The sequence below is a fragment of the Loxodonta africana genome, chromosome 9 (genome assembly GCF_030014295.1).
Source record: "Loxodonta africana isolate mLoxAfr1 chromosome 9, mLoxAfr1.hap2, whole genome shotgun sequence".
Classification (NCBI taxonomy): Eukaryota; Metazoa; Chordata; class Mammalia; order Proboscidea; family Elephantidae; genus Loxodonta; species Loxodonta africana.
In genome coordinates, this window is record NC_087350.1 from 17,839,509 (window position 1) to 17,911,597 (window position 72,089).

A 72,089-nucleotide genomic window follows, 5' to 3' on the forward strand; every position below is an offset into this window, starting at 1 on the left:
ACATAGAATTGGGTTTGTAAGCAACCCTGATGCTTTTACAACAAGGATTTTGCTTACACTTACATTTTTTATTTACAATGCTGTTGTTAGGTGCTGTCATGTTGGTTCTGACTCATAGCTACGCTATGTACAACAGAACCAAACACTGCTTGGTCCTGCACCATCCTCACAACCGTTGCTATGCTTGAGCCCATTGTAGTAGCCACTGTGTCAATCCATCTCATTGAGGGTCTTCCTCTTTTTCGCTGACCCTCTAGCTTACAAAGCATGAGGTCCTCCTCCAGGAACTGGTCCCTCTTGATAACATGTCCAAAGTGCGTGAGATGAAGTCTCATTAGCCTCACTTCCAAGGAGCATTCGGTTGTACTTCTTTCAAGACAGACTTGGTTCTTCTGGTAGTCCATGGTATATTCAATATTCTTCATCAACACCATAATTCAATATTTAAAATAATTATATAATAAACAAAGTCTATCTTGGCCACTGCAATTCAACATACGTTAAAAAAAAAAAAACCAGCATGACACATCATTCGTATTATGCATACTTTGCTTATACTGTGCTATTTTTGGAACATTTTTGCTGAACTCAAATGCATCTCGATATATTAAGATCAAGAAATATTTTTCACCTTTGAAGTGAATAATTATATGTGAACTCACATTTAATTCATTACATCTTTTCAGATTGTCTTAACAGATTACTGGCAGCTTTTGTGCCAGTATTTGCACTTCAAAAAATCTAACCTGATAATATTTATAGAATTTTTCTAAAATTTTAACTTTACTTCATTTGGTTAATGAAAAATACAAGCATTTGCTTTTTCAAGACACAGTCAAGCAAAGCCATTCCTGCCAACAAACACATTCCACATCTTGGAGATGTGAATGCTGAGAGGGAACTGTGGTGGCCAGATATGTACACCAGTGTGTGGCCAGCAGCTTCTTAGGAATCTGGTTGCAGCATTTGGACTAAGGTTTCAGTGACCACTCTTCTGATTAATGGGTGGTGACAGACAGTTGGGTTCTTGGTGGCAGAAACAGCAGTGGCTACTTGACCTCAAGATTAAGTTATGGTATGGTTTGTTTCCTTGAACCTAGTAGTACTAACGCCAGACTTTTATACTGACAAATTTTTCAATAATTTTATAATCACCCATCTGGCTTCATTAAGACTCTTTTTGCTCAAAATACATTGAACACTGTTTCTTTCACTGAGCACTAACTGAAGCAGTACTACCTCCCAGAATGGGTTACAGGCAACATACTCTTAATGCCAGCAATTTAAATTGTTCATCTGCCTTGTTTGTTTGTTTTTGTTTCTTTTTGTGTGTGTGGTAAATATATAAGAAACATAACATTTGTCATTTCAACATTCTTCACATGTACAATTCAATGTCTCCCCACACCAACTCTGATCATAAACTCCATGTTGTTTTTAGGTGACTGAGTTGATTCAGCCTCATAGCGACTCCACGTACAACAGAACGAAACGTTAATTTTATCTCTTTCGTGTTGTTGTGCCAGAATTCAGAATGGTGTCTATGACGCAACAGGTTTTCATGAATGAATGTATTTACTGACCACTTTCTCTGCATTCGAGTTCTATAGGTAAAAGTGTACAATGATGATTAATTTAATATAGCTTCGCGAGCATTTCTGAGCTTATTGTTGGTATCTGGATAAAGAATGACAAAGAATTATATTAAAAAATATAGCCAAACATGTCATTATGTATATGGAAGTCCAAGATAATGGTAAAAATTTGTCAAAACACTAAGAGAATTCAGCAAAAAACAATGTTAATCTGTAAACCCTAATAGCTTTCCTCTACACTTCTACAATTGGGAGCTCCGGGTCAAGCCCTTTTATATTCACCAGGCTAGGACTTGGGGCGCCAGAAGGCTCAAGGGTCGTGTGGCTCCTGTGGCTGTAAAGGGACAGAGTGGTGGTTCCAGGTTGAACAATTATAAAATATAAGCTACCGTCCTAAATAGTTCAGTTGTCATGCCTTGAAAAATCAGTTAATTTCCCTACATAATTCTAATTTTTTCACACTTAGCAAATGTAAAGGTAAATTTGCTTAATATTTCTAATATGAAATCTATATTCGGGTTTCCCTGATTATCTCTAATTATCTAATGAATAAATGTGATTACAACCGTGTGAGGTCGAGGACCATGCCTTGCATTTGGTGGTAGCGTTCAAGTTTAACCCACAGAGAAAACCTTGACAGGAGGGGCCTTTAAGAACCTCTTTCTCCAACGTTATGAAAATACCGAAACGCCACAACAGTCACTTCTAAGAGAGAACGTGAAGGTTTATGGGAAATGCAGTCTTGCTTGTTCTAACTCACCGCGCAGCACGCTGGGAACGGAATTCTGGGCTCCTTCTGAGCATGTGGAGCCGTAGCCCTGCTTCCTCAGTCCGGACTCAGTTCTTTTTTTTCTCCGCGCTCATCCGTGTCTACTCTGAAGTACAGGATTCGCACTTGTCGTGAGAGCGCATGGGGACCCGCCGGGAGGGGGAACTGGGTCCAGGAAGGGGGAGCGGAGAGCCGCTGGGACCCCCGCACAGCCCCTCGCCCTTGCGCAGCCGGTGGCGGGGGAGGGCCCCCCCGACCCGGCCAGCTCCCGGGGCGCAGGTCGGGAGAGTGCTGGTCAGTACTCGGGGCGGCCGCGCTTGCCGGGCTTGTGCCCGGCCCAGCCTTAGCACCGACGGTGGAAAAGCCCTTGGCGAGGCGGGAGGAGAATGTGGGTTTATAACTTTGGCGATGAACTTGTCATAAAGCGCGGGCGGTGTTTCTGCGGTGAAAGCTTGAAAGACCCGGGTAGATTCCTGGTCAGACGCCTGTAACCAAGGGCAATAAATGACCTGGCTACTCATTTGAAAATTAGAATATTAATAACGATTGCTTCGTGGCGTTGTTTTGAAAGTTCGGCAAGTCATTAACCGTAAAACATTTAGAGAATTGCAGGATACTAAGCCCTAAGTAAGTGACGAATGCTGTTATATTTAGAAGACACTTTTTGAAGTTTTCGTTGGGTGACTCATGTAAACCTCACAACCACTCTCGGAGGTCGGTTTTAACATACGCATTAGAAAAACAAACACAGAGGGTCAAATTGGTGGAGTTGCACTCTCTTGTCACAAGCTAGTGGTGAGAAAGCTCGGATTCAATAGCCAGTGTGCGTCACTCCCAGTCTCAAGCTGTTTCTAATGTCACACCTGCTGACAGCCAGCATTGCTGCCTTCCCAGCACTTAAGACTGACCTGGCTTCACATCCCCAGTGATATAATTGGAAACAAATGTACATGGAATCCTACCATGTGGCAATTGGATTCTGGGATTTCTAGTGTCTCTTCGGGTCCCTTGGTTCAGACTGAAGGTCCTGGGCCCTCCTGAGCTGACAGGCGGTCTTTTAAGTCTGATGTTGCAGTGAATCCCAAGAGTCAGGTTTTTGGCCCTAAAATGAATTTGTTTCCCAGGTGCCAGATCCCCTGGAACAGAGCAGCCCTTGTAAAGCAGGAGGCCTCTGGGTATAGGAATCTCACCTGGAAAGAATGCCCCTCTGACCTTTACCTTATCTCCAGAGGTTCAGAGCAAGAGGCAGAAGAGCCAAGAAAGGAGCAGGTCCTAGATTCCCTGACCAGAAGCAGTTCTTGATCTCCCTGCCCAGAATGAGCCAGACTTGGTGATGTCGCCACCACAGACTGTGTGGCAGTGGAGGATTTGGGCCAGCTTTGAGATGAATGAGGTGAGCTGGATGGCCCAGGAGCAGGCTACCCAGGAAAAGCTGCTTCCTTCGAGAGCTTTGCAGGGCCAGGTCTGGGGATGAGGCTCCTAAAGGACTCCCAGTCCCTTCATTTTCACTCTGTAAATTCTGTGCTGCGCTCACATGTGTTCATCAACACGTGCGACCCCAGTGATGTTATCCTGACCTCACAGATCCCCGAATGATGGTTCATGAAGGGTTCCAAGGTCATCTACTTCTGACTCATTTAAAAGCTTTAAAGAAATGGGACCTGAGAGTGTCAGTGAATTGTCCACGGCCACCTAGTCTGTGACAGCCAGGAGTCACAGGTCAGTAACCAAAAGCCCCTGATCAAAGAATTTTAAATTCTTTGTAACACACCCATATCCTCACTCAAGTTAAGCAGTGTTACCAGGAACATAGTTAAATGTTGCAGCCTGAGTATTTTTCTGCTATATTAATTGTAATGGAAGAATGTCTTATTCTTTGTTTTCCTTAATTTTATTACTCCTCTTGTTTTCCTTTTAATTGATTTAAGAATCAAAGTATTGCTAAACAATAGAAAAAAGTTTATATTTAACTAACGAAAAGATGCATGTTCAAGTCTACATGATCACTTCAGAGTCTCACGCGGACAGGTGTTGCTGTCTGTACCTGGTCCTTTTCAAGGGCTAAACAGCCATATCCCCACAGGGAGGCTGCTCCCCAGATGGGGTGCCAAGATTTTGAGAGGTGAATCTAGTGACCCTAGTCATCCATCTTTCTGTCTCCACAGCTGGATGTTCAGTTTTCTACACTCACCCAAGAGCCACAGAAAATGAGCACCTCTCAGGTGAGCTCTTTATTCACTCCCCACTTCGCAGCGTGATGGATTTGTGAGGCTTGTAAAGGTCCATGCATTGAATAGAGAAGGAGAAACAGAAATAGATCAAGTTGATCTGGAGGGAAGATACACGGTTTCCCCATTAACTCTAAAGTTTACTGTCTGCTTTTGGTAGGTAACCTTTGTCAGGGTAAGTAACTTTCTTCCAGTTACCAGTTGGCTTAGATTTCAGTTTAGTCATGGATGTGTACTGAGTTAGAGTGAATACGTCTTCAGTATTTATTGGAACAACAATAAAGCTTATTTTCTTTAATCCTTAAAACTTGTGAATAGCTTAATGGTTTTCTTATGTTTATTTAGTCTTGAATTCCTGTAAAGACCCTACGGGGTAACAAGTGTGGTAGATTACTTTTTTTTAATTGTGATAAATGTATTTATATAATAAAACATGTCATTTTAACATTTTTGATGTGTACAGTTCAGTGACATGAATTACATTCGTCATGTTGTACAACCATCACCACTATCCGTTTCCAGATTTTTCTTTCACCCTTAGCAGAAGCTCAGTGCCTCCTAAGCAATGAGTCCCCCTTTTCCCATCTCTTCCATTAGTAAACACTAGTAAATTTTGTTCTCTATACATTTGCCTGTTCTAGATATTTCATATAAGTGAAATCATACAGTGTTTGTCCTTTTGTGATTGACTTATTTCACTCAACATTATGTTTTCAAGGTCCATCCATATTATAGCATTTATCAGAACTTCATTTCTCTTTTTGGCTGCGGAATCTTCCATTGTGTACATAAAAAAAACCCCAAACCCAGTGCCATCAAGTCGATTCCAACTCATAGTGACCCTATAGGACAGAGCAGAACTGCCCCATAGAGTTTCCAAGGAGCACCTGGCGGATTCAAATTGCCGACCCTTTGGTTAGCAGCCATAACCCTTAACCACTACGCCACCAGGGTGTCCATTATGTATATATGCTACATTTAATTTATCCATTCATCTGTTGATAAATTTAGGTTGTTTCCACTTTTTGACTATTGTGAATAGGACTGTAATGATCACTGGTATGCAAGTATACCATGGGAGAAAGATGTGGCAGCCTGCTTCCGTAAAGATTTACAGCCTTGGAAAACCTATAGGGCAGTTCTACTCTGTTCTGTAGGGTCACTGTGGTTTTGATTTGTGTTTCCCTAATGATATTGAGAATCTTTTCATGTGCCTGTTGGCCATTTGTATATCTTCTTTGCTGAAATGTCTATTCAAGTCGTTTGCCTATGTTTTGATTGGGTTGTCTTTTTTTTTTGTTAAGTTGGAGTTTTTTATATATTCTACAAATTAAACCCTTACCTAATATATGGATTCCCAAAATTTCTTACCAATCTGTAGGTTGTCTCTAACTTTCTTGATAAAGTTTCTTGATGAACAAATAGTTTTTTGTTATTCTTGATACATCCAGTTTATCTAATTTGTCTTGTTTTTGCTAATGCTTTTGGTCTCTCATCTAAAAATCCTTATTAAAAACTACATCCTGAAGCATTAGCCCTATGCTTTTTTCAAAGAGTTTTTTAGTTGTATTTCTTATGAGTTAATTTTCATGTATGTCGTGAGGTATGGGTCCAACTTCATTATTTCACATGTAATATCCTGTTGTTCAGCATCATACATTAAAGAGACTATTCTTTCCCCATTGAATGGCTTTCCCATCCTGGTTAAAAATCAGTAGAGTGGATTTATGGGTTTATTTCTAGAATCTCAATTCTATTCCATTGGTCTATATGTCTATCATTATTGCAGTACCAGACTATTGTTTTTGTTTTTTTTATTTTTATTGTGCTTTAAGTGAAAGTTTACAAATCAAGTCGGTCTCTCACACAAAAACTTATATACACCTTGCTACATACTCCCAGTTGCACTCCTCCTAATGAGACAGCCCGCTCCCTCCACACTCTCATTTTGTGTCCATTTTGCCAGCTTCTACCCCCTCTACCCTCTCATCTCCCCTCCAGGCAGGAGATGCCAACATAGCCTCAAGTGTCCACCTGATCCAAGAAGCTCACTCCTCACCAGCATCCCTCTCCATCCAGTTGTCCAGTCCAATCCCTGTCTGAAGAGTTGGCTTTGGGAATGGTTCCTGTCCTGGGCCAACAGAAGGTCTGGGGCCATGACCACCAGGGTCCTTCTAGTCTCAGTCAGACCATTAAGTCTGGTCTTTTTATGAGAATTTGGGGTCTGCATCCCACTGTTTTCCTGCTCCCTCAGGGGTTCTCTGTTGTGTTCCCTGTCAGGGCAGTCATTGGTTGTGGCTCGGCACCATCTAGTTCTTCTGGTCTCAGGCTGATGTAGCCTCTGGTTCATGTGGCCCTTTCTGTCTCTTGGGCTTATAAACGCCTTGTGTCCTTGGTGTTCTTCGTTCTCCTTTAGTCCAGGTGGGCTGAGGCCAAAAACAATCACGTCTTAGATGGCCACTTGCTAGTGTTTAAGACCCCAGACGCCACTCTCCAGACTGGGATGCAGAGTGTTTTCTTAACAGATTTTATTATCCCAATTGACTTAGATGTCCCCTGAAAGTGTGGTCCCTAAACCCCGCCCCTGCTACACTAGCCTTCGAAGCATTTAGTTTATTCAGGAAACTTCTTTGCTTTTGGTTTAGTCCAGTTGTGCTGACCTCACCTGTATTGTGTTCTCTTTCCCTTCACCTTAAGTAGTTCTTATCTACTATCTAATTAATGAATACGCTTCTCCCATCTTCCTCCCTCCCCCCTCTCGTAACCATCAAATAATATTTTCTTCTCTGTTTAAACTATTTCTCGAGTTTTTATAATAGTGGTCTTATACAAGATTTGTCCTTTTGCAACTGACTAATTTCACTTAGCATAATGCCTTCCAGATTCCTCCATGTCATGAAATGTTTCACAGATTCATCACTGTTCTTTATCGATGTGTAGTATTCCATTGTGTGAATATACCATAATTTATTTATCCATTCATCTGTTGATGGGCGCCTTGGTTGCTTCGATCTTTTTGCTGTTGTAAACAGTGCTGCAGTGAACATGGGTGTGCATGTATCTGTTCCTGTAAAGGCTCTTATTTCTCTAGGATATATTCCAAGGAGTGGGATTGCTAGATCTCTATTTCTGCCTTTTAAAAAAAAAAAAATTTTTTTTTTTAAGGGAGTGCCAAATCAATTTCCAAAGTGGTTGTACCATTTTACATTCCCACCAGCCATGTATAAGTGTTCCAGTCTCTCCACAACCTGTCCAACGTTTATTATTTTGTGTTTTTTGGATTAATGCCAGCCTCGTTGGAGTGTGATGGAATCTCATTGTAGTTTTGATCTGCATTTCTCTAATGGCTAATGATCATGAGCATTTCCTCATCTCTCTGTTACCTACCTGAATGTCTTCTTTAGTGAAATGTCTGTTCATATCTTTTGCCCATTTTTTAATTGCGTTATTTGTCTTTTTGTAGTTGAGTATTTGCAGAATCATGTAGATTTTAGAGATCAGCTGCTGATAGGAAATGTCATAGCTAAAAACTTTTTCCTAGTCTGTAGGTAGTCTTTTTACTCTTTTGGTGAAGCCTTTGGATGAGCATAGGTGTTTGATATTTAGGAGCTCCCAGTTATCTAGTTTTTCTTCTACATTCTTTGCAATGTTTTGTATTCTGTTTATGCAATGTATTAGGGCTCCTAACGTTGTCCCTATTTTTTCTTCCATGATTTTTATCATTTAAGATTTTATATTTAGGTCTTTGATCCATTTTGAGCTTATTTTTGTGCATGGTGTGAGGTATGGGTTTTGTTTCAATTTTTTACAAATGGATATCCAGTTATGCCAGCACCATTTGTTAAAAAGACCGTCTTTTCCCCATTTAACTGCTTTGGGGCCTTTGTCAAATATCAACTGCTCATATGTGGATGGATTTATGTCTGGATTCTCAATTCTGTCCCATCGGTCTATGTATCTGTTGTTGTACCAGTACCAGGCTGTTTTGACTGTGGTGGCAGTGTAATAGGTTCTAAAATCAGGTGGAGTGAGTCCTCTCATTTTGTCCTTCTTTTTCAGTAATGCTTTACTTATCCAGGGCCTCTTTCTGATTTTTTTCTCCATTTCATTAAAAAATGTCATTGGAATTTGGATTGGAATTGCATTAAATGTATAGATTGCTTTTGGTAGAATAGGCATTTTTATAATGTAAGTCTTCCTATCGATGAGCAAGGTATGTTTTTCCACTTATGTAGGTCTCTCTTAGTTTCTTGCAGAAGTGTTTTGTAGGTTTCTTTGTATGAGTCTTTTACATCTCTGGTAAGATTTATTCCTAAGTATTTTATCTTCTTGGGGGCTACTGTAAATGTGGTGGTTTCCTCTTTGATGTTCTTTTTGTTAGTGTAGAGGAATACAACTGGTTTTTGTATGTTTATCTTGTATCCTGATACTCTGCTGAACTCTTCTATTACTTTCAGTAGTTTTCTGGAGGATTCCTTAGGGTTTTCTGTGTATAAGGTCATGTCATCTGCAAATAGAGATACTTCTACTTCTTCCTTGCCAATCTGGAAGCCCTTTATTTCTGTATCTAGCCTAGCTGCTCTGGCTAGGACCTCCAGCACAATGTTGAATAAGGGTGGTAAAAAAGGGCACCCTTGTTTGATTCTGGATCTCAAGGGGAATGCCTTGAGAGCACTTTTCTTTCTTTTGTGCACTTTTCTCAGTGCTGATAGTTTGTTTTAAGTATCCTGCAGCCCTGTCATTGGGTGCATTAATATTTAATATGGTTAAATGGCTCTTAATGTCTCTTAATATGGCTCTCTCCATTTAGGCCGATGTTGGCTATCGGCTTTGTATAAATGCCCTTTATTATGTTGAGAAATTTTCCTTCTATTCCTACTTTGCTGAGAGATTTTATTTTGAATGGGTGTTGAACTTGGTCAAATGGCTCTCCTGCAGCAATTGATAAAATCATGTGATTCTTGTCTTTTGTTTTATTTATCTGATGGATTATATTAATTGTTTTTCTAATGTTGAACCATCCCTGGATACCTTGTATGAATCCCACTTGGTCATGGTGAATTATTTTTTTAATATGTTGTTGAATTCTATTGGTTAGAATTTTGTTGAGGATTTTTGCATCTAAGTTCATGCAAACCTGGTTTTGGTATCGTGGATATGCTGGCTTCATAGAATGAGTTTGAGAGTATTCCGTCCTTTTCTATGCTCTGAAATACCTTTAGTAGTAGTAGTGTTAACTCTTCTCTGAAAGTTTGTCAGAACTCTGCACTGAAGCCATTTGGGCCAGGGTTTTTTTTTGTTGGGAGTTTTTTTTATTACCTTTTCAATCTCTTATTTGTTATGGGTCTGTGTAATTGTTCTACCTCTGTGTTAGTTTAGGTAGGTAGTATGTTTCTAGGAATTCATCCATTTCTTCTAGGTTTTCAAATTTGTTAGAGTACAATTTTTCATGGTAATCTGATATGATTCTTTTAATTTCAGTTGGGTCTGTTGTAATATCGCCCATCTCATTTCTTATTCGGTTTATTTGCTTCCTCTCCCGTTTTCCTTTTGTCAGTCTGGCCAATGGTTTATCAATTTTGTTGATTGTTTCAGAGAACCAGGTTTTGGTCTTGTTAATTCTTTCAATTGTTTTTCTGTTTTCTATTTCATTTAATTCTGCTCTAATTTTTATTATTTGTTTTCTTCTGGTGTCTGAAGGTTTCTTTTGTTGCTCTCTTTCTATTGTTCAAGTTGTAGGGATAATTCATTGATTTTGGCCCTTTCTTCTTTTTGTATGTGTGCATTTATTGATAGAAATTGACCTCTGAGCGCTGCTTTCGCTGTCCCAAAGGTTCTGATAGGAAGTGTTTTCGTTCTCATTGGATTCAATGAATTTCTTTATTCCATCCTTAATGTCTTCTATAACCCAGTCTTTTTCAGCATGGTATTGTGTAGTTTTCAAGTGTTTGATTTCTTTTCTCTGCTTTTTCTCTTATTGATTTCCGCTTTTATGGCCTTATGGTCAGAGAAGATGTTTTGTAATATTTCAGTGTTTTGGATTCTGCTAAGGCTTGCTTTATGACCTAATATGTGGTCTATTCTAGAGAATGTTCCATGTGCATTGGAAAAGAAAGTATACTTGGCTGCTGTTGAGTGGAGTGTTCTGTACATGTCTCTGAGGTCAAGTTGGTTTATTGTGGCATTTAGATCTTCCGTGTCTTTATTGAGCTTCTTTCTGGATGTCCTGTCCTTCACTGAAAGTGGTGTTTTGATGTCTCCTACTATTATTGTGGAGCTGTCTATCTCACTTTTCAATGCTGATAGAGTTTGTTTTATGTATCTTGCAGCCCTGTCATTGGGTGCTTGAATATTTAATATGGTTATATCCTCTTGGTATATTGTCCCTTTAATCATTGTATAGTGTCCTCCCTTTTCCTTTATGATGGATTTAACTTTAAAGTCTATTTTGTCAGAAATTAATATTGCCACTCCTGCTCTTTTTTGATTATTGTTTGCTTGATGTATTTTTTCCCCATCTTTTCAGTTCTAGTTTTTTTTTTTGAGTCTCTAAGTCTAAGGTGTGCCTGTTGTATGCAGCATATATACGGATCCTGTTTTTTAATCCATTCTGCCACTCTCTGCCTCTTTATTTGTGCATTTATTCCATTTACGTTCTGCATAGTTATGGATAAGTGTGACTTTAGTGCTATTATTTTGATGTCATTTTTGTGTGTTGTTGACAGTTTCTTCTTCCCATGTAATTTTATGTGCTGAGTAGATTATTTTCATATATTGTCCTTTCCTCATATTCGTTGTTGTTGATTTTGTTTCTGCTGAGTCTCTATTTTTTTCTTGTATTTTATTTTGATGTGTAGCATAGTTTGTCTCCTTTGTGCTTACATTATTATTTACCCCTACTTTTCTAAAGTTTAACCTAACTTTTATTTCTTTGTATCGCCTTTTCTTCCTCTCCATATGGAAGATCTATGACTACATTTCTTAGTCTGTCTTTATTGTTTTAATGTTGTCTTCTTTTACATAATAATATCTCTGTTTCTCTGTTTTGAGAGTTTTTTATCTTGATTTATTTTTGTGTTTTCTCTGTCTGGATTGACTTCTGATTGCTCTGCCCAGTGTTCTAGTCTTGGGTTGATACTTGACATTATTGATTTTCTAACCAAATAACTCCCTTTAGTATTTCCTATAGTTTTGGTTTGGTTTTTACGAATTCCCTAAAATTCTGTTTATCTGGAAATGTCCTAATTTCGCCTTAATATCTGAGAGACAGTTTTGCTGGGTATATGATTCTTGGCTGGCAGTTTTTTTTCTTCAATTTTTTTATGTAAGTCATCCCATTGCCTTCTTACCTGCATGGTTTCTTCCGAGTAGTCCGAGCTTATTCTTATTGACCCTCCTTTGTAGGTGACTTTTCATTTATCCCTAGCTGCTCTTAAAATTCTCTCTTTATCTTTGGTTTTGGCAAGTTTGATTATAATATGTCTTGGTGACTTTCTTTTAAAATCTACCTTATGTGGAGTTCGATGAGCATCTTGGATAGATATCTTCTACGATATCAGGGACGTTTTCTGCCAAGAAATCTTCAACAATTCTCTCTGTATTTTCTTTTCTCTCTCCCTGTTCTGGTACTCCAAACACTCATAGATTATTTCTCTTGATAGAGTCCCACATGATTCTTAAGGTTTCTTCATTTTTTTTAATTCTTTTATCTGATTTTTCTTCAGATATGTTAGTTCCAAGTGCTTTATCATCAAGTTCAGAAATTCTGCCTTCCACTTGCTCAAGTCTGCTCTCAGACTTTCTATTGAGATGTCTACTTCTGTAATTTTATTGTTAATCTTCTGAATTTCTGATTACTGTCTGTGTATGGATTTTTCCATTTTATTAAATTATTCATTACGTTCCTGAAAAATCTTTTTAATTTCTTTATCTTTTAAATTTCTAAGCTTTTAATTGCTTTATCTGTGTGTTCCTTGGCTTGTTCTGCGTATTGCCTCATTTCCTTCCTGATGTCTTGAAGGGTTCTGTATATTAATCTTTAGTACTCTGCCTCTGTAATTCCATTAAGGCACTTTCATCTAGAAGATCCCTTGATTCTTTGTTTTGAGAGCATGTTGAGGCGACCATGGTCTGTTTCTTTATGTGACATGATATTGACTGTTGTCTCTGAGCCATCTGTAAGTTATTATATTAGTTTATTTTATGTTTGCTTACTGTGTCATAGCTTCTTGCTTTGTTTTGTTTTGATATGTCCAGATGGGTTGCTTGAGTGAGCTAGCTTGATTATTTTTGCCTTTAGAGCTCTGACATCCTGTCTCCGGATGGCTAGATCTTTTATCAGGTGTCAGCCTAGGAGTCCATTCACTTTTCTTGTATGAATTCAGCTCAAGTGTCCAGGTAGCTGGTCATCCAGTGTGTGGTATAGGCTCTGTCCTACAGTCTTAGTGGGTCAGGGGTGATTGGTGTAGGTACTGGTATCTGGTTGCATCAAGGGGTCACACTCCGAACAAGGCAGGGGCCTGAGAATCATCCCCCACGTGTCTCTGAGGAAAGCATGTCACTGTTCCCTGGAGTGTAGAGGTGGGTGGGTTCTGTGGATGGACCATGGGCACCCAGTGTTTTTGGTTGTAAGGACTGGGAGGTACCAGTTATCCTTGGACCCCTGTCATGGGTGGCTCGGTGACCTGAGTGGAGCCACCACTGCTTAGGCCCGTGATGTGGGTAGGTGAGGACTCTGTTTAATAGGCAAAGCAATGCCAAACATCAAATACCCACCTTTCCACCACACAGCTGAAACAGTTGTAGTCTGCCAGCAAGGGCCTATTCTTCTGAAATAGGCCCACATAGGTCCGTGCAGAGGAGAAATGTACTCAAAGTCCACAGACCATTTATGCCTGGTCAGGAGCCGCTTCTGTTCTGAGCTCTCCCCCAGTTGCAAATTTTTTCCTTCTCCAAGGCCGGGAGGATGGGTCTAGGCACTCAGCAGGGCCTGTCTCACACCCAGGGAAATCAGCTGCTGAAGCTGGCTTGGGGGTGGGGGAGGGCATAGCAAAATATAGGCACATACTTAGCTTTTGCCAAGAGCACCATTCTTCTCTGGTTCCAGAGGTGCGAGTAGGCTTTGTGGCTGGCTGCTTCTCCCTGAGGATACTGTAGCCAAATGCTCATACCAGTCTGCTGCTGCAGCTCCTGGGAATGGTGCCTGAGGGCTCCCCGTGATTCAGGTCTGGTAACTCCTCTCCGTTTCTGAACCGTCTCTTCCTCCCCCTGCCCCTCAGTTCATTTTCTGAGCTTGCCTTTGATGTTCAGGGCTCCTAGCTTGTCATTGTTTCACTTGTTTTTTTCAGGTGTTTGTTGTAAGAGGGCTTGCTGGAAGCGTCTGTCTCTTCCGCCATCTTGGCTCCGCCTCCTACTCTTTCTCTAAAACACAAGACTGGTCAGTCCTGTGTCATACCTCCAGGGCATACATGTATCTTCATTGGTCACCTTGACAGAGTGATTTGTACACCTTAGAGAGTGCCCAGGACAGTCCATTGGCATATTGGAAAATATTAGAAGAAACCTATTTATTATAAGTTTAACAAAAAAAGACAGGAGATTAAGCTTTATCATTAGTTGTAAGGACATAAATATCAAAACAAATCTAAATCTCCACTTGTTGCTACAAACTGTCAGGATTAATCAGATCAATTGATTATCAATTCTGTTCCACTTCTGTTCTTCAGCGCTTGTTCCTCTGACTCTAAGCACCAGGAGCTAGGTCAGAGCTCACAAGTTAAAGGACACAGTCCTCCAGACTGCCAGGTAGGCCCAAGACTTCAGGCTTTCACCGTCTCTCAGGTTCAGTAATTTGCTGGAACAAATCACAGTACTTATGGAAAGCACTGTGCCTATGATTACAGTTTTGTTACCACGTGCATCAGTGTCTTCAGCGACCAGGAAGCCCGTGAAGCTTCCATGTCCAGACCCTTTATTGGGGGTTTCATTATGTAATGGAAATTCCAGCCCCTCTCCCCCGAGGTTGACTGATATCAGGAGGTGATCCTGAGGTATCATGCAGTAGATCTTTCTGGCCTGCCAGCCCCATCCCAGAGTCACCTTATCACCCCACTGACATAACCTGTTAAGTTAGATGTGGTCCAGAGTCCTTATAGATGACACTTAAACTCCGAGTGTTTTTAGGGATAGTCTCTCAGATATTGGGGTCAAAGACTAGATTCTTTGGGTAAGGTTAAATTCTAAACCCCACAGTAGGGTATTCACTGATAATATATGTAAATATTTTATGATATAAATACAAAGAATTAGGGCATGAGAGTAATATTTCTGCTAATTGCATGAGTACCCCTAAAATATTAGGGTTATAATAGTCATCCTTTATATTTTGTTTTTAACTCTCAACAGTGAACGTAACAGCGATTAGTTTCCAAAATTATTTTCAGTGTCACCTGTGTCTGAACTCTTCAGATTGATCACAGATGTGCTGTTACAGGCATCAGTGTCATTCAAGGACGTGGCTGTGGAGCTGACCCAGGAGGAGTGGCAGCACATGGGCCCCGCTCAGAGGACCCTGTACAGAGACGTGATGCTGGAGAACTACAGCCACCTCGTCTCAGTGGGTGAGCAGACCTTACCATTTAACTGTGTACAGAATGCAATTTTCTTTGCTCTTTTGTTCTCTGCTGCTACTTTTATGTGTCATTTCCTGCCCTCTTAAAGTTTGTGTTAGTTTCTTAGGGGTGCGGTACAATTACCACATACTAGGTGGCTTAAGGAAACCCTGGTGGTATAGTGGTTAAGTGCTATGGCTGCTAACCAAGAGGTTGGCAGTTCGAATCTGCCAGGTGCTCCTTGGAAACTCTATGGGGCAGTTCTACTCTGTCATATAGAGTCGCTATGAGTTGGAATCGACTCCATGGCAGTGGGTTTGGGTTTTTTTTAGGTTGCTTAAAATAACAAATACATTCTTACTGTTCTGGGAGCTAGGAATCTGTACTGAAGATCTTGGCAGGACCATGCTCCCTCTGAAGGCTCTATGGAAGAATCCATCCTTGCCTTTTCCTAAACTCTGCTGCTTGCCAGCAGTCGTTGGTGTTCCTGGGTTTTGTAGGTACATCACTCCAGTTTCTGCCTTTCTTCACATGGCCTTCTTTCCTGTGTGTTTGTCAGTTTCTCTGCAAACCTACCTCTACTTAAATAGATACCCTCAACTGGATTTAGAGCCCATTCTAACTCATTAGTGTCACTTCTTGATTACATCTGCAAGACCCTATTTCCTAATGAGGTCACATTCATAGCTTTTGAGGACTTGAACATGTCTTTCTGGGGAACACAATTCAACCCACTACACTACATTTTTGGGAGATAGAATTCTTTTAAATATTTGTGGGCTTTTTTGGAGTACAGTTAGGTTACTTGGAATTAGCTTGATCATTTTAAGGTCTGCTTTTTAAAAAGCTTTTGTTATATTGGATTCAAAAAAGTTTCTTTTAGTCTAGGACTAATTTAGCCCCTATCCTAACGCAGTGCCACCAGGTTATTTACTGCATCTTCAGTGTATTAAGGGATCTTTCACCTCTAGCTGATGGGATCACAACATCCTGCCTCTGTATGCTTTGGTGATTTATCAGCTTACTCCTTTCCAGTGGTTTTTCTGCCAACCTTGGGTAGTTTCCTTATACGGTTGAAGAAGTCAGTACTCAGTGGAAGATTCAGAGATCTTTCTGCAGGTGTCCATGACTCTCTCTTTGTACAGCTCTTTTCTCTCCAGTTTTGCCCCTCAAAATTTAGTTGCGTTGGCTCTCTTTTGGTTTCCACCTTCTCTGCTGTGGCCTGGAAACTTCTGACTGTAAGCTGTGGCAGTCATAGGACTCACCTACTATTTTCCCTTTCTTAGGAATTCCTGTCCTGCTGTTGTTTAATTTTGTTTGGTTTCCTAGTTTGACATGTAAAGATAAATTGGTCCCTGATACTCTCACGATCATGGCCAGAAGTGGAAGTCCCATATAATCCCTTTTGTAAAACCCAGTACATCTGAACCATGATTAGAATTTGATGTCATTTAGGCTTGAGATTAGGGATTTAAGGAGATTTATTCCTTTTGTCACCTCCCCACCAGATGGGTCAAATTAACACATTTACTGAGCAGCATCTGATGTTTTACCTTCCTCCGCATTCAGAATCATTGAAGGTACATGTGACTGATTCACATCCTAAATTATTTCCTACCTGCAGGGTATTGCTTTACAAAACCAGAAGTGATTTTCAAGCTGGAACAAGGAAGAGATCCTTTCTTATCAGATGAAGAATTTTTAAACAGGAGCTATGCAGGTAAGTTATTGAAAGCTAACAGAAGGTATCAAGGAGAAATTGAAACCAAAGTGATCAGTTAATGGTAGGTTCTTTTAGCACCCTTTCTCTTTGGAAATTTAAAAAGAACAGATCCAATACAGTGTGCAAAGTGAAGGCACAACATAGCCAATACAATGTAAGCCTGTTTATTTTCTGATCTTTAAAAGCTGATTTTCCAGAAATATAAATTGCAATTGGTAAATCAAGTTACAGAATTATATTTAATAGTAACAAGCTAAAACTATGACTATGAAAGCAGCTCAAATAGGTGGCTAAAAGATAGCAAGAGAGAGAAAAAATTACTTAATCATTGGTTATGTAATGGAATTACTCAATGTTGTAAAAATGAATAGACAAATAATGAAATATATATTTATAATTATAAAAGTAATTAAAGCAAAAATACAACCTTCTTAATTATTAGAAGACAAATTTTCTGAGCAGAGCAGTGAAAACACTACTGTTACAAAGCTCAGCAAATCTCAGAGTAAAGTAAGATATAACAACTAGTGACAATGGGTTGAAATTGCTCCTGGTGGCACAGTGGTTAAAGCTGCTAGCCAAAAGGTCAGTAGCCCACCAGCTGCTCAGTGGGAAAAAGATGTGGCAGTCTGCTTCCATAAAGATTTACAGCCTTGGAAACCCTGTGGGACAGTTCTGCCCTATCCTGTAGGGTTGCTATGAGTTGGAATCAACTTGATGGCAATGAGGTTTTTTTTTTCCAATTAGGAGAAAATACGGTCATATTATGCTGAAGAGATACCTAAAAAATAATACGCAAAGTTTAAGATATATAATAGTAAGACAGTTTGCATGCAAATAATTCATGGTTTATCTATTAAATAAGAATGAATTCAGGCCAAAAATAATTAAATCATATGGAAGTTATTTGAATAGCATTAAAAAATATCATGTAAAAAGGACAAAATTAAAGTTTTGAATATCTTTGCACCAAAGAAGTTATCGTCAAGATTCCTAAGTGAAAAATTGTAAAAGCTATAAGGAGAAAAAGAAGCATGTTAAAGTATCCTACCTTAATATATCTGTCTGATTTTCTACCAAATATAATGGATGAAGGAGACCTGGTGGTGCAGTCATTAAAGTGCTTGACTGCTAACCGAAAGGTTGGCAGTTCAAACCCACCAGTCACTCCGCAGGAGAAATATCTGACAGTCTGGTTCCATAAAGATTTACAGCCTTTCTTATTGGGACTAGGCAACGTTTGAACTGGTTCTTGAATTAATAGTAGCATTCATATACATGGACGATTGCAGTGTTGGTAGAGTTTAGGGAAGTATTCAGCAAAAGCATTGACAAGTATTTTGCAACCAGATATTGGAAGGTCTTTAAATTCATCAGCCAAAACACTCAATAATTTATGTAAATTAACTATTAATATTGAGAAGGTATTGATTTATAACATTAAAATCTATAAATAAAATCATGTTTTATTCTTCCTGCCAAAAAAAAAAAGATTTACAGCCTTGGAAATCCTATGGGGCAGTTCTCTTCTGTCCTATAGGGTTGCTATAAGTTGGAATCGACTTGATGGTGTGAGTTTTGATCGTGGATGACACTCTAGAACAAGAGTTGGCAAACTGTATCGCTTAGACCATAATCAGCCTGCTACCTGTTTTTTTTTCCCATCCTCTTTTATTTATTTTGAAAAATACACACTAAAATATTTGCCAGCACAACTTCTGCATTTACAACTTAATGACACTGATTACATTTTTTCCATGTTGTTGCACCATTATCACTATCCTATTTTTTTTTTATTCCAAAACATTCCACCACAATTCAATGTCCCCCTGTCTTAGGCTGGATTCTCTAGAGAAGCAAAATTAGTGAAGCATATAAATATCTATATAGAGAGATTTATGTCAAGGAAATGGCTCATGCAGTTGTAGAGGCTGGAATGTCCCAAGTCCATGGGTCAGGCTGGAGGCTTCTCCTGATTCGTGTAGCCACAGGGGCTGGCAAACCCAAGATCAGCAGATCAGACAGCAAGGCTCTTGGCTCGCAGGCAGCGAAGACTGATGAATCCCAAGATCAGCAGGCAAGACGGCAGGTAAGCTGCTATCTCAAGTCCCAAGAACTGGAGATCAGTTGAACAGGAGCCAGCTGTAGATTCCAGAGTGAGCAAAAGCCTTCAAGCCTTACCAGAGTGTCCACCTTCATTCTTGAAGGCTCTGGGGATAAGTAGCCATGTCGGAATTGGATTGATGCAGTTTTCCATTGACTTTCATCACAGGGCATGGTAGTACTAAGAGATGCCCTAAGGGATATCCTGTATTCCAGACATATTCTTCTTTACCTCCATTATGTAACATCAGTCTGATTTCCCCTTGGTAGTCAGGGTCAGTCACACCAGCCAATATGGTAATTCCCTTCTTTGCCTGATGATCCAGAAGCATGAAGAGCCCATAGGGGTCAGTGGCATTCTTTACTTCCAGTTCAATGGAATCTGTTTTGTCTCCAGTTGGGAGCATTCCTTCCTTTGGAACTATGACCTCTAGATCCACAGAACGTAGGGATGCTGCGAAAGAAATCAAAAATGTTGTGAGTGGGTCACTAGGGGTAATAGTGAGTGGTGCCACTCCCATCTCTACCCTTTGATTCCTGGAACCATGAATTCTGACTATGGGAAAAACTGCACCATATATTGGATGCTGGTTTAGAGCATACACAGCCTCCTGGAGAACGTTGCCCCAACCCTGCAAAGTGTTGCCACCTAGCTGACACCATAGTTGTGTCTTTAGACAGTCATTTCATCATTCTATCAAGCCAGCCCTGGTGGTGTAGTGGTTAAGTGCTACAGCTGTTAACCAAGAGGTTGGCAGTTTGAATCCACCAGGCACTTCTTGGAAACTCTACCAGGCAGCTCTACCGTGTCCTATAGGGTCACTATGAGTCAGAATTGACTTGACAGCAGTGGGTTTGGTTTGATTGGGTATCAAGCCAGCTGCTTCAGGATGATGGGGAACATGGTAAGATCAGTGAATTCCATGAGCATGGACCCATTGCTGTAATTCATATGCTGTGAAGTGAGTCCCTTGATCTGAGACAATGCTGTGTGGGATACCGTGACCGTGGATAAGGCATTCTGTAAGTCCACAGTTGATAGTTTTGGCAGAAGCATTGTGTGCAGGAAAGGCAAATCCATATCCAGAGTAAGTGTCTGTTCTAGTAAGGACAAAATGCTGCCCTTCCATGATGGCAGTGGTCCAGTGTAATCAACCTGCCACCAGGTTGCTGGCTGATTACCTCCAGGGATGGTGCTGTATCAGGGACTTAAATTTGGTCTCCACTGCCGGCAGATTGGGCACACAGCAGTCACTGTAGCCAAGTCATCCTTGGTGAGTGGAAGTCCATGTTGCTGAGACATGCATAACCTCCATCCCTGCCACCCTGGCCACTTTGTTCATTGACCCATTGGGCAGTGATGGGAGTGGCTAGGGAGAGAGAATGACTGGTTTCCACAGAACGCATCATCCTATCCACTTGATTGTTAAAATCCTCCTCTGCCAAGGTCACCCTTTGGTGAGCATTCACAGGAGATACAAATATCTTCACTTCTTTGGCCCATTCAGAGATGTCTATCCACATATCTCTTCCCCTTATCTCCCTTGTCTCCAGTTTTCCAATCACATTCCTTCCAACTCCCTGATCATCCAGCCAAACCATTGGCCACAGCCCATTTCCTAGCATTGCAGGAAAGGCAAATCCATATCCAGAGTGTCTATTCTAGTAAGAACAAAATGCTGCCCCTCCATGATGGAAGTGGTCCAATGTAATCAACCTGCCACCAGGTTGCTGGCTGATTACCTCGAGGGATAGTGCTGGGTCAGGGACTTAAAATCGCACATCTGGCCATTTTCCTTCCAAGCAAAGTGAATAACCAGGTGCACTGCTCAAAGTTCTGCCCATTGGGAGGATTTTCCTTCATCACTGTGCTTCAAGGAGGTCCCAGAAAGGGGCTGTAGTGCTGCCTCTGCCCACTTTCAAGTAGTGCCTGTGTATTGCACAGAACCATCTGTAAACCAGGCATGAGTTTTCTCTTCCTCAGTCAGCTGGTCATAAGGAACTTCCCATGAGGCCATAGGTGCAGACTGGGAGATAGAAGGTAGTGTGACAGAAGTGGAGACCATAGACCTTTGGACCACTTCCTTATGCGACTTATTTGTGCCTTCAGGTCCTGCCCAGGCCTGATCTCATATATACCACTTCCATTTAGTGATGGTGTGCTGCTGTGCATGTCCAGTTTTATGGCTCTGTGGGTCTGACAATGCCTGGTTCGTGATGGGCAGCTCAGGCTGCATGGTGACTTGGTGGCCCGTGATTAACCATTGTCTCTATTCAGGCCCGGTAACAAGCCAAAAGCTGTTTCTCAAATGGAGAGTAGTTATCTGCAGAGGATAGCAGGGCTTTGCCCAAAAATCCTAAGGGTCTGCACTGTGATTCACCAACAGGGGCCTGCCAAAGACTCCAAACATCTCTATCTGCCACTGACACTTAAGGCACTATTGGATCAGCCAGATCGTTTGGCCCAGGTGACAGAGCGGCTTGCACAGCAACCTGAACCTGTTGGGCCCCACTCAAAACTGGCAGTTTTTCAAGTCAGTTGATAAATAGGCCAGAGTAGCACAACCCAAATGAGGGATATGTTGCCTCCAAAATCCAAAGAGGCACACTAGGTGTGCCTCCTTTTTAGTTATGGGGGGAGCCAGATGCAATACCTTATCTTTCACTTTAGAAGGAATATCTCGACATGCCCTACACCATTGAACCCCTAGAAATTTCACTGAGGTAGAAGATGCCTGAATTTTTGTGGGATTTATTTCCCACCCTATAGTACACAAATGTTTTACCAATAAGTCCAGAGTCATTGACACTTCTTTCTTACTAGGTCCAGTCAGCATAATGTCATCAATGTAATGGACCAGTGTGACATCTAGTGGAAGGGAAAGGTGATTAAGGTCCCTGTGGACTAAATTATGCCATAGGCCTGAAAAGTTAATATATCCCTGAGCTAGGACACTGAGGGTATATTGTTGGCCTTGCCAACTGAAAGCAAACTGCTGCTGGTGATCTTTCGAAACAGATGTGGACAAAAAGGCATTAGCCAGACCAACAGCTACATACTAAGTACTAGGATATATATTAATTTACTCAAGCTATGAAATTACATCTGGAACAGCAGCTGTAGTTGGAGTTAACACCTGGTTAAGTTTTCAGTAATCCACTGTCATTATCCAAGATTCATCTGGTTTTTGCACAAGCCAGATAGGCGAGTTGAATGGGGATGTGGTAGGAGTCACCACTCCTGCATCCCACAAGTCCTTGGTGGTGGCACTACTCTCTGCAATCCCTTCAAGAATGCAGTATTGCTTTGGGTTTACTATTTTCCTAGGTAGGGGCAGTTCTAATGGCTTCCACTTGGTTTTTCTAACATAATAGCCTTTATTCCATTTGTCAGGGATCCAATGTGGGGATTCTGCTAGTTGCTGAGTATATCCATTCCAATTATGCATTTCTGAACTGGGGAAATGACTACAGGATGGGCTTGGGGACCTGCTGGACCCACTGTGAGGGGGACGTGAGCTCAGACTCCATTAATAACCTGACCTCTCTATGCTCCCACTCTGACTGGTGGGCCACAGTGACATTTTGAGTCTCCTAGAATTAGTGTCAGTTCAGAGCTAGTATCCAGTAATGCTTAAAAAGTCTGATTATTTCCTTTTCTTTAATGAACAGTCACTCTCATAAAAGGCCACAGATCCCTTTGGGGAAAGGTGGGAGAAAGATGTAAGTTTTTGGCTGTGTAGTGAGGCCATTTCTTCAAGGGGTCCAGCCTCCCCTTCATTCAAGGAGTTATGGGTCTGTAAACTCACTCAGGTCTAGGAACTGACTGAGAGGCTGTGACTTTTCGGATAATTCGAGTTAGACCACTGGTCATTTGACCTAGAATTCTTCCACTTGTACAGATGAAGTAAATATTTAGTAGATTTCCTATCCATTTCACTCCTAGTGACACCATGACTAAGTAGCCAAAACCATAAGTCCATACAAGTCAGAATATTCTGATTACTGCTATCCATTACAATAACCACGCCCAGCTTGTCTTTGTCGATTGAGCACTGCCACTTGACCCCTACCACTACAGGATCCAGTCAGCTCCATTGTAGTTAGATGTCTTAATTCAGTTAGGGCAGTTCCCAGTGTCAAATCTGGCTTACACAGAATAGCAATCACACCAGTCTTCAAGGATGCCGGGGCTCCCTGCACAAATTTTTCCTCACTGTTGTCGTAAAAGGTATGTCCTCTTGGCACTCCATGTGTGGATTTGTAGGTCTAACCTGGTGAGTCCACTCAATAGCATACCAATCTTCCTAAGCCTTTGGATATCTTCTTCTATAGTATAACAAGGTAGGTCTGGCACTTCGACTTTTTTAGTGTAAGCCACTGCATAAACCATGCTTCAGCAACCCAACCAAATAAACTGTTAGATCCTTTCTTAACCTCTCCAGTTGAAACATTGAGTGAAGAATCTGTGCTTAGTAGGCCCATATCAATAAACTCAGACTGGTCCATCTTTATGTTCCTCGTACCATTGTCCCACACTCTCAATTGCCATTTCTACACACATTCCCCCAGGCTTTTGTACTTATTGGAAAAGTTAAGCATTCTTTTGGAGTGTAGCGTACCTCCTCCTGGGTCACATTTTGTACTTCACCTTTTAGGGATCACTAGGACTTAAGTCTTGTTGCAGATATAGAAGCCAAAATCTGTGGTGAGGATGTGTTTTGAGAACATTCAGCGTTTTCTTGTAAGGCATCTGCCTCAGGCAATAACCCAGGCAATGACTCAGACAAAGGCTCTTTAGATACAGCTGGGTTAATCTCATTACATGGGGGTAGAGGGACTAATGGTTTTACTGGGCAGACAAAGATGGAATAATCTCTTCAGGTAAGAGTAAGAGTGCTGGTTCTGTTGGCAGGAAGGATTCAACAGAATTTGGGGACCGTCTCCAGCTTCCGGACTATATGCCCATCCCAAGTTTCAGGATCCCATTGCTTCCCAATCAATGCCCTCACTTTAACTTCAGACACCACTCTAGGTTGGGAATTGAGTTGGTGTTGTAATTCAGCCACTCTTAAGATCAGCCTCTGGGTTTGGTTTTCGGCAGTATCAGCTCTATTGCTAGAAGAAATAAGACTTTCTTTCAAGGCACAAGTGGAAACTTTGAGGTCGTTTATGCAGTGCTTGAGCTTTGACTCTGAAGCCCTGCTCATCTCTCTCTTTCAACAGTTTGTCTAGTGAATGTAGGACCAACCAACCAACTTTCTTATACTTCTCATTATGACAAAATTGTAAAAAGGTGTCAAACATGCAGTCATTCAGTGCCTCGCCTTTCACCAATACCTGATCCATTAGTTGTGAACTTTGCATATTTTTATTGCCACCTCATGCCATGGATTAACAGTGCCCTCTTTACTATTGGAAGCAGAGTCATCAACATCTTTAAGACTAAACCAGACTTGAGAACCAGTTTAGAAGAGCCATCTTTATTATTTTGTTTCTCTAGAACCACTCTTGGTACCAAATGACTTAGGCTGGATTCTGTAAAGAAACAATGAGTAAAGCATATAAATGTCTATACAGAGAAATTTGTATCAAGGAAATAGCTCACACCGGTTGTAGAAGCTGGAATGTCCCAAGTCCATGGGTCAGGCTTTTCCTATTCACATAGCCACAGGGGCTGATAAACCCAGGATCAGCAGGTCGGACAGAAAGGGTCTTGCTCACAGGCTGTGAAGACTGGCAAATCGCCAAATCGGCAAGCAAGATGGCAGGTAAGCTGCTAGCTCAAGTCCCAAGAACCAGAGGTCAGATGAACAGAAGCCAGCTGCAGGATCCAGAGTGAGCAAAAGCCCACAGGCCTTGCCAGAGTGTCCACCTATATTGGATGCAGGCCACACCCTCCAGGAAACTCCCTTTCGACTAATTAGCTACTCACTGCAGATCCCATTAGGGAGGTGATGACATTATATGGAAGTGATCACATCGTCATATGACTGCCAGACTACGTCATAACTGCCAAACCACTGAGAATCATGGCCCAGGCAAGTTGACATACAATCTTAATGATCATACCCCCTAAACAAAAACTGCCCCTTTCCTGCCGCACCCCACTTGTATCAACCATCGATAATCTTTGCATTTTATATATGTGCTTATTTCATTAAGTGAGATCATACAGTGTATATCCTTTTGCAACTGACTTCATTCTGCACAACGTTTTCAAGGTTCATCCATGTTATGGCATGCATCAGATCTTCACTTTTCTTTACAGCTGCATAATATTCCATTGAGGGCGTATACCATATTTTGGTTATCCATTCACATGTTGATGGACATTTCAGTTTCCACCTTTTGGCTATTGTGAAAAGTGAACATTGGTGCCTTCTACCTGTTTTTGTAAATAGTGTTATGGAACTCAGTCAGGCCCATTTTTCTTAGTTATCTAGTGCTGCTATAGCAGAAATACCAAAAGTGGGTGGCTTTAACAGACAAATTTATTTTCTCACAGTTTAGAAGGCTATAAGTATGAATTCAGAGTGCTGGCTCTCGGGGAAGGCTTCCTGTCTCTATCAGCTCTGTAGGAAGGTCCTTTTCTCTTAAAGCTTCTGCTCCTGGGCTATCTTCATGTGGCTTGGTGTTTCTCTTTCCCCATCCCTACTTGTTTCTCCCTCCTGAATCAACTTGGTTTGTATCTCTTTTATATTTCAGAAGAGATCGACTCAAGATGCATTGTACATTAATCCTACCTCATTAACATAATGAAGGGAACTCATTGCCAAATGGAATTATAAACACAGGCAAAGAGGTTAGGATAGACAACACATTGTTAGGGGACGCAATTCAATCCATAACACCATTCTTTTACGTGTTGTCGATTGCTGCCTTCATAATACAGCAGCAGAACTGACTTGTGACAGAGACCATATGGCCAGCCAAATCTATATCTCCATCCGGCCTTTTACAAAAAATGTTTGCCAACCTGTAATCTAGACTGATGGTTTTCACTGCGGGTGATTTTACCCACTGCTTGCTGTCAACTCCAACTCATGGTGGCCCCATATGTGTTAGAGTAGACTGTGCTTCATAGAGTTTTCACTGGCTGATTTTTTGGAAGTAGATCACCACACCTTTCTTCCAAGGTGCCTCTGGATGGACTGGGACTTACAACCTGTTAGTTTACAGCAAAGCACATTGATCGCCTGCACAACCGAAGTATGCTCTAGAGCATAGCCATAACATATTTTAAGTGAATCTAATGTATAGTTAGATATTTATTTCAGACTTTGTACTCTGGAAGGATAGAAACCAATGCTGTTAGAATGTTGAGAAAATATAAAAGTATTTTAGGCCAAAAGAAACATCAGAGTAGAAATACCACAGTCCAATAAACTAGAAATTGCAAACAATGGGAATAAAAGTAAAATCTTGAAATAAACACATATCCTTTAAACAATTGTTTGATCTAAGAGTAAATCAAAGTCAAATTTACATAATATCCATAAAATTGCAAACTTGAACAATGTGTATTACAACCTTTGGGCTACAAGTAAAGCAGTGCTTAGAGGAAAATTTGTAGTCACATTAATTTTTTTTTTTTAATTGTACGAACATGAAGCCAGTTAATTTTTCTCTAGAGAAGCTTTAAAAACTTGTCTGTTAAATTTTTCTTTACTGTCTGTGGACATTTTGGGGAACCCCCATGATTTCTATATTTTGTCACATTCCATCATACCAATTCAGTGCTGTCTGAAACTTCCATCTCATATTCAGTTTATGCTCAAGCCGTTTCCTCCCCCAGCACAGATCAGGATTCAGAGCGGAAGTTGGTGTAAAAGAGGGTGTGATCTGATCTTCTACACATCTTAGTCTTCTGTTATGTCTTTTCTGCTGTTGGCCAGGGAGGAGGTATTTGGGGAATTAGACACTAGTCCTTTTCCTTGTTTTTTTTTTTTTTTTGAAAATAAAAATTTGCGTTTTCAAATATTTTTAGATTTACACGATAATTTCAAAGACAGCCCTCGACAGCCTTCATCCAGATTCCCTTATTGTTAATATCTGTTATTATCATGGTACATTTGTCACAACTGGAGAACCAAGATTAATGCATTATTATTAACTAAATTTCACATTTTATTTGGATTTTACTAGTTTTTTTCACCAATGTCCTTTTTCAGTCCCAGGATACCCTACATGATACAATATTATATTTAGATGTCAAATCTCCTAATTCTCTTCCCATCTCTGACTGTTTCTCACACTTTGTTTTTCATGACTTAGACAGTTTTGAATGCCAATGGTCTGGTATTCAGAGAATGTTTCTCCATTTGTGTTTATCTCGTGTTTATCATAGACTGGGATTATGGGGTTTTGGGGGTTCTCTGCTGTATAGTTAAATTTTATCCTCTTCCCATACTCTATAAACAAGTCACTAAGCATAATGCTCATTCAAGGGGATGAGGGAGTGAGTGTTTGAATACAAATAATGGTAGGGTATAAATATTTCACATTAATTCACTAAGAAAGCACTATCCCTAAATGTAAATGTCCAAATTGAAATTCCAAAACTTTTGAGTGATCAGGTGTAGGTTCGCACTGAGTTTGAGCTGTTGTGTGAGAAAGAGCTCTCCTGGTAATTCTGGAAGACATTGCTTATTAACGGCTTCTGATTTTATCTGCATCACAGGGGGATGCAAATACATCTGAATGAATGTTGTATTTGAGAAAGATGAACATAACTGCATGTGATATATTTTATACCATCTAAGATGCATCAAATAAAGAAGAACTGTTATTTTAGGTATAACCAAAGAAGGGAAAATGCTGCTTATTTAACTATGGACATATTATGAATTTTGAGATACAGACTGATTTCAGTGATGGTACCTTGCTTACAAAGTAGATTTTGTCAGTGTACAAGAGTACTACCTATCCGTTATTAAGATGAATATCATAGGCAGTAAATACTTTTAGATTTTAAGGTAGTGTCGCTTCAATTAGTGGGAAGATATAATACCTTCTGTTTTTTAATTTGGGGAAAGTAGCTTGGCCTTAAAGAATAGCTAGAGTCAGAGTAATGCTAAGGGTGGTATGCAGAGTAACTTAGGGAAAGATCAGGGTTACAGTATTGCTGAGAATGAACCATTAAAGACTGCAAAGGGTTTGGCCAGACTACACCATAAAATATGTTGGACCTGTGGAATGGTCACCTAATATGTGTGTAGTTAGTATAAAACTTTGTTTCCCAAAAAGATGCCCCATCTCTCTTTTATGTGTTGATATCAATACCATGGGCTCAGGACCATCTTAAATTTTTAGGATAGGTCTGCATATTGTTTCCTGGAATGTGGGTAGCACCAGTTCTTACATATATAAGAATTTATATGTTAAATAAATATTAAATGTAGTTTTAAAGTATCTTAGAACAGGATGAAATTTATGATCAGTGAGGATCTCAGAGTTCATATATGCAATATACAATAAAAAGCAAATGGAAAGCAGAGTTAAGGACTGAATTGGCTTTGGCAAAATGAACGAGCACATTGCAAAGATGAAATAGAAAATTTGATGGTCAAGTATGGTTTCTTTTTGAACAACACTCCTATAACCAAGACACCAGAGCCAGGTTAGAACAGTGAGCCCAATTCAGATGGAAAGATGGTTTTTTTCTTCGGTCAGTTTTATACTCTTCCTCTTGTGCATTCGTGTTCATGTGAGTGAATGTCAGAATTAGAGCCATAGGCCATATGTTTTTAAACAAGAGGAAATTGGCACCATTATAAATTTATTTTAGTGTTGATATGTAGAATGAAAAAGAGGGAACTGCAATTGGAAGCATGTAGATTAAGAATATCCTTCCATTGTAATCTGTATTTGATAACAGAAGTATCTGGACTCTGAAAAACCTCTCTAATCTAAACCTGATTCTTACAGATCCCTTGAAAATCTTCATCCACTGAGTTTTCTTCTCTTGCTTATTTTTTTTTTCCTTGTTCCCAAAATCCAGCCCTATTAAAAATCTTCCATTCTCCATTTGCTATTTCCTTTCTTTACTTTCCCTTCTAGACAGGAAAGTTTTATTTTAAAATGTCCTGTACATATGTATATGCATTGCCACTTTTTCTTTTTTCACTACAGCAAGTTTTTTTCTCTCCAAAAGAAGGGGAATATAGAGAATAAACATACTTGGATTTACTTTCTTGTTGGGAAACAACCAGAAAACTGAAGTCATATATATATAGTAGAGTATATGTATGTAAATGAGCCCTGGTGGTGCAGCAATTAAGCACTTGGCTGCTAACTCAAAGTTTGGCAGTTCTAACCCACCAGCTGTACCGCGGGAGAAGAAGACCTGGCGATCTCCTCCCCTAAAGATTTCAGCCTAGGAAACACCATGGTGCAGTTCTGTTCTGTCACATAGAGTTGCTATGAGTTGACATCAACCTAGCAGCAAACAACAACATTAACATATGTACATAAGTCCCATCCAATAAAAAATGTGCTGTTTCATATGCCATTTTTAATTTTGTTTTTAAAAGAGTACCAACTTGATGACTGCTTAGAGAAGAACCTGGGAAACCAAGACAAGCGTTTGTGCCGAGTCTTATTCACCACTGACAAAACGCTGACAAGCAAGCAAGAGAAATTGGCAGGAAAGGCATGTAAAGAGGGCATAGACTTATTTGCTTCAAGAAAAATGCTCTGTACTGATGACACTACAGGACCTGCTTACTTGGGTCTCATACCATTGGCCCCACATTGTAATTATTCAAGAAAGAATGATGATGAGTTTAATGTGTGTGAGAAATGGCTCCTCAGAATTTGGAATGAGAGATCAAATACTGTAGAGGAATCTTTGGCTTATTATCAAAATGTGAAAGCCCTCAGTCAGGAGAAGAAACATATTCAGCATCAGACAATTCAGACTCTTGGGCAGACTTTTGGATATAATGAACACGGAAAAGTTTTCCTTGAGAAGGCTGCCCTCATTACACCAATTACACCAAAACTAAAGTCTTATAATAAATTTGGTAAAAACCTATTTGATAAGTCAACCCTTGCTGTCTCTTGGAGCATTCCCACAGAAGAGAAGAATCACTATGAATTTAATAAAGATGGATGTAGTCAATGTGGGAATAATTTCCATCAGATTGCTCAACTTCAGAGAACTGACAGTGGAGGGAAAACGTCCATCAAAAAATCATACCTCCAAGAACATCAGAGAACACACACAGCAGAGAAATTTTGTGACTATAACAAATGCAATAAGGAAGACTTTAACTGCCAGTTACCTTTAAATGTGTGTCAGAGAACTCATATGAGGGGAAAACCCTTATCTAGGAAGTCAACCCTCATTTTACATAAGAAAGTTCACACAGTGGACAAATGTTACGAATGTAATGAATATGTGACTACTTTTAGCAAGAAGTCAGGACTAAGGAAATATCAGAGCATGCACTCAGAGGAGAGATCCTTTGAATGTAATGAATGTGGAAAATCTTTCAAGCTGAAGTCTTACCTAAGCAAACATCAGATCACTCACACCAGCGAGAGGCCCTATAAATGTGAACAGTGTGGGAAATCTTTCATCCGAAAGTCACACTTCAGTGAACATCAGAGGATTCACACGGGGGAAAAACCATATGAATGTAATGAATGTAGGAAATGTTTCAGATGTAAGTCACTCCTTAGAGAACATCAGAGAATTCACACAGGGGAAAAACCTTATGAATGTAATGAATGTAAGAAATGTTTCAGGTGTAAGTCGCTCCTTAGAGAACATCAGACGACTCACACAAGTGAGAGACCATATATATGTGAAAAATGTGGGAAATCTTTCAAGCTGAAGTCAATCCTTAGACTACATCAGAGAACCCACACAGGAGAGAAACCCTATAAATGTGAAGAATGTGGGAAATGGTTTGGCTCTAAGTCAGCTCTAAGAGGACATCAGAGAATTCACACAGGAGAGAGACCTTATAAATGTGATGAATGTGGGAAATGTTTCAAGCTGAAGTCATATTTGGGTGAACATAAGAAAACCCACCGAGGGGAAACACCTAATGAATGTAATGTATGTAGGAAAAGTTTCAGGTATAAGTCAATCTTAATAAAACATCAAAGAACTCACACAGGGGAGAGACCGTATAAATGTGATGAGTGTAGGAAAGGTTTCAAGTATAATTCACACCTACGACTACATAAGAGAATTCATATGGCAGAGAGACCATACAAATGTGAAGAATGTGGAAAATCTTTTAGGTGGAAGTCTTGCCTTACCCTACACCAGAGAACTCACACCAGACAGAAACCCTTTGAATGTAAAGAATGTGGGAGAACCTTAAGCTGTAAGTCAGCCCTCACCCAACATCAGAGAATACACACAGGGGAGAAACCTTACGAATGTAATGAATGTGGGAAAGCTTTCCGCTGTAAATCAGACCTGAGATTACATCAGATAACACACACAGGTGAGAAACCCTATGAATGTAATCAGTGTGGGAAAGCCTTCTACCGAAATTCTTACCTTAAAGCTCATCAAAGAAATCACAGGGAGAGACCGTATGAATGTGATGAATGTGGGAAAGTTTTCAGCTGGAAGTCAGACTTCAGAGAACATCAGAAAACACATGCAAAGCAAAAACCTTATGAAGTAAGCAACGTGGAAAATATTTCAGGTGTAAGTGAGCCCTAATTCTAATTGCACTCACACAAGTGAGAAATCCTTTAAATGTAGGGAATTAGGAAAACTTTTAGCAAGAAATCAGTACTAAGACAATCTCACAGAACTCATGCATGAGAGAAACTCTATGAATGTAATGAATTAGTATTAGACAACATTCTACTGGAAATCAGACTTCACAGTTTTTCAGCCAGAATTCAGGTCTCATTGGATATCAGACCATTCATCCAGGAAAAAAACCTTAGGAAGGTAATGAATATTGGGAATATTCTGTATGAACTCAACCCTCGGTAAACTCACAATATGGAGAACCCCTCAGAAAATATTACAAATGTGAAAACTTTCTGCCAGAAATCAAACTTCATTGAGCATTAGAGGAGTCACAGTAAGGAAACTTAGACTTTAATATATGATAACCCTTAGCCAAAAGCCAACTTTCTCAATGCAGCAGAAAATACAAAAAAGGGAGAGAAATTTAATAGTATATCAACACACACACACGAAGAAACCCTAGAAATGTAAGGGATATGGGAAATCCACTAGAAGTCAACCCTCGACTTGTGCATTGGTGATTCCCATGTGACACCTACTGATTAATTTGATACCAATAACTATTTCCTCTTCTCCCTAAGCTAACAGTTTTTCTAAATTTCCCAAACATTCTTTCATCCAAGAGATGTCACTAACATCTGGCTAGTGGAATGTGTAGTCGCTGATAGGTCCTGTAAGCAAAATCCTGCATGTTCTCTGCTCTTCCTCATCAAAATGGGATGAAAATAACTGCCAGGGAGACTTTGGGACTCACGAACACAAGATGGACAAGCCAGGGTCCAAGAGTGAGGAAGAAGTTTCCTCCATATATACTGTTTGTGCTTTGGTGTCATGGAAATAAAGTTGTTCTCTGCTGAGCTCTTTCAGGTTTGGCTCTGTGTTACATAGTCATCTTTCAGTTGATACAGCCTATGCATATGACTTCTGTTTGAAGTGTACACTCAGTGTAACATCAGAAAAATAACAAGTGAGAAGGCCATGACAATATTTTCAATGATCATAAGCTCTTATTCCCAATTCTTCATTATTAATAGGATTTAAATACCTTGAAGTACAACATTTCAACAGATAAAAGTGTTTACCAATAAATATTGAATAGCAGATAATTGAGTATAAATGTTTTGGGTGTGTGAAAGTTCAACAAACCATCAAACTTTGTCTCTCAATGACTGTTCTGAGGGAAATCTATTAATTTGGGAAACGTAAGTATAAAGCCTTTATCTAGAAATTGTTATGTCAAAAGTCTTTATTTCATATGAATAAAGACAGTGTCATGAACCAGATCAGCATAAGACCAGTTTCTATGAGGCAGAGGTCAAATATATTTCCACCTTCCCACTTCTCCATTATTTCCTTTTCTATTTCTCTGCTGTGTTCAATAATCTGATGCAGTGGTCACAACTCACAGACTATACTCAGGATATAATTCTGGATGCAACTTAGGATAAACATCAAAAAACTCAGGGTACAACTCAGGGAGAAAGTGCATCTCTCCCTTGATCAAGCAGGGTAGCTTCAGGTAAGCTTTCACTGGAAAGGGTCTTCCTCAAGGCGACTCTCGGGCAGCTCTTCTCTGGACCAGGACTCCTTTGCTCTCAGATTCCAGGGTTTTTACAAGCCAGCTCATGTAACTCTTTGTCAGTTACAAGGTGTGCTTCCTAGCTAAGCTGGGTAAAGGCCAGCTACTGGATGGAGCTCCCTCAGCCAATCCAGGTAAAGGTCAGCTGCAGGTGGGGCATGCGTAGAACATTCTCTATCACTCTCCTGAACACCAAATTGGGAGGGGGGCCTCTTACTATCCAACTGTTTTTGTTTGCTGCTTGTTTACTGTGAGTAACTGCTTTCATTTGCCAACACTTTGTGTCTCCTGCATATGACTTGATCCAACTAGATGACCATAACACCCATGGACTGGTCAAAGCTACTTGTTAGGATCTTCATCCTAGTAATCTTGTGGCTACTTGGGATCCAGAGACAGTCTTTAAGGCAATTTATGTATGTGGTGCAGAAATTGGCATGGCAAGCAGGGTCTGATCAAGCCTAATGATGGCATTTTGGAAGTTTAAGGGCGGAAACCTGCCAGTCTTAGTCCCAGGGTGGAGATGTCAGCTCAGGGAATAAAAAGTTCTAGATCCCCCTGGAGGAGTTGTTTGGGAGACACACGGTGTCTTAGTTGTGCGGCTATAACAGAAATACCACAAGTGAATGGCTTTAACAAAGAGAAATTTACTTTCTTACAGTTTAGGAGGCTAGAAGTCCGAATTCAGGGTGCTGGATCTAGGGGAAAGCTTTCTGTCTATGTCAACTCTGGGGGAAGGTCCTTGTCTCTTCAGCTTCGGTTTCCTGGTTCCTTGGAAGTCTCCATGTGGCTTAACACCATCTTCCCCCATCTGTCCTTGCTTAATCTTCTTTCATATCTTGTAAGAGATTTACTCAAGACACCCTACACTAACCCTGCTTTAGAGACAGCCCATTCCCGAATGGGATTATAGTTGCAGGCATAGAAATTAGGATTACAGCACATATTTTTGGAGGACACAATTCAATCCATAACATTCCACCCTCTAGCCCCCCAAAATTCATGTCCTTGCCACACGCAAAACACATTCACCTTATCACATCATCACAAAAGTCTTAACTCCAAGTCCAAAATCTCATCTTCTGAATCATCTAAATCAAATACGGGTGTACTCCATCTAGGGGCAAAATTCCTGTTCTGTGAACCTGTGAAATCTAGACTACAAGTTATCTGTTTCCAAAGAGCAACAGTGGAACAGGCACAACATAGACATTTCCATTACACAAGGGAGAAACTGGAGGGAAAGAAGGAATAATCGGCACCAAGCAAGTCCAAAACCCTGCTTAATGATTTACATTAAGGCTTGAAAAGAATCCTCTGTTCTTTGGGACAGTCTGGGCAAGGGCCCTGCCCTCTAAACTCTGGGTGTTGGCCATGCTGTCTGGATTCTGAGTTGAGACCCCACAACCCTGGGCTTCAGCTTCGCCTTCTAGGCCTACTGGGATGGCAACTCTGCCCCCTTGGCTTTGAGCCACCCCATTCTAGCCCATCTAAGTGGTGACCCTGCTCCCTTGGCCCTAGCAGGCCCTGTTCTTGTGGTCCCTGGGCATGGCAGCCCTACCCCCTCAACTTCAGGCAGCAGCCCCATCCCCCTAGCAAACCTTAGTGGCAGCCCCACACTCTGGAACTGAGGTGGTGAAGACCTGTCTCTTTGAAGCCTAGGCGGCTGTGGCCCCACCCTTTGAAACCAGGCAGCCCGTCTGCCCACGCTCCTTCCAACAATTCTGCTGATCTCCAGGTTGCTTCAGGGCTGGTTCTTTTCTTGGAGGACAACAGACGTAACTCCTTTGGCCTGTTTTCCTGTCTGTAAAATTCCAAAGGCAGGCAGCTTTCTTTTCTTTCATCCTCTCTGTATTCCCTTCTGTCTAAGCTGGTGGTTTTTCTGCTGTGGTGGTTGGTTAGATCTATTAGTCACAGGCTTAATCTCTTTAACAAAAGATTGTGTAGCCATGTGTCCTTAATTTGTGCAACAGAATTCTCCAGGTCTTTAAATGTTGTTTTCATTTTGCACAGTTCATTTTTAAGTCCATCTCTTTCCTGTTGCATTTTACTATAAGTGGCAAGGATAAACCATGCAGCCCCTTTCGCATCTTGCTTAGAAATCTCAATCAAATATCCAAGCTCATCACTTAAAAGTTCTACCTTCCACCAAACATTTGTACACAATTCAAGGAAGTTCTTTTGCCATAGCCCTTCCTCCATTGTCGAATTATATGTTCATCATTTCCTTTTAAAGCCTCACCAGAAGCATATTTCTAGCAATATTCTGTTGTTGCTGGTGCCATATGTATTTTCTAAGACAATAGAGATCTTATGGCTCCTCACTTCTTTTGAGCCCTCACCAGAATGCTTTTGATGGCCATAATTCTACCAAGTGTCTCTTCAAGGCAATCTCACTTTTACTATTAAAAAAAAAAAAAAACTATTAGGCATCTTAAAACTTTTCCAGCCTCTACCTGTTACCCAATTCCAAAATTACTTCCACACTTTAGGTATCTATTAGAGCAGCACTCCTACTTCTCAGAACCAAATTCTGTCTTAGTCATCTAGAGTTGCTGTAACAGAAATACCACAAGTAGATGGCTTTAACAAACAAGTTTATTTTCTCACAGTTTAGATGGCTGGAAGTCTGAATTCAGGGCACTGGCTTTAGGAGTGTAATGGCTAATAATGCGACTCTGGGGAAAGGTTCTTGTCTCTTCAGCTCCTGTTTCCTGGTTCCTTGGAGATCTCCATGTGTCTTGGCGCCTGTCTTCCCCCATCCTGCTTGCTTAATCTGCTCGTTTTATATCTGTTAAGAGATTTGCTTAAGACACGCCCTACACTAATCCTTCTTCAAAGACAAATACAACCCATTCCCAAATTGGATTACAATCACAGGCATGGAGGTTAGGATTTAGAACACATACTTTGGGAGGACACAATGTAATCCATAACATGGGATAAGTGAAGCAAAAAGACTGTCCTCGTTAACCTGTTGGAGTTCACTGTGGGCAAGGGCTGAATGCTGTGAGTGTGGGGAATGAGCTGCCTATCAGATGGTTTTCTATTCAGATCCCATGCCTCCGCCATCAGCACACTGAAACTGAACAAGTGGCTGGATCCCAAGCCAAGCTGCATCCTGTTACACAAGAGGCCAGCAAAAACACCGCCAGTGGTCAGGCTGTGGTAAGTAAACCTAAAGCTTTCAGTGAAAAAGAAATTCAGAGTCTGAAGGAATGATTTGGCCAGAAGCCAAGGGAGGACATGTTGGTGTGGTTTACTCACCATTATGATGAAAGAGTCACCACTACCGCAGTGACCAGAGGAGAATAGCATTGTTTCGGTGTAATGGCTAATAACGTGGCCCTGCAGTGCATGAGATCTATTACTACCTGTCAGGCTACTGAGGCAGTGTGAGCTGCAGATACTCTGCTACCCATTATGGACTGGGTGAAGCTTATTATTATTATTTTATTGGGCTTTAAGTGAATGTTTACAATTCAAGTCAGTTTCTCATACAAAAACTTATATACACATTATTATGTGGCCCTAGTTGCTCCCCTACAATGTGGTAGCACACTCCTCCACCCTACCCTGTATTTCCCATGTCCATTCAGCCAACTACTGTCCCCTTCTGCCTTCTCATCTTGCCTCTGGACAGGAGCTGCCCATTAGGTCTCATGTATCTACTTGAGCGAAGAAGCACACTCTTCACCAGTATCATTGTATGTCTTGTAATCCAGTCTAACCTTTGTCTGAAGAGTTGGCTTTGGGAATGGTTTTAGCTCTGGTTTAACAGAGAGTCTGGAGACCATGTCTTTTGGGATCCCTGCAGTCTCAGTCCGACCATCAAGTCTGGTCTTTTTACTAGAATTTGAGTTCTGCATCCCACTTTTCTCCCCCTCAATCAGGGACTTTCTTTTGTGTTCCCTGTCAGGGAGGTCATTGGTGGTAGCTGGGCACCATCTAGTTCTTCCAGTTTCAGGCTGATGGAGTCTCTGGTTTATGTGGCCCTTTCTATCTCTTGGGCTCATATTGTCCTTATGTCTTTGGTGTTCTTCATTTTCCTTTGCTCCAGGTGGGTTGAGACCAATTGATGCATCTTAGATAGCTGCTTCCCAGCTTTTAAGACCCCAGACACCACTCACCAAAGTGGGATGCAGAACATTTTATTAATAAACTTTGTTATGCCAATTGACCTACATGTCCCCTGAAACCGTGGTCCCCAGACCCCCACCCCTGCCACTCTCCCTCAAAGTGTTTGGTTGTATTCAGGAAACGTCTTAGTTTTTTGTTTAGTCCAGTTGTGCTGACTTCCCCTGTATTGTGTGTTGTCCTTCTCTTCACCTAAAACAATTCTTGTCTACTATTTAGTTAGTGAATACCTGTCTCCCTCCCTCCCCACCCTCTTAACCATCAAAGAACATTTTCTTTTGTGTTTAAACCTTTTGAGTTCTTATAATAGTGGTCTCATACAATATTTGTCCTTTTGCAGCTGACTAATTTCACTCAGCATAATGCCTTCCAGATTCCTCCATGTTAATGTTTCATGGATTCATCGTTCTTTACGGTTGCATAGTATTCTATTGTGTGAATATATCATAATTTGTTTATCCATTCATCTGTTGATGGGTGCCTAGGTTGTTTCCACCTTTTTGCTAATATGAACAGTGCTGCAGTGAACATGGGTGTGCATACATCTATTCATGTGAGGACTCTTATTTCTCTAGGATATATTCCAAGGAGTGGGATTGCTGGATCATATAGTACTTCTATTTCTAGCTTTTTAAGGAAGCACCAAATCGATTTCCAAAGTGGTTGTACCGTTTTACATTCCCATCGGCAGTATATAATTGTTCCAGCCTCTCCACAACCTCTCCAACATTTATTATTTTGTTTTTTAGGTTAATGCTAGGCTTGTTGGGGTGAGATGATATCTCACTGTAGTTTTGATTTGCATTTCTCTAATGGCTAATGATCATGAGCATTTCCTCATTTATCTTTTAGCCGCCTGAATGTCTTCTTTGGTGAAGTGTCTGTTCATATCTTTTGCCCATTTTTAATTGGGTTATTTTTCCTTTTGTTGTTGAGGTTTTGCAGTATCTTGTAGATTTTAGAGATTAGATGCTGATCGGATTTGTCATAGCCAAAAACTTCTTCTCAGTCTATAGGTAGTCTTTTTACTCTTTTGGTGAAGGCTTTGGATGAGCATAAGTGTTTGATTTTTAGGAGCTTGCAGTTATCTAGTTTCTCTTCTGGCATTTGTGCATTGTTAGTAATGTTTTGTATTCCGTTAATACCATGTATTGGGGCTCTAGCATTGTCCCTGTTTTTTCTTCCATCATCTTTATCATTTTAGATTTTATATTTAGGTCTTTGATCCATTTTGAGTTAGTTTTTGTGCATGGCATGAGGTATGGGTCTTGTTTCATTTTTTTGCAGATGGATATCCAGTTGTGCCAGCACCATTTGTTAAAGAGGCTGTCTTTTCCCCAATTAACGGACTTGGGCCTTTGTTGAATATCAGCTGCTCATAGCTGGATAAATTTACGTCTGGATTCTCAATTCTTTTCCATTGGTCTATGTGTCTGTTGTTGTACCTGTACCAAGCTGTTTTGACTGCTGTGGAGATGTAACAGGTTCTAAAATCAGGTAGTGTGAGGCCTCCCACTTTGTTCTTCAATAATGCTTTACTTATCCAGGGCCTCTTCCCTTTCCATGTGAAGTTGTTGATTTGTTTCTCCATCTCACTAAAAAGTGCCATTGGAATTGGGATTGCGTTGTATGTATAAATGGCTTTGGGTAGAATAGACATTTTCACAATGTTAACATTTTTATAATGTTAAGTCTTCCTATCCATGAGCAAGGTATGTTTTTCCACTTATGTAGGTTTTTGGTTTTTTGCAGTAGTGTCTTGTAGTGTTCCTCGTATAGGTCTTTTACATCTCTGGTTAGATTTATTCGTAAGTATTTTATCTTCTTGGGGACTATTGTAAGTGGTATTGATTTGGTGATTTCCTCTTTGATGTTCTCTTTTTTGGTGTAAAGGAATTCAACTGATGTTTGTATGTTTATCTTGTATTCTGATACTTTGCTTAAATCTTCTATCAATTCCGGTAGTTTTTTTGTGGATTCTTTGGGAGTTTTCTGTGTATAAGATCATATCATCTGCAAATGCATTTTACTTCTTCCTTCCCAATTTGTATGCCTTTTATTTCTTTTTCTACCCTAATTGCTCTAGCTAGGATCTCCAGCACAATGTTGAATAAGAGTGGTGATAAAGGGCATCCTTTGTCTGGTTCCCATTCTCAAGGAGAATGCTTTCAGAATCTCTCCACTTAGGATGATGTTGGCTGTTGGCTTTGTATAAATACCCTTTATTATGTTGAGGAATTTCCCTTGTATTCCTATTTTGCTGAGAGTTTTTATCATAAATGGGTGTTGGACTTTGTCAAATGCCTTTTGTGTATCAGTTGATAAGGTCATGTGATTCTTGTCTTTTGTTTTCTTTGTATGATGGATTACATTGATCGTTTTCCTAATGTTGAACCATCCCTGCATACCTGGTATGAATCCCACTTGGTCATGGTGAATTTTTTTTTTGGGATATGTTGTTGAATTCTATTGGCTTGAATTTAGTTGAGGATTTTTATGTCTAAGTTCATGAGGGATATTGGTCGGTAATTTTCTTTTTTTGTAGTGTCTTTACCTGGTCTTGGTATCAGAGTTATGCTAGCTTCATAGAATAAACTTGGGAGTATTTGATCCTTTTCTATGCTCTGAAATACTTTTAGTAGTAGTAGTATTAACTCTTCTCTGAAAGTTTAGTAGAATTCTCCCATGAAGCCGTCAGGGCCAGGGCTTTTTTTTTGTTGTGTGTTTTTAAATTACCTTTTCAGTCTCTTCTTCTGTTATGGGTTTATTCAGTTGTTCTACCTCTGTTCGTATTAGTTTAGGTAGGTAGTGTTTTTCTAGAAGTTTGTCCATTTCCTCTACATTTTCAAGTTTGTTAGAGTATAATTTTTCATAGCATTTTGTTATGACTCTTTTAATTTCAGTTGGGTCTGTTTTGATATCACCCATCTCATTTCTTATTTGGGTTATTTGCTTCCTCTGCTCTTTTTCTTTTGTTGATTTTTTCATAGAACCAGCTTTTGGTCTTGTTAACTCTTTCAGTTGTTTTCTGTTCTCTATTTCATTTAATTCTGCTCTAATTTTTATTATTTGCTTTCTTCTGGTGCCTGAGGGCTTCTTTTGCTGCTCTCTTTGTTTGAGATCTAGGGTTAATGCTTTGATTTTGGCCCTTTCTTCTTTTTAGATGTGTGCATTTATTGCTATATATTGACCTCTGAGCACTGCTTTTGTTGTGTCCAAAGGTTCTGGTAGGATGTATTTTCATTCTCATTTGATTCTGTGAATTTCTTTATTCCATCCTTAATGTAGTTTTTGAGCAAGGTTTTGTTCAGTTTCCATGACTTTGATTTTTTTTTTTCCTTACTTTTTCTGTCATCGATTTCTACTTTTACGGCCTTATGGTCAGAAAACATGCTTTATACTATTTCAGTGTTTTGGATTCTGTTAAGGCTTGCTTTATGGCCTGATACATGGTCTATTCTGGAGAATGTTGCATGTGCATTGGAAAAGAAAGTATACTCGTCTGCTGTTGAATGTTGTGTTCTGTATGTCTATGAGGTCAGGTTGGTTGATTGTGGTGTTTAGATCTTCCGTGTCTTTATTGAGCTTCTTTCTGGATGTTTTGTCCTTCACTGAAAGTGGTGTGTTGCTCTCCTACTATTATTGTGGAGCTGTCTATCTCTTTTTTCAATGCTGTTAGGGTTTGTTTTATGTATCTTGAAGCCTGTCATTGGGTGCATAAATTTTTAATATGGTAATGTCGTCCTGGTGTATTGACTCTTTAATCATTATATAATGTCCTTCCTCATCCTTTGTGATGAATTTTACTTTAAAGTTTATTTTGTCAGAAATTAATAATGCTACTCCTGCTTTTTTTGATTGTTGTTTACTTGATGTATCTTTTCTCATCCTTTGAGTTTTGGTTTGTTTGCGCCCCTAAGTCTAAGGTGTGTCTCTTGTAGGCAGCATCTAGACAGATCTTTTTTTTTATCCATTCTGCCACTCTCTCTTTATTAGTGCATTTCGTCCATTTACATTCAGTGTAATTATTGATAGGTATGAGTTTAGTGCTGTCATTTTGATGTCTTTGTGTGTGTTGTTGACAGTTTCTTTGTTCCACTTAATTTTCTGTGCTGAGTTTTTTTTTTTTTTACATATTTTCTTTCCATCTTTTTCATTGTTGTCGATTTTGTATTTGCTGAGTCTATATATTTTTCTTTTTTATTTCATTGTGTAGGATTGTTAGTTTCCTTTGTTTCCTTAATAGCTTACTTAATATTTACCCCCATTTTTCTAAGTTTAAACCAATCTTTTATTTCTTTATATCGCCTTGACTTCCTGTCCATATGCAAGATCTATGACTACCTTTTTTAGTCCTTCTTTTGTGTTTTAATTATGTCATCTTTTACATAATGACATCAGTTTCCCTATTTTCAGTGTTTTAGCTTTGATTTATTTTTGTGATTTCCCTATCTGGATTGATATCTCATTGCTCTGTCCTGTGTTCTAGTCTTGCGTTGTTATCTGATTTTATTGATTTTCTAGTATTTCTCATAATTTTGGTTTGGTTTTGGCAAGTTCCCTAAACTTCTGTTTATCTGAAAATGTCCTAATACCACCATCATATTTGGGATACAGTTTTGCTGGATATGTAATTCTTGGCTGGCAATTTCTTTTTCCTTCAAGGCTTTATATATGTCACCCCATTGTCTTCTTTCCTGAATGGTTTCTGCTGAGTAGTCTAAGCTTAGTCTTATTGACTATCCTTTGTAGGTGACTTCATTTATCCCTAGAAAACAAAAAACCAAACCAAACCCAGTGCCGTCAAATTGGTTCCAACTCATAGCGACCCTATAGGACAGAGTAGAACTGCCCCATAGAGTTTCCAAGGAGCACCTGGTGGATTCGAACTGCTGACCCTTTGGTTAGCAGCTGTAGCACTTAACCACTCCGCCACCAGGGTTTCCTTTGTCCCTAGCTGCTCTTAAAATTCTCTTTATCTTTTGTTTTGCAAGTTTGATTATAATATGTCTTGGTGACTTTCTTTTGAGATCTGTCTTGTGTGGGGTTCAGTGAGCATCTTGGACAGATATCTTCTCATCCTTCACAATATCAGAGAAGTTTTCTGCCAACAAATCTTCAACAATTCTCTCTGTATTTTCTGTTATCCCCTCCGTTCTGGTACTCCAATCACTCATAGGTTATTTCTCTTGATAGAATCCCACATAATTCTTAGGGTTTCTTCATTTTTTTTTAATTCTTTTTTCTGATTTTTCCTCAAATATCTTGGTGTCAAGTGCTTTATCTTCAGTCTCACTAATTCTGACTTCCGTTGCCTCAGTCTGCCGCTATAACTTCCTATTGAGTTGTCTAATTCTGAAATTTTATTGTTAATCTTCTGGATTTCTGTTAGCTGTCTCTCTGTGGATTCTTGCAGCCTGTTAAATTTGTCATTACGTTCTTCTCCAATCTTCTTAAGTTCCTTTATTCCTTTGTCTGTGTGCTCTTTGGCCTGGTCTGTGTTTTGCCTGATCTCCTTCCTGATCTCTTGAAGAGTTCTGTATATTAATCTTTTGTATTCTACCTCCAGTAATTCCAGGAAGTTCTCTTCATTTGGAAGATTTCTTGATTCCTTATTTTGGGATCTTGCTGAAGCCATCGTGATCTTCCTCTTTGTATCAGTTTTTATTGACTATTGTCTCTGAGTCATCAATAAGTTATTGTATTTATTTATTTTATGTTTGCTTACAGTGCCCTAGCTTCTTGTTTTGTTTGATTTTGATATGCCCAAATAGGCTGCTCTTGTGAGCTAGTTTGATTGTTGGCACCTTTGAAGCTCTAACGTCCTGTCTCCAGGTGGTTGGAGCTGTTACTAGGTATATGAGCCCAGGAGTCCATTTACTTTTCTTGTATGGATTCAGCTCAGGTGTTCAGGTAGTACATCACCAAGTGTGTGGTGCAGGCTCTCACCTACAGTCTTAGATGAGCAGGGGTGATTGTTGTAGGTACAGGTATCTGGCTGCAGTAGGGGTCATATGCAGAGCAAGGCAGGAGGCTGATAGCCACCCCTGAGTGTCTGTGAGGAAAGCATGTCCCTCTTCCCTAGAGTGTGTAGGTGGGTGGGTTTTGCAGCCAGACTATGGGGATGCAGTGCTGTTGGCTGTAAGGACTGGGAGGCACCACTTATTCTTGGACCCCTGTCATGGGCGGCTAGGTGGCCTGGTTGAGCCGCCAGTCCTCAGATCCCTGAGGTGGGTAGGTAAGGATTCTGCTTAATAAGCAGAGTGGTATTGAATGTCATGAACCTGCCCCTCTATCATAAAGCTGATACAGTTGAGGTTAAACTTCATGTATGTACCCTGTTGTACTATGGTAATGAGGGCCTACACTGTTGTAACAGGCCCACGTGTCTATGGAGGGGTGAAAGGCATTCAAAGTCCTTGGACCCGTTATGCCTGTGCCCAGGCAAGGGAGCTGTTTCTGCCCTGAGTTCCCAGCTCAGGGAAGCTGGCAGATTATTTTTTCCTGTTTGTTAATTTGTTCCCTCTCAAAGGCCAGGAGAATGGCTCAGGGCAGGTGATGGGTCTTACATCCAGCCCAAGAGATGGATCTGAAGCCGGCTTGGACCCAGTGCAGAGCAGGAAGGGGGCAGGTAAATGGAGAGAGGTTTTTCCCAAAGGGGTGTTTTTTGATCCACATGGTAGATTAGACACATCTTTTGCCTATCTTCACTGATTCTGGAGGCATTGAGTTGACTCTCTGCTGCTCGGTCTCTCCCAATGTGGAAAATGTGTCCTAAGTGCCACTGCTTGCCTCACCAGTGGATCTGGTCTGCAGGGTGCCAGTTCCCACTGGGTCAGGTGTGGCAACTCCGTCTCTCCTTCCCCCGCCACTCAGTCCAGTTCCTCAGCTTTACCTTTGATGTTCAGGGATCCTAGATTGTTGTATATAAATGATACATTTGTCTTTTTGGGTCTTTGTCGTAAGAGAGACTGCAGGAGGTGTCTGATTACTCCACCATCTTGGCCCCACTTCTCTGTGATAAGTTTGTTTTTAATGGCATACCTCATTCTGGGAAATCTTCCTCCCCTGTAACCCTGCATCCTTTTCCCACTGAGAAGGTGTCTGTGCCCTCTGTGCAGCAGACAGCAATGTATGGGCACCAGGAGATGGGGTGGGGGGACCACCTGAGTTTGGCCAAATGCCCCTTTCATACAACGACTTAGACGATGTGATTGGGAAGGGGGGTAGGGGAGGGTCAGGGTGGAAATATAAGATGGTGTTGCTTCTTGCCCTGGGCATGCGCCCAGAGGAGGTCACAGAGGGGACTTGTGGGATTCTTCTTGTCTGGCACTGCTTAAGTGACTACAGGGCTGCTCATGGGGTGACCAGTGGGCCCTGTGGTGACCCCTCAGGGCTTGGGCCTTCTGCAGCGCCATCAGGGAGAGCTATATGGTGGTATTTGCTCTGTGCAGTGTCCCTAAGAAAGACACAGATGGGACCTCTGATTCATGATCCATGGGTTAGACACCACTTAGAGGGGGCCTCTGAGGGTGAGCTGACAACAGGCCCGTCCAAGAAAGACCCTTAGATTCGAGCAGTAAGGGAAATGGAAGATGTGGATGAAAACTGAAAGGTTTGAATGGGCTCTATGTGAAATGTTCAGAAAAAATGTTTTCTCTGAATGTATTTTGGAGACAGAAATATTGTGTTTAAATGAAGAACACTTTTACTTGCCTAGATTGTATGTAAAAGCTGAAGGTATGCAAGCCTATCTTTAGGCCAGCTTTAATTAGACTTGTTAAAGGGGGGACTAAGATTTAACTAAAACCATAGGCTGCTCATTTCAACACAATAGTCCTGTGTGGAGAATAGACTGGGGTTTAGGCCAAAGTGATCTCCAAACAGCAAAGACTTGAACTTTGTAGCAGGAAAATTGTATTAAAAAAAAACAAATTACCTACAGACAGAAAGATTAGTACTGGAAACAATCAGCTCTGTGAAGTGGGTTGTAAGAGGTATGTCACGAGTTTGAGGTTTTTGTTTTTTTCTCTGCTTGTGGGAAGTAACCAACAACCTGGCTATGGAGTCAGGAAAAAAAAAAGTAACAGATAGCTACCTTATTAAAGAAATGCCCATGTGGGGCAGAGCCCTGTGGAAATCAGAGGGGTGCATTGAGGCAGGAATGTCACTTCCCATCAGAAGAACCCCCTTTCCAGGAATGAAAGCTGGTTGCAGCCAGCAAGCAGTGTGTGCTTGCTTGAGGTGATCACAATGGTCCATGAGATACATAGAAGTGGGAGAGGAGCAGCAATGCAGAGGTGGACTGAGCCTAAACATGTTCCACTTGTACCCTCTGAGGAACAGAAAGCCAATACAACTGTGCTATATGTCAACATGAGAGAAAGACTGCATGACTTTGGGGGCAGCTTTCTGAGGGGAAGGCCCTGTGCACAGCTGGCAACTCAAACTAATGCTGGTAGCCACTGGAGGCTATACTTAACTTTGGACTGGACTTTCCTACAGAGATGCTCAGAGTTCTACAAGAGAACCACAAAGAAGATCATGCGTGTTTTTTCAGACTAAGGACCATGCTTTTATCCTCAGAGCAAATGGGCATTTGAAACATTGGCTGTCTAAAACTTGGAAATTGTTTAAGGGAAATAAATGCTTGCTCTGTTAAAGTAAAGCAAGGAGATTTACTGTGGGCTCAATAACAGTCCAGACTGGTGAAAACATCTAATTTTACAGACAGAACAAATGCTTCCAAAATGGTGATGCTGCAGAGACCTTTTAAAGGGTGAGAACAAGGGACATGAGCTGTGCTATTTTGATTGGACATTGCAAACTTAGATTAATACAAGACAGGTTACTGGAAGTGAGGCTAGGTGGGGGAAGGTTACAGGGCATTTCTCTCTTAGAAACAACTTGCTCAAGTAAAAATTTTCTCATCAACAGTTAACTGGGAGACCTAGATAACAGTCAGCATTAAGGCCTTCTTCCTTAGACGTTATTTCAAGAAGGGGCTTCATAGCTCCTGTGGAACTAGATATATTAAAAGAAAGGCAAGATGGAGTAGGGCCCCAAACTCTAAAGCAACCATTTTACTTTAGTCAAGTGCCTCAGTTTACTTAGTCAAAATAAAGGCACTAAGGGCTAGCTTACACATCTTTGTGAGTATGTGCTTACACTCAAAATGAAGGAAGATCTCCACCAGATAAATTCCTTTGGTTTTCTGAAGAGCTGGAGGAGTCATTCACCTATACAAACAAGTGGCTGCATTACCAAAAGCACCCCACTCACAGCACCGGATAATCTGCCTGCTACCTTTATATAATGGGGACTATGACTTAAAGATGTGCTGCCCTCTGGCACCCACTGGATACCGGGAAGTTTAGCTAAGCTAAAACCCCGGGGGTGTGAGATGGTCGGCAGCTGTTATCAATTACAACACTGGATATGTGGTGACTGACAGTGGATACGGGTGCAGTGCCCAGTGGGCTGAGCTTTATGCTGTATGGCTCACAGTAGCCTGCTCCCCTGATATACCTGTGTACATCTTACAGAGTCACAAGTGGACTGACTGTAATGTCTGAATCCTGGAAAAAAGATTTTTGGGCAACCCAAAGCAACCCCAGTATGGGGTGCTGACATCTGGGCCAAGTTGAATAAGCAGTCTGACTTATATGTCACCTATGTTGATGCCAGGAAACCCTGGTGGCCTAGTGGTTAAGAGTTACGGGTGCTAACCAAAAGGTCAGCAGTTCGAATCCACCAGGCGCTCCTTGGAAACTGTATGGGGCAGTTCTACTCTGTCCTATAGGGTCACTAAGAGTCAGAATTGACTCGACGGCAGTGTGTGTGTATGTGTATGTTGATGCCCATAGCAAAGGACCTTATAGGACTGAGCACCCATGGAATTTGGTGCCCAACAATGCCCGCCTGCAGGCCCTGGAATATGACATCAATGAGACACTAGAACCTAAAAGTCTTGACACCTCCAGGGTTCCTAGTCCAGTAGGTAGCACCTGCTGGGCCAGGAGACTCCAGTGAGTTTTTAAGATGCTGCATCTTACTTATTGGGCCCCCATCCCTGCTGGCATATCTTGGAATACTTGAGAGATGTTTCAGTTGTTTCCATTGAACCCCCTGCAGAAGAAAATGGCAGGAAAATGTGGGTCCAAACCACAGAAGGATGGAAGAAGGGGGAGATGGTGGCATGAGGAAAAGGTCAAATGGGGTGGCCATAAACAGAAAACTTATTCCTCATCAAGTAAAGAGGAAGCAGCTCCTTCCCCATAACAACCAAGAGGTAGGGTATGGGGAAGGTCATTAATGATGTTTTTGTTTTGGCTGGACCAAGTAGCAACTGGGAAGGACAATGCCTTTGTATGCTTGTCACAGGCAGTAGCATCAGCAGGAAAACTCATGGACTACGGAATTTGCCATCCAGAACCCCATTTCACCTCTGCATTTGATGATCTTTTGGCTCTTCAAGTCCAAAACTACACTGACATACCTAACATTACAGCCCACAACTCCACCCACATGAGAAGAGGCAGCGGAGCCAAGTATTGTAGTGGCAATTCAACTGTGGGATGTACCTGGACCAAATGGAGTTCCCTATTTTGTAACTGTTACCAGGACTTATGCAATTATATCCAGGCAAAGCCCTGGTTGGACTGAACCATTAGAGGTTTAATTGGATGGCTAAGGACACTAGGGATGCTGTTTACTCTGACAAAGGGAAATGACACAGCTTACTTGACCAGCATGTTAAAACTGTTCTAGTGAGTCACTTTGGCCCTTTCCAGTGATGTGCATGGCCGTAGCTTTGTATCCTTTGTCAGGCCTCTGCTCACTGGCTAGGAGTGAATACAAGTGAGGGAGTGATTAGAAACATGGCACCAAGAGTTGTTGAGATAGCTAATTACACAGCTGACACTATTCAACAATAGCAGTGGTCTCTTAACTCACTGCCAAAGGCTATGTTGGACACCAAATTGCACTACTGCGTTAGATTTTCTGCTGGCATAACAGGGCAGCATTTGCACTGTAACGAATACCCCCTGTTGCACCTGGATTAATATCTCTGGCCAAGTAGAACTACAAATTCATAAGAACAAGCTCACTGACTGCAGGCAGTGAGTCCATCTGGCTCTTTCTTGTTTGACTTGTTTAGTACTTGGTTGGATGGAAATCCTGGGTAAGGTCAGTACTACAGGCAAGGCTGATCACCCTGCTTGTGGTAGTGCCTCTGTTTGGACTTCTCGAATATACCATGAATATAGTGTCCAGGTGTTGTACAGACGCCTTTTTCATTTGGGATGTTAACCACCCTATGGAGACAAACCACCCCAGGTCTGAGGGGAGCAATAAAATTGGCCATGCTCAAGTGAAACGATTAAAACCATAGCTAAGGGGTGAATTGGAAGGAGGCAGTCCTTTGGTTCTTCTGCCCTCCCTCCCCCTGCCCCCTAGTGTCTCTAGGCTTCAGGAACAAACCACCGCCTCCCCCAGCCCAGGCTGAAGTTCTGTCCAAATAACTAAACTAAAAAGATACAGTTCCAGATTTGCACCCAAATGTCTAACATACTGTCTTGGTCATCTAGTGCTACTATAACAGAAATACTACAAGTGGATGGGTTTAACAAACAATAGTTCACTCTCTCACATTCTAGTAGGCTAGAAGTCCAAATTCAGGGTGCCAGCTCCAGGGGATGGCTTTCTCTGCTGGCTCTGGAGGAAAGTCCTTGTCATCAATCTTCCCTTGGTTTAGGAGCTTCTCCTTGCAGGAATCCGTGGTCTAAAGGATGCACTCTCCTCCTGGCACTGCTTTCGTGGTAGCATGAGGTCCCTCTGTCTCTCTGCTCACTTCTCTCTTTTATATCTCAAAAGAGATTGGCTTAAGTTGTAGATTAATCTTGTAGATTTAGTTTACATAACTGCAGTTAATCCCATCTCATCAACATGGTAGAGGTAGGATTTACAAAACATAGGGAAATCACATCAAATGACAAAATGGTGGACAATCATTAATACGGGGAATCATGACCTAGCCAAGTTGACAGATATTTTGAGGGGACACAGTTCAATCCATGGCACATACCCCCTCCTCAGCTGGTCAGGCTGGAAAATCTACATTGTGCTTCATGCAATTAGTCGATAGCCCTTGGAATATAAAACTGGGTGAGGGAAAGATTTCCTTGTCCCTCACCTATGGTGCTGTTGTAGAGTAATGTTATGTGCTGTATTTAAAATAAAACAGAGATTTATGGGAACAGAAAGCAACTCAAGCTGGGGAGGCGCTGAGTCTCACAATGTGAAATTCAGCACACTCTGGGGTGGTGAGACTGCAGAAACAAATTTATATGGTGAGAACGAGGAACTTAAGGTACACTACTTTGATTGGAAGTCACAAACATAGATCACTGTAAGGCAGATTTTCTGACAGCAGGCTTTTGCTATAACTGGTTCAAGGGGCAAATGTACGGTCTCTTGATTGGTTTGATACTGTTTATATCAAGGCTCCTTGGGGACAAACTGATGTTAGTGTGAAGACTCCTGGGGAACAAACTGACTCTTTCTTAAATTGATTATAAAGAAAAACATTTCCATAAATAGAAGATTAAGTCTCTGCAAGGTTAACTGTTGCTAAGGCAAAAGCAAAGGTTCAAAATGGGGTTGGGCTCAAGATTGAATTTAGCCTTTTCAGATACGCTAGACACCACTATTTTAAAAGCCCCTACACAGTGCAAAGTGGGCGGTGCATAGAAGAGTCTCCATCTCCCACCCAGACAGCATTCCGAGCTGGTGGGGATGGGGGACTGCTCACCATGGAACTGTTCCTGTTGTTTGCTGTTTTCTGTGAGTAATTAAGTGACATTCATTTGCCAACACTTTGTAAGCATCTCTGGTATATGACTTGATCAGACTAGATGCATGTAACACACATGGGGTGGTTGATGCTATTTGTTGGAATCCTCATCCTTGTAGTCTTATGGCTACTTGGGATTCGAAGACAGCCTTAAAGGCAACCTGTGTATGTAGGCAACTGAAAGAGTGGAGAGTGACAGCAAGCTCTGCCAAAATATGTATTTGTAATCTGGAGGCAGACAACACCATAATGAAATTCCCTGTTCAACTGATTGATTTATTATATTATGTTAGATTACATTATGGAGGGTGATTACATTACAGTAGATTATATTATGGAATAGCAACTAGTCTAGTGTTTGGCCAAACTACTGGAAACCATAGCCTAGCCAAGTTGACATGGAAAGCTGTCCAGGTGGGAGATGGAGACTCTTCTATGCACTGCCCACTTTGCACTGTGTAGGGGCTTTTAAAATTAACTGTCACTTATAATCTTTGCCTATTAATAATTATGACAAAAGCTTTTATTTTTAATATAGTTCTTAACAAACAATCCATTTATAGGAAATATTTGAGAAATTCATAGTGTCATTTCACATCCCCTTCTGTTATCTTCTGGCATTTGCTTATAGAAAAGACCATTGGTACTGTACTGCTTCTGTAGCAAAGAACACAAACATTTTCTGTAAACTTTTGTATTCTCGGGTTCAGCAGTGCCTTTTGAGTGAACGATATTTGTATAAAGCTGGAGGCAGGGCCAAGATGGTAGAATAGTCAGATGCTTCCTGTCATCCCTCTTACAACAAAGACCCCCAAAAACAAGCAAATTGATTATATATGACAATATAGGAGCCCTGATCCTCAAAGGGAAACCCTCGTGGCATAGTGGTTAAGAGTTATAGCTGCTGACCAAAAGGCTGGCAGTTCAAATCCATCAGGCACTCCCTGGAAATCCTATGGGGAAGTTTCACTCTGTCCTATAGGGTCACTGAGTCAGAATCGACTCGATGGGAATGAGTGTGGGATCATCAAAGACAAAGCTGAAGAGTAGGACTGAGTGGCAGGGGGAAGGAGAGACAATTCAAAAGCAGCAGAGAAGTGCCAATTGTAAGGTCACCAGTGCCCTGCCGGCTAGATCAGTGCAGCATGCATGGGGTGAGGTGAGCAACAACATTTGGGGATGAGTCTCACCACATCGGGTGTGGCCAGGTGGTGGCGAGTCTGCGCATACCTCCAGATCCGAGTGGCAGCGGTGCTGGACCTGCAAAAGTTAAGCGCAAGCTTCTAACCTGCTGTGTGGGAGCAAAATAACCCCTCCCTCTCCCAGGGTTTCACAGCAGAGAAGTACTTCATTCCACTTACCCACCCCCTACTCCACTCTGCTCCTACACCAGACCCACAGTATTAAAAAATGCCATGCCCCCTAAACTGGGAACTTAGGGCTTTCTCCCCCACGCCAGTCTCGCACCCACTTTGCCCAACCATTGGCATAGGGATTCCCTGGATTTGCAGTGCCCTTCACCCCTGCCCAGACCTATGTGGGCTGGTTCAACACCAGAAACCCTTAAGAGCATAAAACAGCAAGGCACACACATGAAGCCCATTTTCAACTATAGCAGCCAAGGGGGAGTTGCAGATTTGTGACATTTGACACTGCCCTGTCCCCTAAGCAGGGACCTCGCCCACCTACACCAGACCTGAGGGATGGCGGTACCACCCACTTCATCTCTCCACCCATGACAGGGGTCTGAGAATAAGTAGCGCCTCCCAGTTCTTGCAGCCAACAGCACCAGGTGCCCAAGGACTGTCTGCAATACCCCCACCACTACACACTATAGGGAACAAGGACACATCCTCCACCCAGGCAACTGGGACAGCTGTCAGCCCCCTGCCTTACTTCACACATATCTCCCTATTGCAACTAGATATCTGTGCCTACTCCAAACATCACTACACAGCCCATCTAGGACTGTAGGTGAGAGTCGGCACCACACAGTAACTGATGACCTGGACACCTATGCTGCACCCACATGAGAAAAGTGAAAAGACTCCTGGGCTCACACACCTAGTAGCTGCTCTGACCACATGAAGACAGGATGTGAGAGCTTCAAATACGTCAACAACCAAAGTCGCTCACATGCCCACCCTACGTGGGTGTATCAAAACAGGAAAAAAAAAAAGACACAGTAAACAAACATACAATAAAAAAAATAATAATTTATTGATGGCTCAGAGACAACAGTCAATATCAAAACACAGAAACAAGCAGGTCAAAATGACTCCAGCAAGTGACCAAAATAAAGGACCAGGAAACCTTCTGAGGGAAGATAAGGTAATGGAACTACCTGAGAAAGAACTCAAAAGACTAATATACAGAGCTCTCCAAGAGACTGGAAGGAGATCAGGCAAAACTCAGACCAAGCCAAGGAATATACAGACCAAGGAATAGAGGAATTCAGGAAAACAATACAAGAACAAAATGAAAAAATTAACAGGGTGATAGAAACCACACAGAGACAGCAACAAGAAATCCGAAAGACTAACAATAAAATTTCTGGATTAGACAACTCAATAGAAGGTCATAGAAGCAGAATTGAGATGATGGAAGTCATAATTAGTGAGACTGAAGATAAATTCCTGACACCAATTTGAGGAAAAATCAGAAAAAAAGAACTTAAGAAAACCTAAGAATTATGTGGAACAATATCAAGAGCAAAAACCTACAAGTGATCAGGGTACCAGAACCGGGGGCGGGGGGGGTGGGTGGTGGAAGGGGTGGTAGATAACAGAAAGCACAGAGAGAATTGTTGAAGACTTGCTGGCAGAATACTTCCCTGATATCATGAAAGACAAGAAGATATCTACCCCAAAAGCTCAACAAACCCCATACAGGGTAGACCCCAAAAGAAAGTCACCAAGACATATCATAATCAAACTTGCCAAAACCAAAGACAAAGAATCTTGAGAGCAGCTAGGGATAAACAAAAAGTCACCTACAAAGGAGAACCAGTAAGACTAAACCCAGACTACTCAGCAGAAACCATGCAGGCCGGAAGGCAATGGGATGACATATATAAAACCTTGAAGGAAAAAAATTACTAGTCAAGAATTATATATCCAGCAAAACTGTCTCTCAAATATGATGGTGAAATTAGGTCATTTTCAGATAAACAGAGTGAAGGGAATTTGTAAAAACCAAACCAAAATGACAAGAAATATTAAAGGGACTCCACCGGTTAGAGAACCAACAATATCAGACAAAAACCCAAGACTAGAACACAGGACAGAACAATCAGATAGGGAAGCTGCAAAAACAAGTCAAAGCTAAAAGACTGAAAATAGGAAAATACAGACATCAATATGTAAAAGACGTCAATGTTAAAACAAAAAAGAGGGAATAAATAGTGTAGTCATAGAACTTCCAAATGGGGAGAAAATTAAGGCGGTATCAAGAAATAAAAGATCAGTTTAAACTTAGAAAAAAATAAAGATAAATTTCAAGGTAACCACAAAGAAAGCTAACAAACGCACCCACCAAAAGAAAAAAAACATAAGGACTCAGCAAATACAAAGTCAACAACAATGAAAAGAAAATACATAAAGAAAAGGACTCGGCACAGAAAATTAAGTGGAACAAAGAACCTGTCAACACTACAAAAAAAATACATCAAAATGACAGTGGTAAACTCATACTTATCAATAATTACACTGAATGTAAATGACCTAAATGCACTAATAAAGAGACAGAGAGTGGCAGAATGGATTTAAAAAAACACAATCCATCTATATGCTGCCTACAAGAGACATACCTTAGACTCAAAGACACAAAGTAAAATTCAAAGGGCCGAAAAAATGTGTATCAAGCAAACAACAACCAAAAAACAGCAGGAGTGGCAATATTAATCTGTGACAAAACAGACTTTAAAGCAAAATCCACCACAAAGGATAAGGAAGGACACTATATAATGATGAAATGGTCAATACACCAGGAAGACATAACCATAATAAATATATATGCACCCAATGACAGGGCTCCAAAATACATGAAACAAACTCTAACAGTGTTGAAAATAGAAATAGACAGCTCCACAATAATAGGAGAATTCAACACACCAATTTTGGTGAAGGACAGAAAGTTTAGAAAGAAACTCAACAAAAATATAGAAGATCTAAATGCCACAATCAATCAACTTGACCTCATACACATACACAGAACACTCCGTCCACCATCAGCCAAGTATACATTCTTTTCCATCACACATGGAACATTCTCCAGAACAGAACACATTTTAGGCCACAAAGCAAGCCTTAACACAATCCAAAACATCAAAATATTACAAAGCGTATTTTCTGAACTTAAAGCCATAAAAGTAGAAATCAATAACAGAAACAGCAAGGAAAAAAATCAAATACATGGAAACTGAACAACACCTTGCTAAAAAACTAGTGGGTTATAGAAGAAATCTAGGACAGAATAAAGAAATTCATAGACTCAAGCGAGAATGAAAACACACCTTACCAGAAACTTTGGGATGCAGCAAAGGCAGCGCTTAGAGGTCAGTTTGTAGCAATAAATGCACACCGTCAAAATGAAGAAAGGGCCAAAGTCAAAACATTAATCCTACAACTTGAACAAATAGAAAGAGAGCAGCAAAAGAAGCCTTCCAGCCCCAGAAGGAAGGAAATAACTGCACAAGGAGCATGAAAGAGTGTTGGGGGTCAGGGGAGACAGATTTTATTTAAAAATGACATGTCCAGATAGGCTTCCCTGAAAAGTATGCATTTAGGAAAACTTTGGTAAATGAGGGAGCAAGTCTTGCTGATATCTGAAAAATATTTCAGGCTGAGGAAATCCCTCGTGGGAATGCCCTGAGGTAGGGTCGTTCCAGGCTTGCTCAATGAAGAGACCACTGTGGGTAAATCTGAATAAGGAAGAGAAAAGGAGCAAAAGAGGGAAGGGGACATACATGGGCCATGTGGGTGCGTTGAAGGTGATTGTGAGGAATCTGGGCTCTGCTGGAGGAAGGTTTGGACCAGTAATTGCAGAGTGTGATGAGGCCTGTATTTCCCCAGGCTCTGAAACCATTACTATGTGCAGGTGATGTATTTTAGAAAGTACTCCCAGTAAATAGGAGTGGGGGTACTGGGAAGAGTGAAACAGAGAAAGAGAAAACCAATCTAAAAATGAATTGATGAACTTTTCACTTCATTGACTTTTGTGCCGAGTCCCTGTGGGAACACCAAGAGGGTTTCACCTGTGAGAAGAAAAAAAAAAATTTTTTTTTTTTTTTTTTGTGAGAGGTGGAGGATTTATCTGGCATCCATCCTTAGTTAAGGGCTTCCTCCGAGCACATTCAGTTCTTTATCAGATATGTAGAATCCCCGGGTGGTGCAAAGGGTTAATGCCCTGGGCTGCTAATGGAAAGGTTGGAGGTTCAAGTCCACCCAGAGGAAAGACACCTCAGAAGAAAGGCCTGGCAATCTAATTCTAAAAAATCAGGCATTGAAAACCCTCTGGAGCACAGTTCCACTTTGACTAACTTGGGGTCCCCATGAGTCAGAGTCAACTGACAGCAGCTGGTGGTGGTGGTAGATCAAGTATAGAATCTTCAAATATTCTCTTTCATTCTGGGAGAGTTGCCTTTTCACTTTCTTGATGATGTCGTTTAAAGCACAAAATGTTTTCACTGATGAAGTTCCATCTATCTTCCCTTTCTTCTTTTCGTTCTTTTTTTTCCCACTTGGGGTTCTGATAGATCCAAGAAATCATCACATAATCCTATGTCATGACACTTTACTCTTATAGTTTTTCCTAGGAGTTTTACAGCTTCCACTCTTATATTTAGGTGTTTGATCGATTTTGATCAATTTTGAGGTAATGAAAATCAACTGACTGCAAATCTAAGGATTTTCTTCTGCCTCTCAATTCTGTTTCATTGATTGACATGTGTGTCCTTAGCTGGCAGCACATTGCCTCGATTACTGTAGCTCTGTAGTAAGTTTTGAAATTGGGAAGTGTGAGTCTTCCAATTTTGTTCTTTTCCACGTTGTCCAAATTGGCTTGCATTTCCCTGTGAATTTAAAGATCAGGTTGTCAATACGGTAAAGAAGCCAGCTGAGATTTGATAGTGATTGCATTGAATCTGAGCATCAGTTTGGGGAGTACTGCCAGCTTAACTGTACTAAATCTTCTGATCCATAGACGTTACATGTCTTCCCAGTTTATTTAGGTCTTTTAACATTTCTTTCAAGAATATTTTCTATTTTTCGGTGTACAAGCCTTTCATGCCCTTTGTGAAATTTATACCTTACATAATTTATTCTTTTTGATGCTATTGTTAATGAAATTGTATACTTAATTACATTTTCAGATTTTTCCTTGCCGCTGGCTGATTTTTGTATATTGATCTTGTATCCTGAAACTTTGCCGGGCTCAGTTATTATTTCTAATAGTTCTTTAGGATTTTTATGTAGAATCATGTTGCCCAGTCTGGGTACCTTTTATTTCTTTTTCTTACTTAATTGTCCTGACTAGAACCTCTAGTATGATGTTGCATAGAAGTGTCAAGACTAGAGACATTCTTGTCTCATTTCTGATCTTAGGGGGAAACCTTTCAGTCTTTCACTATTAAATATGATATTAGCTGTGGGTTTTTCATAGATATCTTTTATCAGGTTTAAGAAGTTTCCTTCTGTTCCTCTTTGTTGAATATTTGACAGGGTGTTGGATTTTGTCAAATATTTTTCTGCATCTATTGATCATGTGTGTTTTGTCCTGTATCGTATTAATGGGGTGTATTATACTGATTGATCTTTTTATGCTTAACCATCCATGGATTCCTAGGATAGGTCCTGCTTAACCATGATGTAAAATCTTTTTTTATATGTTACTGAATTTGTCTTACTAATATTATGATGAGGATTTTTTTTCATCTGTATTGATAAGGGGCCTTGGTCTGTAGTTTATTTTGATGTCTTTGTCTGGTTGCGCAATCAGGGTAATACTGGCCTCATATAATGAGTTGGGAAATGTTCTCTTCTACTTTTTTGGAAGAGTTAGTGAAAAACATGTTAATTATTACTTAACTGTTTGGTAGAACTCACCAGTGCAAGCCATGTGGGCCAGGGCTTTTCTTTGTGGAAATTTTTGATTACTAATTGAATCTTTTTACTTGTTATATGTCTATTCAGACTTTCTGTTTCTTCTTGAGTTAGTTTTCAGTTTGTGTCTTTATAGGAATTTGTCTATATCCTCTAGGCTATCTAATTTGTTAGCATACAGTTGTTCATAGTATTCTCTTGTAATCTTTTTCCAAAGTGATTTTTTTCATTTAGTCTTCTCTTGTTTTGACCCCCCTCCCCCGCCTTTGTCAATCTAGCTAAACGTTTGTTAATGTTCTTAACATTTTGGAAGATCCAACTTTTGTTTTTATTGATTTTCTATACCTTATTTTTGCTAATTTCTGTTCTATCTTAATTTTTTTCTGTGTTCTGCTTGCTTTGGGTTTAGTTTGCTTTTCTTTTTCTAGTTATTTAGTGTGGAAGGTCAGGTGATCAATTTGAGATCTTTCCTTTTTTTTTTCACTTAGACATTTAGCATTATAAATTTCCCTCCCTTCTATAGGTTTTGGTATGTTGTGCTTTTGCTTCCATTCATCTAAAACTGTTTTCTTTATTTTTCCTTGTAATTTCTTCTTCGATTCATTGGCTGTTCAGTAGTGTGCTAGTTAATTTGCAATCATTTGTGAAGTTCCTAAATATGCTTCTGTTATTGATTTCTTATTCCATTGTGGTCAAAGAACATGCTTGTTGTTGGGCAGAGTATTCTATGTATGTTTATGAGGTCAAGTTGGTTGATTCTGGCTTTTAGATCTTCTGTATCTTTGTTGAGTTTCTTTCTAGATGTTCTGTCCTACTATGATGGTGGAACTGTCAATTCGTCTTTTCAGTGTTGTTAGAGTTTGTTCTATGTATCTTGGAGCTCTGTCATTGGGTGCACAGATATTTATTATGGTTACATCTTCACGGTGGATTGTCCCTTTAATCATTATATAATGTCTTCTTTGTCTTTATGGTGGATTTTGTTTTAAAGTCTATTTTAACTGACATTAGTATTGCCACTTCTGCTCTTTTTTGCTTGCTATTTGCTTGATATATATTTTTCCATCCTTTGATTTTTAATATATTTCTGTCTTTGTTTCTGAGGTGTGTCTCTTGTAGGCAGCATATTGATGGGTCCTTTTTTTTTTTTTTGAATCCATTTTGTCACTCTCTGTCTCTTTGTGGATGCATTTAAGCCATGTACATTCAACGTGATTATTGATAGGTGTGAGTTTATTTATTTTTTAAATTTTTATTGTGCTTTAAGTGAAAGTTTACAAATCAAGTTGGACTCTCACACACAAATTTATAAACACATTGCTGTAGACTCCTAATTGCTCTCCCTCTAATGAGGCAGCACGCTCCTTCCCTCCACTCTCTCTTTTCGTGTCCACTCAGCCAGCTTCTGACCCCCACTATCCCCTCATCTGTGCTTCAGACAGGAGATGCCAACATGGTGTCATGTGTCTACTTGATTCAAGAAGCTCACTCTTCACCAGTATCATTGTCTATCCCATAGTCGAGTCCAATCCCTGTCTGAACAGTTAGATTTTAGGAATGGTTCAGGTCTTTGGGCTAACAGAAGGTCTGGGGACCATGGCCTCCAGGGTCATTCTACTCTCAGTCAGACCATTAAGTCTGGTCTTTTTACGAGAATTTGGGATCTGCATCCTGCTGCTCTCCTGCTCCCTCAGGGGCTCTTTGTTCTGTTCCCTGTCAGGAGAGTCATCAGTTGTAGCCGGGCACCATCTAGTTCTTCTGGTCTCAGGCTAACGTAGTCTCTTCTTTATGTGGCACTTTCTGTCTCTTGGGCTCATAATTACCTTGTGTCTTTGGTGTTCTTCATTCTCCTTTCCAGGCAGGTTGAGACCAATTGATGCATCTTAGATGGCCACTTGCTACTGTTTAAGACCCCAGACACCACTCTCCAAAGTGGGATGCAGAATGTTTTCTTAATAGATTTTATTATGCCAATTGACTTAGCTGTACCCTGAAATCATGGTCCCCAAACCCCCACCCCTGCTATGCTGGCCTTTCAAGCATTCAGTTTATTCTGAAAAATTCTTTGCTTTTGGTTTAGTCCAGTTGTGCTGACCTCTCTTGTATTGTGTGTTGTCTTTCCCTTCACCTAAAATGGTTCTTATCTACTAATTAGTGAAAACCACTCTCCCTCACTCCCTCCTTCCCCCCTCTCATAACCATCAAAGAATATTCTCTTCTCTGTTTAAACTATTTCTTCAGTTCCTATAATAGTGGTCTTATACAATATTTGTCCTTTTGCAGCTGACTAATTTCACTCACCGTGATTCCTTCCAGATTCCTCCGTGTTAGGAGATGTTTCACGGATTCATCATTGTTCTTTATCGCTGCATAATATTCCATTGTGTGAATATGCCATAATTTATTTATCCATTCATCTGTTGATGAACACCTTGGTTGCTTCCATCTTTTTGCTATTATAAACAGTGATGCAGTGAACATGGGTGTGCATGTATCTGTTTGTGTAAAGGCTCTTATTTCTCAATGATATATTCAAAGTACTGGGATTGCAGGATCCTATGGTAGTTCTATTTCTAGTTTTTTAAGGAAGCGCCAAATCGATTTCCAAAGTGATTGTACCATGTTATATTCCTGCCAGCAGTGTATAAGTGTTCCAGTCTCTCCACAACCTCTCCAGCGTTTATTATTTTGTGTTTTTTGGATTAATGCTGGCCTTGTTGGAGTGAGTTGGAATCTCATTGTAGTTTTGATTTGCATTTCTCTAATGGGAAATGATAGTGAGCATTTCCTCATGTATCTGTTAGCTACCTGAATGTCTTCTTTAGTGAACTGTCTGTTCATATCCTTTGCCCATTTTTTAATTGGGTTGTCTTTTTGTAGTTGAGTTTTTGCAGTATCATGTAGATTTAGAGATCAGACACTGATTGGAAATATCATAGCTAAAAACTTTTTCATGGTTTGTAGGTAATCTTTTTACTCTTTTGGTGAAGTCTTTGGATGAGCATAGGTGTTTGATTTTTAGGAGCTCCCAGTTATCTGGTTTCTCTTCTGCATTGTTAGTATTGTTCTGTATACTGTTTATGCCATGTATTAGGGCTTCTAGTGTTGTCCCTGTTTTTCCTTCCATGATCTTTATTGTTTTAGATTTTATATTTAGGTCTTTGATCCATTTTGAGCTAGTTTTTGTGCATGGTGTGAGGTATGGGTCTTGTTTCATTTTTTTGCAGATGGATATCCAGTTATGCCAGCACCATTTGCTAAAAACACTGTCTTTTCCCCCATTTAACTGGCTTTGGGCCTTTGTCAAATATCTGCTGCTCATATGCAAATGGATTTATGTCTGGATTCTCAATTCTGTTCCATTGGTCTATGTATCTGTTGTACCAATACCAGGCTGTATTGAGTACTGTGGTGGTATAAAAAAAAAAAAAAATAGGTTCTAAAATCAGGTAGAGCCCTCCCACTTTGTTCTTCTTTTTCAGTAATGCTTTCCTTATCCAGGGCCTCTTTCCCTTCCACATGAAGTTGGTGGTTCGTTTCTCCACCTCATTAAAAATGTCGTTGGAAGCGGGGCCAAGATGGCGGACTAGGTGGACGCTACAGCGGATCCCTCTTGCAACAAAGACTCGGAAAAACAAGTGAATCGATCACATACAAAACAATCTATGAACTCTGAACAACAAACGCAGACTTAGAGATGGAGAATGAACAAATACGGGTAGACAGCGATCGTTTTCAGAACCAGGTGCCAGCGTACCAGCTGATTACCTGGAAAAACTAGTTTCCCAGTGATGGCTCGGAGACAGCAGTCCATATTAAACCACATAAAGAAACAGACCATGACAGCTTCTCCAACCCCCCAAACAAAAGAATCAAAATCTTTCCCAAATGAAGATACAATCCTGGAATTATCAGATACAGAATATAAAAAACTAATTTACAGAATGCTTCAAGACATCACAAATGAAATTAGGCTAACTGCAGAAAAAGCCAAGGAACACACTGATAAAACTGTTGAAGAACTCAAAAAGATTATTCAAGAACATAGTGGAAAAATTAATAAGTTGCAAGAATCCATAGAAAGACAGCATTCAGAAATCCAAAAGATTAACAATAAAATTACAGAATTAGACAATGCAATAGGAAGTCAGAGGAGCAGACTCGAGCAATTAGAATGTAGACTGGGACATCTGGAGGACCAGGGAATCAACACCAACATAGCTGAAAAAAAATCAGAGAAAAGAATTAAAAAAAATGAAGAAACCCTAAGAATCATGTGGGACTCTATCAAGAAGGATAACTTGCGAGTGATTGGAGTCCCAGAACAGTGAGGGGGGACAGAAAACACAGAGAAAATAGTTGAAGAACTCCTGACAGAAAACTTCCCTGACATCATGAAAGACGAAAGGATATCTATCCAAGATGCTCATCGAACCCCATTTAAGATTGATCCAAAAAGAAAAACACCAAGACATATTATCATCAAACTCGCCAAAACCAAAGACAAACAGAAAATTTTAAAAGCAGCCAGGGAGAAAAGAAAGGTTTCCTTCAAGGGAGAATCAATAAGAATAAGTTCAGACTACTCAGCAGAAACCATGCAGGCAAGAAGGGAATGGGACGACGTATACAGAGCACTGAAGGAGAAAAACTGCCAGCCAAGGATCATATATCCAGCAAAACTCTCTCTGAAATATGAAGGAGAAATTAAGATATTTACAGATAAACACAAGTTTAGAGAATTTGCAAAAACTAAACCAAGACTGCAAGAAATGCTAAAGGAGATTGGCCTGATGACCAATAATATCAGGTACCAGCACAATACAAGGTCACAAAACAGAACGTCCTGATATCAACGCAACTCAAATAGGGAAAGCACAAAAACAAACAAATTAAGATTAATTCTAAAAAATAAATAAATAAACAAAATAATACACATAATAAGGAATCATGGAAATCAATAGATAAATGATCACAATAATCAAAAAGAGGGACTAAACATAGGAGGCATTGAACTGCCAGATGGAGAGTGATACAAGGCGGTATAGAACGATACAAGTTAGGTTTTTACTTAGAAAAATAGGGGTAAATAATAAGGTAACCACAAAAAGGAATACCAATTCCATAACTCAAGAAAAAAACCAAGAAAAACGTAATGACTCAACTAACATAAAGTTAAACATTATGAAAATGAGGATCTCACAATCTACTAAGAAAAACGTCTCAGCACAAAAAAGTATGTGGAAAAATGAAATGGCCAACAACACACATGAAAAGGCATCAAAATGACAGCACTAAAAACTTATTTATCTATAATTATGCTGAATGTAAATGGACTAAATGCACCAATAAAGAGACAGAGAGTCACGGACTGGATAAAGAAACACGATCCATCTATATGCTGCCTGCAAGCGACACACCTTAGACTTAGAGACACAAACAAACTAAAACTCAAAGGATGGAAAAAAATGTATCAAGCAAACAATAAGCAAAAGAGAGCAGGAGTAGCAATATTAATTTCTGACAAAATAGACTTTAGACTTAAATCCACCACAAAGGATAAAGAAGGACACTATATAATGATAAAAGGGACAATTGATCAGGAAGACATAACCATATTAAATATTTACGCACCCAATGACAGGGCTGCAAGATACATAAATCAAATTTTAACAGAACTGAAAAGTGAGATAGACACCTCCACATTTATAGTAGGAGACTTCAACACACCACTTTCGGAGAAGGACAGGACATCCAGTAAGAAGCTCAATAGAGACAGGGAAGACCTAATTACAACAATGAACCAACTTGACCTCATTGACTTATACAGAACTCTCCACCCAACTGCTGCAAAATATACTTTTTTTTCTAGTGCACATGGAACATTCTCTAGAATAGACCACATATTAGGTCACAAAACAAATCTTGGTAGAATCCAAAACATCGAAATATTACAAAGCATCTTCTCAGACCACAAGGAAATGAAGCTAGAAATCAATAACAGAAAAACTAGGGAAAAGAAATCAAATACTTGGAAACTGAACAATACCCTCCTGAAAAAAGACTGGGTTATAGAAGACATCAAGGAGGGAATCAGGAAATTCATAGAATGCAACGAGAATGAAAATACTTCCTATCAAAACCTCTGGGACACAGCAAAAGCAGTGCTCAGAGGCCAATTTATATCGATAAATGCACACATACAAAAAGAAGAAAGAGCCAAAATCAGAGAACTGTCCCGACAACTTGAACAAATAGAAAGTGAGCAACAAAAGAACCCATCAGGCACCAGAAGAAAACAAATAATAAAAATTAGAGCTGAACTAAATGAATTAAAAAAAAAACAAAAAAAAATTAGAGAACAGAAAAACAATTGAAAGAATTAACAAAGCCAAAAGCTGGTTCTTTGAAAAAATTAGCAAAATTGATAAACCATTGGCTAGACTGACTAAAGAAATACGGGAAAGGAAACAAATAACCCAAATAAGAAACGAGAAGGACCACATCACTACAGAGCCAAATGAAATTAAAGGAATCATTTCAGATTACTACGAAAAATTGTACTCTAACAAATTTGAAAACCTAGAAGACACGGATAAATTCTTGGAAAAATACTACCTACCTAAACTAACACATTCAGAAGTAGAACAACTAAATAGACCCATAACAAAAAAAGAGATTGAAACGGTAATCAAAAAACTCCCAACAAAAAAAAGTCCTGGCCCAGACGGCTTCACTGCAGAGTTCTACCAAACCTTCAGAGAAGACTTAACACCACTACTACTGAAGGTATTTCAAAGCATAGAAAAAGACGGAATACTACCCAACTCATTCTATGAAGCCACCATCTCCCTGATACCAAAACCAGGTAAAGACATTACCAAAAAAGAAAATTATAGACCTATATCCCTCATGAACATAGATGTAAAAATCCTCAACAAAATTCTAGCCAATAGAATCCAACAACACATCAAAAAAATAATTCACCCTGATCAAGTGGGATTTATACCAGGTATGCAAGGCTGGTTCAATATCAGAAAAACCATTAATGTAATCCATCACATAAATAAAGCAAAAGATAAAAACCACATGATCTTATCAATAGATGCAGAAAAGCCATTGACAAAGTTCAACACCCATTTATGATAAAAACTCTTACCAAAATAGGAATTGAAGGAAAATTCCTCAACATAATAAAGGGCATCTATGCAAAGCCAACAGCCAATATCACTCTAAATGGAGAGAACCTGAAAGCATTTCCCTTGAGAACGGGAACCAGACAAGGATGCCCTTTATCACCGCTCTTATTCAACATCGTACTTGAAGTCCTAGCCAGGGTAATTAGGCTAGACAAAGAAATAAAGGGTATCCAGATTGGCAAGGAGGAAGTAAAGCTATCACTATTTGCAGATGACATGATCGTATACATGGAAAACCCTAAGGAATCCTCCAGAAAACTACTGAAACTAATATAAGAGTTTGGCAGAGTCTCAGGTTATAAAATAAACGTACAAAAATCACTTGGATTCCTCTATATCAACAAAAAGAACACCGAGGAGGAAATAACCAAATCAATACCATTCACAGTAGCCCCCAAGAAGATAAAATACTTAGGAATAAATCTTACCAAGGATGTAAAAGACCTATACAAAGAAAACTATAAAGCTCTGCTACAAGAAATTCAAAAGGACATACTTAAGTGGAAAAACATACCCTGCTCATGGATAGGAAGACTTAACATAGTAAAAATGTCTATTCTACCAAAAGCCATCTATACATATAACGCACTTCCAATCCAAATTCCAATGTCATATTTTAAGGGGATAGAGAAACTAATCACCAATTTCATATGGAAGGGAAAGAACCCCCAGATAAGCAAAGCATTACTGAAAAAGAAGAAGAAAGTGGGAGGCCTCACTCTACCTGATTTTAGAACCTATTATACAGCTACAGTAGTCAAAACAGCCTGGTACTGGTACAACAATAGGCACATAGACCAATGGAACAGAATTGAGAACCCAGATATAAATCCATCCATGTATGAGCAGCTGATATTTGACAAAGGACCAGTGTCAGTCAACTGGTGAAAAGATAGTCTTTTTAACAAATGGTGCTGGCATAACTGGATATCCATTTGCAGAAGAATGAAACAGGACCCATACCTCACACCATGCACAAAAACTAACTCCAAGTGGATCAAAGACCTAAACATAAAGACTAAAACGATAAAGATCATGGAAGAAAAAATTGGGACAACCCTAGGAGCCCTAATACAGGGTATAAACAGAATACAAAACATTACCAAAAATGAGGAAGAGAAACCAGATAATTGGGAGCTCCTAAAAATCAAACACCTATGCTCATCTAAAGACTTCACCAAAAGACTAAAAAGACCACCTACAGACTGGGAAAGAATATTCAGCTATGACATCTCAGACCAGTGCCTGATCTCTAAAATCTACATGATTCTGTCAAAACTCAATCACAAAAAGACAAACAACCCAATCAAGAAGTGGGCAAAGGATATGAACACACACTTCACTAAAGAAGATATTCAGGCAGCCAACAGATACATGAGAAAATGCTCTCGATCATTAGCCATTAGAGAAATGCAAATTAAAACTACGATGAGATTCCATCTCACACCAACTAGACTGGCATTAATCCAAAAAACACAAAATAATAAATGTGGGAGAGGATGCGGAGAGATTGGAACTCTCATACACTGCTGGTGGGATTGTAAAATGGTACAACCACTTTGGAAATCCATCTGGCATTATCTTAAACAGTTAGAAATAGAACTACCATACAACCCAGAAATCCCACTCCTCGGAATATACCCTAGAGATACAAGAGCCTTCACACAAACATATATATGCACACCCATGTTTATTGCAGCTCTGTTTACAATAGCAAAAAGCTGGAAGCAACCAAGATGTCCGTCAACGGATGAATGGGTAAATAAATTGTGGTATATTCACACAATGGAATACTACACATCGATAAGGAACAGTGACGAATCTGTGAAACATTTCATAACATGGAGGAACCTGGAAGGCATTATGCTGAGCGAAATGAGTCAGAGGCAAAAGGACAAATATTGTATAAGACCACTATTATAAGATCTTGAGAAATAGAAAAAACGGAGAAGAACACATACTTTTGTGGTTACAAAGGGGGGAGGGAGGGAGAGGGTTTTTTATTGATCAATCAGTAGATAAGAACTGCTTTGGGTGAAGGGAAAGACAACACTCAATACAAGGAAGGTCAGCCTAATTGGACTGGACTAAAAGCAAAGAGGTTTCCGGGATAAAATGAAAGCTTCAAAGGTCAGCGGAGCAGGGGCTGCGGTCTGGGGAACATGGTCTGAGGGGACTTCTAAGTCAATGGGCAAAATAATTCTATTATGGAAACATTCTGCATCCCACTTTGAAATGTGCCGTCTGGGGTCCTAAATGCCAACAGCGGCCATCTAAGATACATCAATTGGTCTCAACCCACCTGGAGCAAAGGCAAAGGAAGAACACCAATGTCACATGACAACTAAGAACCCAAGAGACAGAAAGGGCCACATGAACCAGAGACCTACATTATCCTGAGACCAGAAGAACTAGTTGGTGCCCGGCCACAATCGATGTCTGCCCTGTCAGGGAGCACAACAGACAACTCCTGAGGGAGCAGGAGACCAATGGGATACAGACCCCAAATTCTCATAAAAAGACCATACTTGATGGTATGACTGCGACTAGAGGAATCCCGGAGGCAATGCTCCCCAGACCTTCTGATGGCACAGGACAGGAACCATCCCCGAAGACAACTCATCAGACATGAAAAGGACTGGTCAGTGGGGGGGAGAGAGATGCTGATGAAGAGTGAGCTAATTAAATCAGATGGACACTGAAAAAAAAAAAAATGTTGGAATTTGGATCGGAATTGCATTGTGTCTATAGACTGCTTTTGGTAGAATAGACATCTTTACAATGTTGAGTCTTCCTATTCATGAGCAAGGTATGTTTTTCCACTTAATTAGGTCTCTTTTGGTTTCTTGCAGTACTGTCTTGTAGTTTTCTTTGTATAGGTCTTTTATGTCCCTGGCAAGATTTCTTCCTAAGTATTTTATCTTCTTGGGGGCTACTGTAAATGGTGTTGATTTGGTGATTTCCTCCTCAGTGTTCTTTTTATTGGTGTAGAGGAATCCAACTGATTTTCCTATGTTTATCTTGTACCCTGATACTCTGCTGAACTGTTCTATTAGTTTCAGTAGTTTTCTTTAGGGTTTTCTGTGTATAAGATCATGTCATCTGTAAATAGAGATACTTTTACTTCTTCCTTTCCAACCTGGATGCCCTTTATTTATTTATCTATCCTCATTGCTCTGCCTAGGACCTCCAGCACAATGTTGAATAAGAGTGGTGATAAAGGGCATCCTTGTCTGGTTCTTGATCTCAAGGGGAATGCTTTCAGACTCTCTCCATTTAGGATGATGTTGGCTGTTGGCTTTGTATAAATGCCCTTTATAATGTTGAGGAATTTTCCTTCTATTCCTATTTTGCTGAGAGTTTTTATCATGAATGGGTGTTGAACTTTGTCAAATGCCTGTCCTGCATCAATTGATAAGATCATGTGGTTCTTGTCTTTTGTTTTATTTATGTGATGGATTACATTAATTGTTTTTCTAATGTTGAACTATCCCTGCATACCTGGTATGAATCCCACTTGGTCATGGTGAATTATTTTTTTGATATGTTGTTGAAATCTATTGGCTAGGATTTTGTTGAGGATTTTTGCATCTAAGTGCATGAAGGATACAGGTCTGTAATTTTCTTTTTTTGTGGTGTCTTTACCTGGTTTTGGTATCAGGGATATTCTGGCTTCATAAAATGAGTATGGGAGTATTCCATCCTTTTCTATGGTCTGAAATAGCTTTAGTAGTAGTGGTTTTAATTCTTCTCTGAAAGTTCGGTAGAACTCTGCACTGAAGCCATCCAATCCAGGGCTTTTTTGTTGTTGTTGTTGGGAGTTTTTTGATTACCTTTTCAGTCTCTTGTTACGGGTCTATTCAGTTCTACCTCTGTTTGTGTCAGTTTAGATAGGCAGTGTGTTTCTAGGAATTCATCCATTTCTTCTAGGTTTTCAAATTTGTGAGAGTAGAATTTTTTGTAGTAATCTGATATGATTCTTTTAATTCCAGTTGGGTCTGTTGTAATATCACCCATCTCATTTCCTATTCAGATTATTTGCTTCCTCGTGTTTTTCTTTTGTCAGTTTGGCTAATGGTTTATCAATTCTTTAATTTTTTTAAAGAACCAGCTTTTGGTCTTGTTAATTCTTTCAATTGTTTTTCTGTTTTCAATTTCGTTTAATTCTGCTCTGATTTTTATTATATGCTTTCTTCTGGTGTCCGAGGGTTTCTTTTTTTGCTCTCTATTTGTTTAAGTTGTAGGGATAATTCTTTGATTTTGGCCCTTTCTTCTTTTTGTATGTCTGTATTTATTGATATAAATTGACCTCTGAGCACTGCTTTCACTGTGTCCAAAAGGTTCTGATAGGAAGTCCTTTCGTTCTCAGTGGATTCTATGAATTTCTTTATTCTGTCCTTAATGTCTTCCATAACCCAGTCTTTTTTGAGCAGGGTATTGTTCAGTTTCCAAGTGTTCGATTTCATTTTCCTGCTTCTTCTGTTATTGATTTCTACTTTTATGGCCTTATGGTCAGAGAAGATGCTTTGTAATATTTTGATGTTTTGGATTCTGCTAAGGCTTGCTTTATGACCTAATATATGGTCTATTCTAAAGAATGTTGCATGTGTGTTGGAAAAGAAAGTATACTTGACTACTGTTGGGTGGAGTGTTCTGTATATGTCTATAAGGTCAAGTTGGTTGATTGTGGCATTTAGATCTTCCTTGTCTTTATTGAGTTTCTTTCTGGATATCCTGTCCTTCACCAAAAGTGGTGTGTTGAAGTCACCTACTATATTTGTGCAGCTGTCTATCTCACTTTTCAATGGTGTTAGAGTTTGTTTTATGTATCTTGCAGCCCTGTCATTGGGAGCATAAATATTTAATATGGTTATATCCTCCTGGTATATTGTCCCTTTAATCATTATATAGTGTCCTTCCTTATCCTTCGTGGTGGATTTAAAATATTGCCACTCCTGCTCTTTTTTGATTGCTGTTTGCTTAATATATTTTTTTCCATCCTTTGAGTTTTGGTTTGTTTTTCTCCCTAAGTCTAAGGTGTGTCTCTTATAGGCAGCATATTTATAGATGGATCGTGTTTTTTTTATCCATTCTGCCACTCTCTTTATCAGTGCATTTAGTCCCTTAACATTCAGTGTAATTATGGATAGGTATGAGTTTAGTGCTGTCATTTTGATGTCTTTTTTTGTGTGTCATTGAGAGTTTCTTTTTCCTACTTAATTTTTTGAGCTGAGCAGTTTATCTTTACATATTGTCTTTTCTTCTTATTCATTGTTGACTTAGTTTCTGCTGAATCTCTATTTTTTATTGTATTTTATTAAACTTAAGTTTTATTTCTTTATATCGCCTTGTCTTCCTCTCCATATGAAAGATCTATGACTACATTTCTTAAAAAGTACCTCTTTATTATTTTAATGTGGTCTTCTTTCACATAATCACATTGCTGTTGCCCTGTTTTGAGCATTTTTTTAAATCTTGATTTATTTTTGTGATTTCCCTGTCTGGGTTAACATCTGATTGTTCTGTGCAGTGTTCTAGTCCTGGGTTGATAACCTGATATTATTGATTTTCTAACCAAAGGACTCCCTTTAATATTTCATATAGTTTTGGTTTGGTTTTTATGAAATCCCTAAATTTCTGTTTATCTGGAAATGTCCTAATTTCACCTTCATATTTGAGAGAGAGATTTGCTGGATATACAGTTTTTGGCTGGCAAGTTTTTTCCTTCAATGCTTTATATAAGTCATCCCCTTGCCTTCTCGCATGCAAGTTTTCTGCTGAGTAATCCAAGTTTATTCTTATTGACTCTCCTTTGTAGGTGACTTTTCGTTTATCCCTAGCTGCTCTTAAAATTCTCTTTGTCTTTGGTTTTGGCAAGTTGATTCTGTGTCTTGTTGACTTTCTTTTAAAATCTACCTTATGTGGAGTTTGATGAGCATCTTGGATAGATATCTTCTCATCTTTCATGATAACAAGGAGGTTTTCTGACAACAAATCATCAACAATTCTCTCTGTATTTTCTGTTATCCCTCCGTGTTCTGGCACTCCAATCACTCGTAGGTTATTTCTTTTGATAGAGTCCCACATGATTCTTAAGGTTTCTTCATTTTTTTTAATTCTTTTATCTGATTTTTCTTCAAATATACTGGTCCCAAGTGCTTTATCTTCAAGTTCACCAATTCTCTCTTCCACTTGTTCGATTCTCCTCCTCTTTCTATTGAGTTATCTAATTCTGTAATTTTATTGTTAATCTTCTGAATTTCTAATTGTTTCTCTCTATGGACTGTTTCAGCTTATTAAATTTTTCATTATGTTCTTGAAGAACCTTTTTAATTTCTTCAAATGTTTTATCTGTGTGTTCCTTGGCTTGTTCTGAGTATTGCCTGATCTCCTTCCTGAGGTCTTGAAGAGTTCTGTATATTAATCTTCTGAATCCTGCATCTGGTAATTCAAGGAAGGCACCTTCATTCAGAAGATCCTTTGATTCTCTGTTTTGAGAGCTTGTTGAAGTGATCATGGTCTGTTTCTTTGTGTCATTAGATATTGACTGTTGTCTCCACGCCATCTATAAGTTAATGTATTAGTTTGTGTTTGCCTACTGTATCCTAGTTTCTTGCTTTGTTTTGTTTTGATATGCCCAAATCGGTTGCTTGAATGAGCTAGCTTGATTATTTTCACCTTTGGAACTCTGATGTCCTGTCACCAGATGGATAGAGCCGTTATGAGGCATACGAGCTCATGAGTCCATTCACTTTTCTTGTGTGGATTCAGCTCAGGTGTCCAGGTAGCTGGCCATTAAGAGTGCTACAGGCTCTGTCTACAGTCTTAGAGGGGTGGGGGTATTTGGTGTAGGTACCGGTATCTGGTTGCAGCAGGGGGTCACATTCTGAACAAGGCAGGGGACTGAGAACTGTCCCTCATGTGTCTCTGAGGAAAGCGCATCCCATTCCCTGGAGCTTACAGGTGGGTGGGATCTGCAGATGGAGCATGGGCACCTAATGCTTTTGGTTGTAAGGACTGGGAGGGACAAGTTATCCTTGGACCCCTGTCACGGGTGGCTGGGTGACCTGAGTGGAGGCACCAGTCCTTAGGCCCCTGATTTCAGTAGGTGAGGACCCTGTTTAATAGGAGAAGTGGTGTCAAATATCAAACACCCACCTCTCCATCGCACAGCTTAAACAGTTCCAGTCTGCCAACAAGGGCCTATTATCCTGAAATAGGCCCACACAGGTCCATGCAGGGGGGAAAGGTATTCAAAATCTATGGACCCTTTATGTCTGGACAGGAGCTTCTTCTCCTCCTGAGCTCCCCAGATTAGTCCCCAAACCAAAACCAAACCCACCTCCATCGAGTTAATTCTGAGGGCTGGCAAATTATCTTTTCCCCCAATTGTGAATTTATTCCTTCTCCAAGGCTGGAAGAATGGCTCAGAGCCCTCAGGAGGACCTATCTCAGGCCCA

At 40.1% G+C, this 72,089-nt stretch overlaps 1 protein-coding gene across 3 annotated transcripts; it reads left to right on the forward strand.

Annotated features, from left to right (window-relative positions):
* Positions 1-2,101: 2,101 nt before the first annotated feature.
* LOC100674992 (zinc finger protein 782-like) lies at positions 2,102-33,344 on the forward strand. 3 transcript variants are annotated; one of them, XM_064291113.1, is made up of 7 exons: positions 2,104-2,495; positions 3,594-3,757; positions 3,949-4,083; positions 4,530-4,586; positions 15,085-15,211; positions 16,827-16,922; positions 29,564-33,344. In XM_064291113.1, exons 4-7 carry the CDS (start codon positions 4,572-4,574, stop codon positions 31,717-31,719), a joined length of 2,394 nt encoding a protein of 797 aa, XP_064147183.1. In that variant the 5' UTR covers positions 2,104-2,495; positions 3,594-3,757; positions 3,949-4,083; positions 4,530-4,571; the 3' UTR covers positions 31,720-33,344. The 3 variants fall into 3 exon arrangements, with proteins under 3 accessions (XP_023400440.2, XP_064147184.1, XP_064147183.1); XM_023544672.2 differs by lacking the exon at positions 3,949-4,083 and having other exon boundaries at positions 2,102-2,495; XM_064291114.1 differs by lacking the exons at positions 3,594-3,757; positions 3,949-4,083 and having other exon boundaries at positions 2,103-2,495.
* The last annotated feature ends 38,745 nt before the right edge of the window (positions 33,345-72,089 follow it).

Excerpts from the sequence above, each read along its gene's own strand:
- LOC100674992 (XM_023544672.2), top strand. The coding sequence starts at position 3,698 with ATGTCGCCACCACAGACTGTGTGGCAGTGGAGGATTTGGGCCAGCTTT. Across the intron at positions 3,758-4,529 it reads CCAGCTTTGAGATGAATGAG|CTGGATGTTCAGTTTTCTAC; the intron begins GTGAGCTGGATG and ends CTGTCTCCACAG. Across the intron at positions 4,587-15,084 it reads AGAAAATGAGCACCTCTCAG|GCATCAGTGTCATTCAAGGA; the intron begins GTGAGCTCTTTA and ends GTGCTGTTACAG.